Raw genomic sequence first — 71833 nt, forward strand, 5'->3', positions numbered from 1 at the left:
GGGAGTTGGGAGGAATCAACTTAAAATTGAACAGGACTCGTGAGTTTTTCACACACTGAGACGGGTTAGCATGTTCTTATTGATTTCTATCTTTGTCTTCAACTATTTTTTTCAATTTTACTGACACTGATGAACAACTTTCAGAATTCATGCTTTTTTTTAAATCATGAAAAAAAAAGAAAGAGAAAAAAAAGAGAAAAATGAGGAAAAGGAAAAGGAAAAGGAAAAGGAAAAGGAAAAGGAAAAGGAAAAGGAAAAGGAAAAGGAAAAAGAAAAGGAAAAGGAAAAGGAAAAGGAAAAGGAAAAGGAAAAGGAAAAGGAAAAGGAAAAGGAAAAGGAAAAGGAAAAGGAAAAGGAAAAGGAAAAGGAAATGGAGAAGAAAACGACATAGAAAAAGAAAAAGAAAATAAAAAAGACAGGTAGGGCTAGATAGAATCACAGTGAAGGAGATGACAACACAGTCCATCAGACTTTGGTGAGATGGAGCAAATTTGAGTAATCCCCCTAAAAGTCAGTTATCAGACAGATAATTGGGAGGTATCTGATTGAAAAAAGAGCATTGGCACTAGCACCAGTGTCTGTGTCCCTGAACTGTAAGGCATTCATGTCCAGCAAACACAGTTCTGAAAAACATCGTAGTTTCAGAAAAAGAACTAATAAAGAAAAAAAAAAAAAAGACATCAAATCACCTCACAGATTCATATTTACAACTTAAAATGGTACAAGACTCATGAGAATTTCTCATGTTGAGAAGGGTTAACACATTTTCATTGATTTTGATCTTTGTTTTCAATTCTTTGTCTCAATTTTATTGAAATATATGAACATCATTTAAGCTTACAGCCTAAAATAAATAAATAAATAAATAAATAAAAAGACATCCATTTACGTCTTGTACTTGGCCTGATGCCCCTTTGACCTTCAAAGTTCCCACCAGACCTTCATTGCCGGACAGTATGAGATCCAGCAGAGAACTTCTCCTCTTTGGTTCCTCCATGGCTTGGTCAAGAATCTGCCATCTGTGCTCTCCACGGATTTGCTGGATGGCACATGTCCTGCTGTGCTGTCCCTGCAGCAGATACTGGAGTGCAAAAGGCTCCCAAAGGGGACAATGGCCTGATAACATGAGACTCCCATCTGTTTTCAGAGGGCACCTTCCATTTGCTCTCCATGATCAAGAAGCCAGGAACAGACACTGATGGTCTCCTCTGTTGGCCATTTCCATTACCTCTGACCTGGTTGCTCTTCCATTCCGAAGCAGAGCTCAGTGCACTCTCACAGAGGGCATGCACCCTTCTTTGACTCCTCGCCCATCCATCCTAAAGACTCTGTATCCCCCTTGTGCTACAGTGAAGTTGTGGAAGCCATTTAACTGTGTCCCTGTGGTCAAATCAGGAGCTCAGGTTTGCAGCTCATCTATGGTATCAGTGTGCAGAAGGTGGCACACAGACATTAGACCCATCGTGGGTCTTGGATTTGACTTAGCAGCACAGATGCACTTATGGCATGGCTTTCCTGAAGGTCCTGTGCTGTTCTTGCAGCTGCGAGTGAATTCACCAGACAGCCAGTGCTAACCCTTCTCTGGCCTCCAGCTGATGCCCAGGAAGGAGGTGTCTATCTCAGGGATTTCCCACATGGTTTACAAGCACTGGCACACATCAGGAGCAGCCCAGGCACCTTGGGCATTACCCAGTGTCTGTGTGTGAGCAGCTGCCTCCCAGATGAAGGACCAAGGACTCAGAGCAGGAGCTCACATGCAGGCAACTCCTTGTGCACTTCTGAACTGAACCAGAGGAATCCCAGCTCCTGTGGTTCTGTGGGGAGCTGTATCCCATTTCAGCTCCAGGATTTCTGACAAGGGATGAGACTCCTGCACTGCCTCAGCTGGATCACTGTCCTGCACAGAGAATGTCCAAACCACCCCGTCCTTGTCTGGGTGCCCTTTGTGATTCATCAAATGAACTCTGGTAGAACTCGCTATACGTCTCCAATCAGTCACTGACCACTGGACATGTGGTGGTTAACTGAGCAGATTTCAAAGCACAGTCATGATGCTGCTTTTTTTCAGAAGCTGTTGGCCATGAGGACCCAGGGACATGTCAGGGGAGATGAGTGGGAAGGATAAAAATGATATTATCTGCTGCTCCGGTCTCCTTGGACACAAGGAGCTCATAAGGTGGGCAGAGCTGCACAGAGACAGCTGTGCTGAGGAGCAGCTCCTGTGCACAGCACAGCCTTCAGGTGACAGAAGGAGAGGAGAGAAATTGGAGAGAGCTTACAGGATATGTACGGTATGAGTGGGCTGTGAGCTCAGTGCAGGAGCATTGCTCACAGACCACGACATGGTAAGTCTCAATGCAAACCGTGAGCTGCTTTTCATAGAGGGTTAACTTAATTTGGGATATCCCATAGCAGATATGCATGCAGGCACTGCATGTTTCTTTACTGTGTTAAAAGCCTTCTGCTCTAGCTGAGGGCTTCTGTGCTGCAGGGTCTGAGCACAGCCCTGAGGGCTGCGTGTCCCAGCATAGCTGCAGGCTGTGCAGCCGGGGCTGCAGGCGGTTGCCCAGGGCTGTCCTGCAGAGCAGAGTCCCTGCTGTGCCCCAGGGGCTGTGTGCCGGGTATGGGACTCTGCCGCCTGCCAGGCTCAGCACTCAGCCTGCCCAGGGAGCTGCCCAGGGCGCTGCGGGGAGACGTGAGGGGGGAAGGAGCCCCCGGCAGGGCTTGTGCTGCCTAAGCTGCTGCCTGGGGCAGGGGGATCACAGCTCCACTGCACAACTGAAAGTTTCTGTGCGTACTTTGAAACAGGAGAGCCAAGGTAGCAATTTTCTATTTCTTGTTTGGACGGAAGGCAAAAGGATTGGAAGCAGAAATCTAAGAGTGTCAAATTCAAACACAGCTCTGAGACTCCCAATTCTTCTTCAGTCAATTGCTTGTTATGTGAACTGTCACACGAGAAGTGTATTCAGCCTCTCCTTTTACGAAATGGAACCTTTCTAAGGGTGGAACTAGTTGAAATTATCTATTTTGTTGGCAAGAAAAATGCACTTATATTGCAAATAGGCAGGTTTCCTGAATAGAAAGTGAAGGGCACAAAGTTTGGGACTGAGGATTTTGACAGGAGTGAGGGTAAAGATTTGAGACACGAAACAGATGAAGAAGTTTAGGGAAATGGGATAAGATTAGAAGATGAAAGGAAGGTTAAAGCTCCATATGCTTCTTCTGCTTATAGAATGGTGAACTTAATGAAGTTAAATTCAATTAGTGTTGCTAAATGAATATTGTCATAGGAGAATGAAAACTTTTCATAGTATAGTAGGAGGAGTGTCTATGAGAATCGTCTGGACTTGTCATTATCTTCTGCACTCTGAACAGGACTCCAAGCCCAGGAACAGCAGATGCCCAAAAGCAGCTCCATCAGCGAGTTCCTCATGCTGCCGTTGGCAGACACGCGGCAGCTGCAGCTCCTGCACTTCTGGCTCTTCCTGTGCATCTACCTGGCTGCCCTCCTGGGCAACGACCTCATCAGCACAGCCGTAGCCTGCAACCACCGCCTGCACACCCCCATGTACTTCTTCCTCCTCAACCTGGCCCTCCTCAACCTGGGCTGCATCTCCACCACTCTCCCATAAGCCATTGCCAACGCACTCTGGGACAGCAGGGCCATCTCCTACACAGGATGTGCTGCACAGCTCTTTTTCCTTCTCTTCTTCATGTCAGCAGAGTACTCCCTTCTCACCATCATGTCCTATGACCGCTACGTTGCCATCTGCAAGCCCCTGGACCTTGATGGACAGCAGAGCTTGTGCCACCATGGCAGCAGCTGCCTGGGGCACTGGGGTTCTCAATTCCCTGCTGCACACTACCAACATATTTTCACTGCCTCTCTGCCAAGGCAGTGTAGTGAACCAGTTTTTCTGTGAAATCCCCCAGATCCTCAAGCTCTCCTTCTCAGAATCAAATCTCAGGGAAGTTGTGTTTATCATGTTTAGTTTAAGTTTTGGCTTTGTATGCTTTGTTTACATAGTGGTGTCCTATGTGCAGGTCTTCGTGGCTGTGCTGAGGATGCCCTCTGAGCAGGGATGGCACAAAGCCTTCTCTACGTGCCTTCTTCACCTGGCTGTTGTCTCCCTCTTTCTCAGTACTGCCTTTTTTGCCGACCTGAAGCCCCCCTCCGTCTCCTAGCCCTCCATGGACCTGGTGGTGGCAGTTCTGTTCTCTGTGGTATTTCCAGCAGTGAACCCCCTCATCTACAGCATGAGGAACCACTTGGTCAAGGGTGCAGTGAGGAAAGTGTTGACCAGATGTGTTTCACAAACATCGAACTGCCCATCCTTTTGAATTCCTGTCATGTAATGCAGCTTTTTACTGATGCAAACTCTGTTTTGTTTTGTTCTGATCAATTTTTATAACTATAATTTTTATTATTATTATTTTAATACTATAATGTTTTTCACTAAAACATCATTACACAAATCTATTCCTCTTCAGTTTGTAACTTTTTAGTGTAGCCCAGACACACTGTACATAATGTATCAGGCTCTGTGTGAACCTTAACATAATAAAGGATGTGCAGTGACTCTGTCTGTCCTCCTTCTTGTGCGACATTTCTGGAGCTGTTGGGGTCGGATGTTCTCAGAAACCCCGCAATCCAGCAGGAAGCACACGGCTGTTCATCAAACTATGCGGTGACTTCAGCTTGAAACACTTTCCAGCTGGTCCCTTGCCCAGTGTTGCCCACAACGCTGACAAAGGAGTTTCAAAATATTCTTTTCTTATCTGACCTGACATCCTGCTTACCCAAGCCCCTCTGCAATAGTTAAGCCTTAGATTGTCCCCTTGTTTGAACTCAATCCCCACTTTTCTTGGACCTAGCAAATACTTTTGCTAGATTATTACATTCTGGGAAAGGTAAGATTTCAAATAACTTCTGCTCTCCACTTTCTGTCTTAGCTTGTGCTTTTTCTTTTCTTCATAGCTATTCCCACAGGTTTTACATTGCTCACCTCATTTCAAAATACAGCAAGATGATTACAATAGTACAAAGAAATAAAGAGTTGCTTTAGCCATGCAAAATGTGGTAGCCAACCAGTAAGTTTTTCCCACAGTTCGGGTGAATCCAAATATCTATCTATCGATACTTGATGAAGTAGTTTAATATATTCCCAAATATAGTAGTTCGGATTCTCTTTTTTGTTGTTTGTAAGAGATGTAGTTAATTCAGCCCACATTGTTAATTGTCACCCACCAGAACAGTGATTCAAACCCTGCAGCAATTGTATTTCTCAACTTAAATTTATCAGAGACACCTCTGATCACTCCATTTGAATCTGTATCTATATACAGCATCATCAAATGAGAACCCTAAGCTCCTTTTGTTCCTTTAGGGGCTATGTGACATCCCCTTTGTGAATGCCAGGGTGAATGGTAGAACTCATTGAGCAAGTGCACAGGTACCTCACAGTGAGATGGGAGAGTGAACCGTAAGATCTTCCCACCCGCTGCAACACCACCAGAGATCTGCTCTACAGATTCCCAATCTCAAATAGTTTCCTGCTGAATCTTCCATAACATTCAGGGTCTCACTGCATAGGGAGAAATTCCCTGTAGGCCTGGTAGCTCTTACACCCTGCCTTGAGAGGCAAGCTGTATGGTTACATGTGGCCATGGTGAATGCAGGAGGGCTTTTGGCATCCACCTCAGGCACTGGAGAGAGAAGAAAAGATAGCGATTTGCAGGCTCTGTTTCCTCAGGCAGCTTTCTTTTGATACAGGGTAATCATGTATCACATCCCTTGGGGGTCCCGGGTCCACTGCAGTGGAAAGTGTACTACCTGATCCACAGGCCATCCTGATGAATGATGAAGCATAGCAATCGCTATGGTTGAGACTCTGGATGGTATATTTAATACATTCTACCCAGGTATTCATATTCCCGTACACTGTCTCAATTTCAAATGTCTGTCTGAGATCCTTTATTTCTGCAACTATTACAACTGCAGGGTTTATTCACTCTCTTTTCCCTATGCTGGACATTCTGAGTATGGTCAGGGAATGAATCCCATATGGCTATTCTGAAATGTATTGGTCAGAACTAGCATATAACGAAACCATCCATTTCTTGGGAGTTCAGGGAAATCCATTTGCCACTGTTGCACAGGGTGAATTCCCTCCCCTATTTGTTCCACAGAAACCTTGGGGCTGGTTCTAGGATTATTCTGCAAACAAACCTCACATTGCTGTGTTACCTATTCAGTGGTGGTGTATAACCTCCGAGCCATAATCTGATGGCTCAGCTATTTATAAAGAGCCTCTGTTCCCCTGTAAGTTTTCCTGTGCTCAACCATAATTATGGCGCATAATAGGGACTATTATTTTGTTTTGAACCCTAACCCACCCTCCTTCTCCCACCTGTACTCCTAAGACCTCTATCAATTTTTGGTATCTTGTTTTTTAATCTCATTTTAAATATTTACTGTCTGGAAACAAAGCCTGTGCCTCCATGTCCTCCGTTTTTGTACACTCTCCAAACCCCCCTGCTCTTCCCCCTGCCATTAATTTCAGCAGACATGGAGGGAGAAAACTGAAAGACTGTGACTGTCCATGCCAGACAGACCCTCTCAACATAATCACCAGACACCTAGTGTGGGTGTTAGCAGATGCTATAAAGACCATTGGCAAGCCCCACCAAAGCTGAGGTGGCTTGAAGTGAGCGGTAAGGAGCCATGGGTTCATGTCTGACAATGGAGCAGATGGCGAATCCAGAGGAGCAGACAGCAGAGCGCCAAATGGTGGAAGATGAGCCACGCGGTGGGCAGCACATTGCTGAGTGGCTGCTGACAGAGTACTGCACTGAGATGGGGGCTCCTGATGGCTCCTTTCTTGTCAGGGAGTGTGAAATTTTGGTTGGGGACTGTATTCTGTCCATCTCTTGTAATAGGAAGGTGCAGCATTGTCACATCCACCGGCAGCAGGACGCCAGCATCCACAGGTTCTTTCTGACTGACAGCCGAGCATTTGACAGCCTCTACGACCTCATCACCCACCACCAGGAGATGCCGCTGTGGTACAACAAAATTGAGATGAGGCTGACAGAGCTGGTGCCTCAGTCCAACCCTTGCAGCAACGCAGACTGAGTGCCACGGGATGGCACAAGAGGGACCATGCCAGTTCCCCTGATAATTTTGTAAACGGTGTATAGGGATATGCTACCAATGGATATAAATCCTCCACTGTTCTGTTGATAGCCCTTGAATCTTGTAGTATCCAGTAGTTCCTGTACATTTTTCTAATCAGGAGGATGGGTGCGTTGTATTTTTGACTCACACTCCATTAACAACCTGAGTTTCTGAATATGATCAATTATTGGCTGGATTGCTTTCCTGTCTTTGAATATGAAGGAGTACTGTGTAATCCAAACCGGCTGAGCTCCCTGCTTTATTCTGAATGCCATTGGTGCTGCATTCTTAGCCCTTCCTTGGTTTTGCACAACACACACCCCAGGGTGAACTTACTCACTTTGTCTGAAATCCCAGTCCCTGCAGGGGTAGTGATCAGTACTAAACTAAGCATCTCTTTTAACTATTCTTCTTTTACCTCAGACTCCACTTTTCCTTTAGACTTTATTTCAACTTCCATTTTTTTTCTAGTAAATCTTGCCCTAGCAAAGGCTTTGGTGAATGTGGCATGTAGAAAACTATGTATTCCTACCTGTTTACCTAGAATAAATATTAAAGTCTTAAGAAAGCAAGACTTTTCACTTTGGGGCAATAGTTTCTACTGCTGTTACAAAGTCATAGATGCGTAGTAAGAAGCACCCATCTGCACCAGAAAACAAACCTCTTTATCCTGCTCTCCTAGCTACAATTTCACCAGTGGATCTGATAGGGTAAACTTGGCAATCGGAGAAGGTTCCCTCTCACCCATCTTGGTAGGATTTCTCCACCAGTGTCCCACTGCAGTGTGCACTCTCCTTTCGTTCCAGTAGGGCAGAGAAATCTTGGGGTGAGCCAAAAGTGTTCCCCCTCTCAGCTGGTCCTGCAGCCAAACAGAGCTGGTCCCATCTGGGTCACCAAACTGACTTGTGGAATCAAACGCTATAACCCAGGGTTAGGTCATAAAGCAGGGATGTGTTTATTCAGAGCAGGGTGCAAAGGGGAATCACTCCTCCTGTCATGCACACTAGCATGCAGAATCGTTACATATCTCAAAACCAAGCTCATACATATTCAACAAATCTACAGGAACTCATCTACATATTCATAGGCAGTAGATGCATGTTTTTGCTACATGTCCTGCAGATGCTCCATGCTCTGGACTGATACCGATGTCATTCCACCCCACATAATGAGCTCTGCAGTCACTCCTGCTACAGGTCCTGTAGCTGTTCCAAGTATTGTGATAAGGAAATGAAACAAATTCCTCCCAAGGGAGGTGCACGGTGCCAGGAAGTACAGCCCTGTGGTCACTCCAACCCTACCAATGAGCACAGTGGCTGTTCCAATTTAGTCACAGGTCCTGTGGTGACTGCAGCCCCGGCAATGAGCTCTGCACTTGTTCCAGTTCCTGCAGCATCCCGACAGCTGCTTCAGCTCCTACAGTGAACCCTGTGGCTGTTAAAACCCCTGCAACAGGTCCTGGACTTGCAAACAGTTATGCATACGTATTATTATCTATTCACATATGTTTGCTAATTCATATGTTGCATATATGTGAAAATATTCTAAATATATTATGTATGTATAAATACATTTGTCATAATTATTATCATTTTCTTTTTCTCTTTATCTCAACCCATAAACTTTAAACTACAGCACTGCCCTGAGTCTTTTACAGATCTCCTTGGGACTCTTCAATCTGACCCAGTCATGCAGTAAAAAGCAACAAAACGTCTTGAAGCATTCTCAGGGAGCAGCTCCTGAGGTATATTCCTTACACCTGCTTTGGAAGAGGCCTCCAGTTCTCTGGTCCTGCTCTGAAGGGGCCCTCTTGTTATGGCAGTGCCAGCAAGGAGACCAGCTCTGACACAGCCGTTCATATTGCCAGCTACTGACTGCAGCAATAGAGTGCTCCTGTAGAGTACAGGACTGTTGCAAGACACACAAGACCTTCAATCCAGAACAAATGAGAGGACTTGAGGGCACTGTGGCGGGATAAAGTGAAAAGGAATGAAAAGAGCATGTTGTGCCGCTGTCTGTGGCTGTACCTCCCCCAGACCCATACAAAGAAGGAAGAGAGATTTCAAGTCTAACTTGAAAGCCTTTTGGGAAACTTTTAAACTATTCAGGGAATCTGGTTCCATGTTTACATGAGCTCTTTGAGTGAGAAAATGGAAAGTAGATAGGAAAGAAGTGAAATAAATTTTTATTTGTAAGTTCAATCATAGTTTTGTTTTTTTTTTGCACGTTGCTATCTCACACACAAACAGACAATCAAAGATGCATAGAACATAAAGAACCATCACTGGCAATTCTGTGAGAAAGTTGTGCATATTATCGAACCTGGAATAGTGCGTATTGCAACACCTTCCTGAGAGCGTGCTTGATCTCCCTGTTCCTCATGCTGTAGATAAGAGGGTTCAGTGTTGGAGGAACCACTGCATACAGAAGAGCCACTGTCAGATCCAGGAGTGGGGAGGAAATGGAGGGGGGCTTCAGGTAGGCAAGAAAGCCAGTGCTGACAAAAAGGGAGACCACGGCCAGGTGAGGAAGGCACGTAGAGAAGGCTTTGTGCCATGCCTGCTCAGAGGGCATTCTCAGCACAGCGACGGAGATCTGCACATAGGACACCACTATGAAAACAAAGCACCCAAAGGCTAAACTGATAGTAAAAAAGATAAACACAACTTCCCTGAGATTTGATTCTGAGCAGGAGAGCTTGAGGATCTGGGGGATTTCACAGAAAAACTGACTGACAACATTGCCTTGGCAGAGAGGCAGTGAAAATGTACTGGCAATGTGCAGCAGGGAACAGAGAACCCCAGTGCCCCAGGCAGCTGCTGCCATGGTGGCACAAGCTCTGCTGTCCATCAAGGTCTCGTAGTGCAGGGGCTTGCAGATGGCAACGTAGCGGTCATAGGACATGATGGCGAGAAAGGAATACTCTGCTGACGTGAAGAAGAGATAGAAAAAAAAGCTGTGCAGCACATCCTGCGTAGGAGATGGCCCTGGTGTCCCAGAGGATGTTGGCCATGGCTTTGGGGAGAGTGGTGGAGATGCTGCCCAGGTCAAGGAGGGCCAGGTTGAGGAGGAAGAAGTACATGGGGGTATTCAGGCGGCGGTCGCAGGCTACGGCTGTGCTGATGAGGCCGTTGCCCAGGAGGGTAGCCAGGTAGATGCCCAGCAAGAGCCAGAAGTGCAGGAGCTGCAGCTGCCGCATGTCTGCAAATGGCAGCAGGAGGAACTCGCTGATGGAGCTGCTGTTGGGCATCTGCTGTTCCTGGGCTTGGAGTCCTGTTCAGAGTGCAGAAGGTAATGACAAGTCCAGACCATTCTCAGAGACACTCCTTCTGCAGTAATATAAAATGTTTTCATTCTCCTACAAGAGTGTAGATCTAGCACCATTACTTGCATTTAATTTCATGTTGTTCAGCATTCCTTAAGCAGAAGCAGCATATGGAGCTCGAACCTTCCTCTTATTTTTTTATCCCGCCTCCCTGGATATTTTCATGTGTTTCATGTCTCATACCTTAAACCCAACTGCTCTTAGAGTCCCAAAAACAGCCTCTGTGCCATTCAGCGTGAATCCAATAAAAACTGCCTGTTTGCAGATTAAGTGAATTATTCAAGTCTACTGAAAATTAAGATTCCCCCAGAACAGGAAAAGCAAACCCCCTGCCTTGACTCTCCTCAAGCAAAGCACCCTCACAAACATACTGTTGTGCAGTGGAGCTGTGTTCCCCTGCCCTCGGCATCAGCTGTGACGGCACAAGTCCTGCCGGGGGACTCCTTCCCCTGGGCAGCTCCCCGGGCAGGCTGAGTGCTGAGCCTGGCAGGCGGCAGAGTCCCATACGCAGCACACAGCCCCTGGGGCACAGCAGGGACCCTGCTCTGCAGAACAGCCCTGGGCACCCGCCTGCAGCCCCGGCTGCACAGCCTGCAGCCGTGCTGGGACATGCAGCTCCCCCTCCCCCCCCCCCCCCCCCAGCTCTTTAGCTGCAGCACAGAAGCCCTCAGATGGACCAGAAGGCTTTTTCCAAAGTATAGAAGCATGCATTACCTGCAGCCAATCTGCTATGGAATGTCGCATATTTTGTTAACCCTCTATTAAAAGCAGCTGCATTGCCTACTGCATGAGACTTACCGTGTCGTGGTCTGTGAGCAATGCTCCTTCATAGAGCTCGCAGCCCGCTCACACAGTACATATCTTGTAATCTCAATCCAATTTCTCTCCTCTCCTTCTGTCATCTGCAGGCTGTGCTGTGCACAAGAGCTTCTTCTGGGCACAGCTGTCTCTCTACATCTCTGCCCACTTTTATTAGCTCCCTGTGTACCATGAGCCCAACCTAGCTGAGCAGTAGAGGATGTCATTTTTATCCTTCACACTCGTCTCCCCTGAGATTTCCCTGCATCATCATGGTCAACAGCTCCTGAAAGACAACAGTATCATGAATGAGCTTTGAAATCTGTTGAATTCAACACCAGATTTCTAGTGATCAGTGACTAATTCCTGACATGTGGTGAGGCCTCTCAGAGAGTGTTTGCTCAAAGAGGGCACTCATACAATGACAGGACGTCATAGAATCATAGAATCACCAAGACTGGAAAAGACCTAAAAGATCATCCAGTCCAGCTGTTCACCTATTACCAATAGCTCCCACTAAACCATGTCCCTCAACACAACATCCAATCATTCCTTGAACGCTTCCAGGGTCGGTGAATCCACCACCCCCCTGGGCAGTCCATTCCAGGTCCCAAAGTTCAGGACGTGGCATTTGGTCTTGGTTAACCTCATCCCATTGGCTTCAGCCTAGCTCTCCAGCCTGTCCAGATCCCTCAGTAGGGCCTTGCTAACTTCAGGGAGATCCACACTCCCAGCCAATTTGGTGTAATTTACAAACTTACACAGGATGCACTCAATGCCCTTATCCAGGTCATCAATAAAGATACTGAGGAGGACAGGCCTCAGCACAGACCCCTGGGGAACACCAGGTAGGCACACAGGTAGGCGTCCAGGAGGGTCTGGAATATCTCCGGAGAAAGGGACTCCCCAACCCCTTGGGCAGCCTGTTCCAGGGCTCCGTCACCCTCACTGTAAAGATGTTCTTGCACACATTCGTGCAGAACTTCCTATGCTCCAGTTTCTGTCCATTTCCCCTTGTCTTGTCTCCACACACTGCTGAAAAGAGCCTGGTCTCTTCTCTTTGACCGCACACCTCAGATATGAGCACTGACATGAGAGCAACCCCCTGCACCTTTCCCCTGTGAGCAGAGCAGAGCAGAGCAGAGCAGAGACACAGTCCCCATGTATCATGTAGTGTTATTCTGCTTAACAACAGATGAGGCCAGTCTTTCTCTATGCTCCATCTGTGGCATACTCTAGAATTCAAGGCACTGCAAAGCTATGGCTCATCTACGTTCTTGCAATGATGACACCTTAGTATGCTCTGGGCTCTCATTTCAATTGCATCTAAATAAGCCTAGGGTCATACCAGTTGATGGGAAGCTGGCAAATGTAGTCTTATGGTAAGGAAGAGCAAGAAAGATGACACGGGCAACTATGGACCTGTCAGTCTCACTCCAGTGCCTTGTAAAATTCTGGAGAAAATGATGGTGAAAAAAACAGCTTAAGGACAATTCTGTCATTGGTTGCAGCCATCTCAAGTTCCCGAGGGGAAGGTCCTGTTTAACTTCTGATCTTTTTATGACACGATTATCCATGTAGCTGACCAAGGGAAGCTAGCTGATGTTATCCCAGAGGATTCATTAGAGTTTTTGAGACTACTCACAGCACCCTTCTGGGCAGAATGCTCTGCATACGGCTAGAAAGAAACAGAATGTGGTGGGTAAACAGTTGGCCAGTATGTCAGGCCAAACAGACTATAGTCATTGTGTTTCATCGGGCAGGTAGATGGTCATTGTCAGGGTTCCCCAGGGCTCCATTTTAGGGCCACTTCTCTTTCATGTTTTTGTGGATGACTTGCATGCAGGAGTAGAAGATGTTCTGAGCAAGTTTGCTGATGAGACCAGATGAGGAGGTGCTGTTGCCTCCACTGAGGGTGGAGAGGACTTGCAGAGAGATGTGGACTAGACAGAGAAGTGGGTACCAGTTGGTACTAAGCACCAAGTGCATAAAGCATAACCAGAACAAGTGCCTGATTGGGCATCTCGGTAGGGGCTACCCTGGACATAAACACTGACTGGATATGGGAAATTGGAGGGTGGTCTGACTGAAAAGGATTGGGGTCCTGGTCAGCATCAAATTGAATGTGAGTCAGCAGTGTGCCCAGACAGCCAGGAAGGCCAACGGTCCCCTAAAGTGCATCAAGCAATTTATTGCTATCTGGGTAAGGGAAAGGATTGTCACCCTCTGCTCTGCGCTGCTCCAGCATCACCTGGAGCACTAGGTGCATTTCTGGGCAATGCAGAATAGAAAGGACATCAAACTATGGCAGAGTGTGCACAGGAGGGCACTGGAACTGAGAGATCTGAAGTTCAGAGTTTCGTTGGGATTGACTGCTTGTTCAGACTGGGCCCTTCTCACATCCCACATCCTGTGATGAGACACAGGGCACACACGGGACATGAACTTGACAGCATCCTTGCACCACATGCAGAGCCTGGGATCTTCTGTCCCCATGTCTTTCATTTAACATCATACAGACCTCCATCCCACTGCCCCAGGAAGGGCCCAGAGCCAACATGAGGGACAGGATCTCCCTGCCAAGGGTCTGGGAATCGGGCTTGTCTTGTTTGCTTCTTAAGACAAAGAAGGATTTTCTTAGCATCAGAGCCACCATGCCAGTGCCTTTGCCTGACTGGAGTCATGGCTTCCAATTATCGGCTCTAACTAGTGCTTTGGGAAGCTTGCTTGCTAATGGCCCTCAGTGGGCCCATTAATACTCCAAGAATCTTCATTGTTACTTCTGCCTTTGTCTTGCTGAGTACTCTGTGAAAACTTCACTCTGCACTGGAGATTGATCGATTCGGCATCAAATGCGCCCTGGGGCCCATTATACGCTAACGAGCATCTTGTTCCTTGTGCCTTCCTGTTTTCCAGGTTTTCAGAACTTGTTCAGCAAAATGGAGAGATATCTAGAGAGAGCTTAAGGAGGAAGAATCCAGCAGACAGTTATAGTCTATTTATTTATAGTTGGGTTAAAACAAGTCATTAAAGCAGCACTGAGCAACTGATAGTGATCCAGGATGTCCCAATGACTTCTGTTCTGTTAATGTGTTGACAAAGCTCCTCAACATCCCCACCACATTTCTACTCACATTGGCCCCATGGTACTTGCATCACTTTTCCTCACATCACTCTTCTCCTCTGTTGTCACCCGCACAGTGCTAAACCGTCTTTGCACCAACTCCCACTGGCTTTCCACAGAGAACCAGCTGCACACAGAAAAAGAAAGAATTCTCTTTATTTATGGCCAACAAACAGAAGGAAAGGTGATGCAATTGAATGAACAGTAAAACAGTGATCAACTGCATGCCATGTCCAAGCTGCTTCTATTGATGTTTATCTTTCATAGGGAATATCTGCACAAGAAATGAGTTAGAAACAGATAGGATGGGATAGATAGAATCACGGTGAAGGATCTAACAACAGACTTTTGAGGAATGGAGCAAATTCCAGTAATCTCCCTGGGATAGATCAGCCAGGGATTTGGGAGGTATCAACTTAAAACTAAACAAGACTCGTGAGTATTTCACACATTGAGACTGGCTAACACATTCTTATTGATTTCTATCTTTGTCTTCAGCTCATTTTTTCACTTTTACTGACATTAATGAACATCTTTCATAATTCATGCTTTTTAAGGTATGAAAAATTAAAAAGAGAGAAAGAAAGAGAAAGAGAAAGAGAAAGATGAAAGAGAAAAAAAAAAGGAAGATAAAGAGAAAAAGGAAAAGGAAATGGAGAAGAAAACGACAGAAAAAGAAAAAGAAAGAGAAAAAAAAGACAGGAAGGGCTAGATAGAATCACAGTTAAGGAGTTGACAACACAGTCCATCAGACTTTGGCGAGATGGAGCAAATTTGAGTCATCCCTCTCAAAGTCAGAAATCAGACAGATAATTGGGAGGTATCTGACTGAACAAAGAGCAAGGGATGGGGAAATCTGGCAGGCTGTGGCAGGAGCGTGTGTCTAAATGGCCTGCTGAAAACATGCCCTTAACCACAGCCATTTATTTAGGAGAGCTGGAGACACCTGGAGGTTGAGGGACATCAAATAGGCAGCAGGGAAGAGCAGCGGTGACGCCGGGATTTAGTCACAGGGCACTGGCACTGGCACCACAGTCTGTGTCCCTGAACCTGAAGGCATCTGTGTCCAGCAAACACAATTCTGGAAAAACATCATAGTTTCAGAAAAAGAAAATAAATAAACAATAAAAAAACAATTAAAAAAATCAAATCAACTGAAAGATTCGTATTAACAACTTAAAATGGAAGAAGACTCATGAGAATTTCTCATGTTGAGAAGGGTAAACACATTTTCATTGATTTTGATCTTTGTTTTCAATTCTTTGTCTCAATTTTATTGACATTTTTGAACATCTTTTAAGCTTACGGCCTAAGTATAAATAAATAAACAAATAAATAATTAATTAAATAAAAAGAGATCCATTTGCATCTTGTAATTGGCCTCATGCCCCTTTGACCTTCACTGTTCCCACCAGACCTTCATTGGCAGACAGTATGAGATCCAGCAGAGAACTTGTCCTCTTTGGTTCCTCCATGGCTTGGTCAAGAAGCTGCCATCTGTGCTCTCCACGGATCTGCTGGATGGCACATGCCCTGCTGTGCTGTCCCTGCAGCAGATACTGGAGTGAAAAATGCTCCCAAAGGGGACAATGGCCTGACAACATCAGGCTCCCATCTGTCTGGAGAGGGCACCTTCCACTTGCTCTCCATGATCAAGAAGCCAGGAACAGGCACTGCGGGAATCCTCTGTTTGCCATTTCCATTAGCTCTGACCTGCTCTTCCATCCCCAGGCAGAGCTCAGTGCACTCTCACAGAGGGCATGCACCCTTCTTTGACTCCTCGCCCAACCATTGTAAAGACTCTGTATTCCCCTTCCGTTACAGAGCAGTTGTGGAAGCCATTCAACTGTGTCCCTATGGTCCAAACAGGAGCACAGGCCCGCAGCTCATCTATGGTATCAGTGTGCAGAAGGTGGCACACAGACATTAGAGCGATCGTGGGTCCTGGAGTTGACGTAGCAACACGGACACTCCTAGGGCATGGCTCTCCTGAAGGCCCTGTGCTGCTCTTGCAGCTGCGAGTGAACTCACCAGACAGCCGGTGCTATCCCTTCTCTGGCCCTCAGCTGATGCCCAGGAAGGAGGTCTCTATCTCAGGTATTTCCCACACGGTTTACAAACACTGGCACACATCAGGAGCAGCCCAGGCACCTTGGACATTACACAGTGTCTGTGTGTGAGCAACTGCCTCCAAGGTGAAGGACTGAGGACTCAGAGCAAGAGCTCACATGCAGGCAACTCCTTTTGCACTTCTGAACTGAACCAGAGGAATCCCAGCTCCTGTGGGTGTGTAGGGTGCGGAATCCCATTTCAGCACCAGGATTTCTGTCAAGGGATGAGACTCCTGCACTGCCTCAGCTGGATCACTGTCCTGCACAGGGAAAGACCAAACCTCCCCGTCCTTGTCTGGTTGCCCTTTGTACTTCATCAAACGAACTCGATTAGTGCTTGCTATATGTCTCCAATCAGTCACTGACCACTGGACATGTGGTGGTTAATTGAGCGGATTTCAAAGCACAGTCATGATGCCATTTTTTTTCAGAAGCTGTTGGCCATGAGGACCCAGGGACGTGTCAGGGGAGATGAGTGGGAAGGATAAAAATGGCATCATCTGCTGCTTGCTTGTCTGGGCCCCTGGGACACAGGGAGCTCATAAAAGTGGGCAGAGATGTAGAGAGACAGCTGTGCTGAGGAGCAGCTCTTGTGCACAGCACAGCCTTCAGGTGACAGGAGGAGAGGAGAGAAATTGGACTGAGATTACAAGATATGTACTGTGTGAGCGTGCTGTGAGATCACTGCAGGAGCATTGCTCACAGACCATGACACGATAAGTCTCTCTGCAGACCGTGAGCTGCTTTTCATAGAGGTCTAACAATCTGGGACACCCCATAGCAGATATGGATGCAGGCACTGCATGTTTCTTTACTGTGGAACAATACCTCTGCTCCAACTGAGGGCTTCCGTGCTGCAGTATGAAAGCACAGCCCTGAGGGCTGCATGTCCCAGCACGGCTGCAGGCTGTGCAGCCGGGGCTGCAGGCGGGTGCCCAGGGCTGTCCTGCAGAGCAGGGTCCCTGCTGTGCCCCAGGGGCTGTGTGCCGGGTATGGGACTCTGCCGCCTGCCAGGCTCAGCACTCAGCCTGCCCGGGGAGTTGCCCAGGGTGCTGACGGAGACGTGTGGTGTGGGGGGAAGGAGTCCCCCGGCAGGGCTTGTGCTGCCACAGCTGCTGTCTGAGGCAGAGGATCACAGCTCCATTGCACAACAGTATGTTTTTAAGGGTGCTTTGCAAGAGGAGAGCCAAGGCAGGGATTTTCCATTTCCTGTTCTGAGCGAAGGCAAAAAGGATTGGGGGCCGAAATCTAAAAGTGTATGTCTAATTTAAACACATCTCTGAAATGAGCAAATGTTTCGTCAATCCATCGTTTGTTCTCTGAACAGTCAGAGAGCAAGTTGAAAACACAGGTTGTGCTTTCAGCCTCTCCTTAATAAAAGGAAACAATCAGTTTAACTTATTGGATTCTGCAGATATTAATAGTTGATTCCTCCTGTAAACAGGCAGATTTCTCTAAGAGAAACTGAAGTGCACAGATGCTGGGTCTGGGGTCTCAAAGAACAGCTGCAGTAAAGTGGAATATATCCAGGATGCTGGGATGTGATTAGGAAATGAGAAATAAGTAAGATCTCCTTTATCTTCTACTCCTTAAGGGATGGTGAAATTCATGAAAATAAATACAAGTTCTGGAGTTAAATGAACATTTTCTTAAGGGAAAGAAAAATATTATAGTATAGCAGAAGGAGTGTCTCTGAGAATGGTCTGGACTTGTCATTATCTTCTGCACTCTGAACAGGACTCCAAGACCAGGAACAACAGATGTCCAACAGCAGCTCCATCAGCGAGTTACTCCTCCTGCCGTTGGCAGACACGCGGCAACTGCAGCTCCTGCACTTCTGGCTCTTCCTGGGCATCTACGTGGCTACTCTCCTGGGCAATGGCCTCATCAGCACAGCCGTAGCCTGCGACCGCCGCCTGCACACCCCCATGTACTTCTTCCTCCTCAACCTGGCCCTCCTCGACCTGGGCTGCATCTCCACCACTCTCCCCAAAGCCTTGGCTAACGTCCTCTGGGGCACCAGAGCCATCTCCTACGCAGGATGTGCTGCACAGCTCTTTTTCTTTTCCTTCTACTTGTCAGCAGAGTACTCCCTTCTCGCCATCATGTCCTATGACCGCTACATTGCCATCTGCAAGCCCCTGCACTACAAGACCTTGATGGACAGCAGAGCTTGTGCCACAATAGCAGCAGCTGCCTGGGGCACTGGGGTTCTCCATTCCCTGCTGCACACTGCCAGTACATTTTCACTGCCTCTCTGCCATGGAAATGTTGTCAGCCAGTTTTTCTGTGAAATCCCCCAAATCCTCAAGCTATCTTGCTCGGAATCAAATCTCAGGGAAATTGCATTTCTCATTTTTAGTGCCAGTTTAGCTTTTCGGTGCTTTGTTTTCATAGTTGTGTCCTATGTGCAGATCTTCAAGGCTGTGCTGAGGATGCCCTCTGAGCAGGGATGGCACAAAGCCTTCTCCACATGCCTCCCTTACATGGCCGTGGTCTCCCTCTTTCTCAGCACCGCTGTTTTTGCCTACCTGAAGCCCCTCTCCATGTCCTCCCCACTCCTGGATCTGACATTGGCATCTCTGTATGCAGTGGCTCCTCCGACACTGAACCCGATTATCTACAGCATGCGGAACAGGGAGATCAAGCACGCTCTCAGGAAGGTGTTGCAATTTGTAGTATTCCAGCTTCAATAAAGCACATCTTCCTCACATGATTTCCAGTGATGGCTCTTTATATTTTATGCATCTGTGATTGATTGTGTGTGATATAGCAACCCACAAAAAATGTTATTGAACTTATAAATAAAAATTTATTTCACTTCTTTCCTACCTACTTTCCATTTTCTTTCTCCAAGATCTCATGTAAACATGGAACCAGATTCACTGAATAGATTAAGAGGTACCTAAAAAGCTTTCAAAGTAGACTTTTCCTTAGCTCTTCTCAACCTTGTTTGGGTCTGGGGAGGTACAGCCGCAGATAGCAGCACAACATGCTCTTTTCTTTCCTGCTCTCTTTACAATGCCTCTCTTTACAAGTCCTCTCATTTGTTCTGGCCTGAAAGTCTTGTGTGTCTCATAACAGTCGTTTTTTCTCTACAGCAGCACTCTGGGGCTGCAGTCAGTAGCCAGCAATACGAACGGCTGCTTCAGAGCAGGTCTCCTTGCTGGCACTGCCATAACAAGAGGGCCCCTTCAGAGCAGGACCAGAGAATTGGAGGCCTCTTCCACAGCCAGTGTAAGGAATATACCTCAGGAGCTGCTCCCTGAGAAGACCTTGAGATCTTTTTGTGCTCTTCACTGAGTGACTGGGACAGACTCAAGACAGGACTCAAGATGGGGACAGACTCAATGTTGTGATTTAAATTATACGCATTGTGGTAAAAAGAGAAAGTATAACAATTATGAGAAATATATTTATACATATAAAATATATATTATATTACTACATATATACAACATATTCATTTGCAAACACATATGCATAGATAATAATTTATATGCATATCTTTTTGCAAGTCCAAGACCTTTTGCAGGGGTTTTAACAGCCACAGGGTTCACTGTAGGAACTGGAGAGGCTGTTGGGCTGTTGCCGGAGTTGGAGCAAATGCAGAGCTAATTGCCAGAGCTGGAATCACCACAGGACCTGGGACTGAAGTTGGAGCAGCCACTGGGCTCATTGCAGGTGTTGGAGAGACCACAGGGCTGTACCTCCTGGAACAGTGCATCTTCCTTGGGAGGCATTTGTTTCATTTTCTTATAGCAATACTTGGAACAGCTACTGGACCTGTAGCAGGAGTGAATGCAGAGCTCATTATGAGGGTGGAATGACAGCGGGATCTTTCCCAGAGCTTGGAGCAACTGCAGGATGTGTAGCAAAACCTTGGAGCTGCTGCAGTGTCTGTGTCAGGAGTTGCAGAGGCTGCAGCACTGTCAGCAGATCCAGCTCTCTGGATCTGGTACATTGCAGTCATGTGTGTCTCTTTAGGATTACCAGGACCACAGCAGACCTGCCCCAAATATTCTGCCTGTTTCTCAGGATCCTGCAGTTGCTTGGAGATGAAGTTCCAAAGCCCTGGGTGTTCCCACCGCTCCAGGCAGCTGCCCAGTCTTTCCCACACCCCCAGCCATGCAGAGCCTTCTCACCTTGGGGCAGATCTCTCAGTGATATTCCTGAATGATATTTTAACCTCAGACATAACCTGAAACACATTAATGACACGTAGCATTGGGAGCGTGCTGGTTTGGGCATCCCACAGTCAAAATCCTCAGGAGCTATTGGAACAAGCTCCACCAATAGGGAAACAATAATCATTATGGCCTGCAATTCTCCAGCTCCCACAAATCCCTGTGTTATCTCGCTCTGGACAGATGTGCTGTTAACTCAAGCCTTGGAGCCCCACATCGGGCACCAAAATGATGGTGGTTGTTGAACCCAACAGGTGTCTCAGCAGCACATAGTGCTTTGTGCACTGCCCCATTCCCAGTGGAGGAATGCCCTCTGAGCAGAGTCGGCACAAAGCCTTCTCCACATGCCTCCCTCACCTGGCTGTGGTCTCCCTGTTTGTCAGCACTGGCTTTTTTGCCTACCTGAAGCTCCCCTCCATTTCCTCCCCAGTCCTTGATATGACAGTGGCACTTGTGTATGCAGTGGTTCCTCCAACACTGAACCCTATTATCTACAGCATGAGGAACAGGGAGATCAAGCACACTCTCAGGAAGGTGTTGCAATAAGCACTATTGCAGTGCAATCCAAGAGGATTGGAATCAGAAATCTAAAAGGGGCAATAAGAGTTTTGAGAATTTTTCGTCAATCAATTGCTTGTTTTGTGAACAATCACACATGATGTGCTTCCATTCTCCCCTTTCTTTAAGGATGGAACCAATTGTAATCATCATCATTTTCTGTAGGCATGTATAATTCACTTTTCATACAAACAGACAGCATTATCTGACTGAAACTGAATGCCACTGAAGCTGGGGTAGGGAGCTCTAAGGGCAGTTGGGGTAAAGATATGAGACATGAAACAGAAGGAAAATATCCAGGTAGAAGGGATAAGAAAAGAAGAGGAAGGTTAAAGCTCCATATGCTGCTTCTGCTTAAGGAATCCTGAAATACATGAAATTTAATGCAAGTAATGGTGCTAAATCTACACTCTTGTAGGAGAATGAAAACATTTCATATTATAGCAGGAAGAGTTTGTCTGAGAATGGTCTGGACTTGTCATTATCTTCTGCACTCTGAACAGGACTCCAAGCCCAACAACAGCAGATGCCCAACAGCAGCTCCATCAGCGAGTTCCTCCTGCTGCCTTTGGCAGACACGCAGCAGCTGCAGCTCCTGATCTTCTGGCTCTTCCTGGGCATCTACCTGGCTTCCCTCCTGGGCAACGGCCTCATCAACACAGCTGTAGCCTGTGACCGCCGCTTGCACACCCCCATGTACTTCTTCCTCCTCAACATGGCCCTCCTTGACCTGGGCAGCATCTCCACCACTCTCCCCAAAGCCATGGCCAACATCCTCTGGGACACCAGGGCCATCTCCTAAGCAGGATGTGCTGCACAGCTTTTTTTTCTATCTCTTCTTCATGTCAGCAGAGTATTCCTTTCTCACCATCATGTCCTATGACCGCTACGTTGCCATCTGCAAGCCCCTGAACTACGGGACCTTGATGGACAGCAGAGCTTGTGCCACCATGGCAGCAGCTGCCTGGGGCACTGGGGTTCTCAATTCCCTGCTGCACACTCTCAGTACATTTTCACTGCCTCTCTGCCAAGGCAGTGTAGTGAACCAGTTTTTCTGTGAAATCCCCCAGATCCTCAAGCTCTCCTGCTCAGCCACCTAACTCAGGGAAGTTGTGTTTATCTTTTTCAGTGCCAGTTTAGTATTTGGCTGCTTTGTTTTCATAGTGGTGTCCTATGTGCAGATCTTCATGGCTGTGCTGAGGATTCCCTCTGAGCAGGGATGGCACAAAGCCTTCTCCACGTGCCTCCCTCACCTGGCCGTGGTCTCCATGTTTCTCAGCACTGGCTTTTTTGCCTACCTGAAGCCCCCCTCCATTTCCTCCCCACTCCTGGATCTGACAGTGGCACTTGTGTATGCAGTGGTTCCTCCAACACTGAACCCTATTATCTACAGCATGAGGAACAGGGAGATCAAGCACACTCTCAGGAAGGTGTTGCAATAAGCACTATTGCAGCTTCCATAAAGTGCATATCTTCCTCACATGATTCCCTGTGATAGTTCTTTATCTTTCATGTATATCTGATGGTTTGATTTTCTGTGATACAGGAATCTGCAGAAAAATGTTGAAAATTATTTCACATTTTTTCCTAACTACTTTCTATTTTTGCTCTCCAAGAGCTCATGTAAACATTGATCCAGATTACCTGGAAAGGTTAAGTGATAAATAAATGCTTTCTAAATAGACTTTTCTTATTCTCTTCTTATCTTCCTCCCTTGTTTGGGTCTGGGGGAGGTACAGCCACAGACAGCAGCACAACACGCTCTTTTCATTCCTGCTCTCTTTACACTGCCACAGTGCTCTCAGGACCATTCATTTGTGGAAACCTGAAGGTCTTGTGTGTCTGACAACAGTCCTGTGGTCTCTACAGCAACACTCCGGGGCTGCAGTCAGTAGCCAGCAATATGAACAGCTGTGTCAGTGCTGGTCTCCTTGTTGGCACTGTTGTAATAAGATGGCCTTTACAGAGCAGGACCAAAGAACTGGAGGCCTCTTCCTAATCTGGTGTAAGGAATATACCACAGGAACTGCTCCCTGAGAAGACCTCAGGATCTCCTGGTGCTCTTCTCTGCGTGAACCATTTCAGATTCAAGAGTCCCATGGAGATCTGTAAGGGAATCAGGGCAGTGCTGTGGTTTAGGATTTACCAGGTTAAAGCTATTTACGAAGACAGAGAAACAGAAAAGGATAATAATTATGACATATGCATATATACATATATGATATATATAGTATACTTTCACATACATATCATATAGGCAGTTGTAAACATACGCATCGTTAATAATAGATATGCGTATCTATGGAATCACCACAGGAATCGCCTTGGGGCAGATCTCTCAGTGACGCAATTGAATAATTTTTTGATCTGAGACATAACCTGAAACACATTAACGACACATAGCAACATAGCAATGGGGGCGTGCTGGTTTAAGCATCCCCTGGATAGTCAAAATCCTCAGGAGCTATTGTAACTAGCTCTGGAGCTCCAGGGAAAGAAGAAGAAGAAGTGAGAGGGAGGCTGAGGGTCTTGCCCCACTCTCACTGTATGCACCTTTGAGATACTGGAAGAGAGCGATAAGATCTCCCCTCAGCCTCCTTTTTCCCAGACTAAACAGCCCCAGCTCCCTCAGCCTCACCTCATAGGGTTGATTTTCAAGCCCTTCACAAGTCCCGTTGCCCTTCTCTGGACCTTCTCCAGTACCTCTGAAGAGTGAGCAAAGCCTCAAAATGGTGGTAAGGTAACACTTTGCTATAGAAAGGGAAAGGGGAACTTCACAGAAACCAAGACAAAGGGTAACTGTAGATAGTTTACATTTAAAAGGGCAGGGAAAAGGGGAATTACAGACACTTAGTCAAAAGAAAACCAGAGAAGAGAGCAATAAAGATAAGAAGAAACTGTCCGGAGACCTCTGACAAGAAGAAGGATTAGATACCCCCGGGCAAGATGATGCTGACATGGGAGAACGATAGCAGCAGATAACACCAAGAAGAAAACAGAAGAAGAATTTCACCCCAAAACAACGGCAAATCCAATTCCCCGCCCTTCGCCCTTCGGACCTAGTTTAAAACCTTTTAATCAATCAGTGCAGGAGCATTTCAGATGGGGTCATGGAGGAGGCAGACTGCCATTCTTGGCGTGGCCATTTTCCCAGGAGGGCATGGTAGGAGGGCTTTGTCCCGTCCGGTTCAACCAACACTTGTATCCACCCAGCAGAAGGCTATGCCCTTTTTGTCCCACTTGACCTCTGCATGGAGCTTACAGTTGGCAGTGACATGGCTGAGAAGCTCTGGGCATGGAAAAAGGGACAGGGAAGTAATGTACCTAACTTCCTCCCTGTATACCTTAGCAACTTCCTTGTAATCTCCCCAAGTATCCTGTCCCTTCTTCCAGATAACGTAAATTCTCTTTTTCTTCCTGAGTCTCAACAATTGTTCCCAGTTCGTCTACACTGGTCTTCTTCCCCTATGGCTCACGCTATGGCATTCAGGGACAGCCTGATCTTGTGCCTTTAAGATTTCCATCTTGAGGAGTGTCCAGGCTTCCTGTACCCCTTTACCCATAAGGAGCGACTCCCAAGGGACCCATGCTACAAATGTCCTGAACAGGTCAAAGTCCGCCCTCTAGAAGTTCAAGATAGTAGTTTTGCTAGTCACCCTTCTGACATCTCCAAGAATAGAGAATTCTACCATTTCATGGCCACTCTGCCCAAGACAGTCCCCAACCTTCTCAACTCCTACCAGTCCTTCACTGTTAGTGAAGAGCAAGTCTAGCAAGGAACCATCCCTGGTAGGCCTTCATACCAGCTGCGTAAGGAAGCTGTCTTCCATACAATCATAGTATCATAGTATCATAGTCTTGTGCGGGTTGGAAGGGACCTTAGAGATCATCGAGTCCAACCCCCGGGATTCGAGCCTCTGTGTAGCAGAGTGGCACTTCTACCACTTGCGCCACAGGGGGATTCGAACCCAGGGTCTCCAGTGTTGCAAAGTGGTGTCCTTAACCACTGCGCCACCGGAGGCACACAATCTAGAAACCTCTTGGACTGCTTCCTCTGCTCATTATTATATTCCCAGCATATATCAGGGAAGTTGAAGTCTCCCAAGAAAATGAGTGCTGGCGATCGTGTGACTTCAGTAAGCTGCTCATAGAATGCCTCACCCATCAATTCATCTTCATTAGGCGGTCTATAAGAGACATTTAGCAAGATGTCACACCTACAGGACTTTCCCCTGATCCTTACAAACATGCACTTGTCTTAATGGTTCTGAAGCCCAAGCTCTTCAACATCAAAACTCTCTTTAAAATAAAGGGCCACACCACCACCCTTCCTTCCTCATCTATCCCTTCTGAAGAGCTTTTAACCATCCATCACAGCACTCCAGTCATGGCAGTGGGCACACCATGGGTCGGTAATAGCGACTGGGTCACGGGTGGCCAGATGCACAGTTGCTTCCAGCTCCTCCTGCGTGTCGCCCAAGCTGTGTGCGTTGGTGTAGATGCACTTCAGCTGAGGCATCTGCCTCTCTCCCAGCTCAAGCAGCATTCCCCTAGGCTCATCTCTGGTGAGCTCTGTTTTGTCCCCTCCCCCATCGTAGCTAGTTTAAAGCTCTTTCGTTATGCCCCACTAACTTCTGTGCTAGGATTCATTTCCCCCTTTGAGACAGTTGGGTTCCATTCATGGATAACAGGCCATGGGCCAAGTAAACTGCCCTGTGATCAAGGAATCCGAAGTTTCTGGCTCAGTACCAACCTCTGAGACAATTGTTCATTGCTCTGCTTTCCAAGCCTGCTCCGTGTCCCTCACTGCCCCTGAAGGTATAGAACAAAAAATCACTTGATCTCCCGTTGTGTGAACTAAATGGCCTAAATTCCTGAAATATCTTTTCATAGTTTGTATGCTTCTCTAAGAAATTTCATCACTGCCCACCTAAACTATGAGTAGTGGAAAATAATCAGTGGACCTAACCAGCATTGGAAGTTTCCTCATTATGTCCCTGACCTGAAGCCAGGAAGGCAGCAGACTTTTTTACGGCTTGGGTCCAGTCTGCGTATGGGGCCCTCTATTCCTCTGAGAAGGGAGTCACCCACCACGACCACCCTTCTTTCTTTCATGGCAGAGGAAGTCACAAGGCTTGGTAGTGACTGCCTTGCCTTAGGCTCCCTCCTAGGCAGATCCTCCATTGCCTCCCCATTCTTATCTCCTTCAGTTTTCAAAGTCTCAAACCTGTTGCTTAGAGGGAGCAGGGGTAGAGTGCTAGGAAGAAAGGGGACCCTGTGACGTCAAGTTGGGACACTCTTCCAGCCCTCCTCATCAGTCAGGTCTGTCCGACTGTGACAGGGCAGGGAGTCAACCACTTTTCTGGCGGTATCTGCCTAGCAGCCTTCCCTAGGGGATGCCAGCAATTCACTCCACCAGCCCATCTCCTGATCAAACACACTAATGGTAAATTGTGAGTACAACCTTGAGTAAAACATGAGTTCACGTAGGGAAAATTATGAGTAGAAACCTGGACTGACGTGAGGGTAAAACCAGAGTAAACCCAGAATACCATCCATCAGGCATGTATAGCCTCTAAGGGCAACTTTTTCCAGTGTTGCTGTGTAAAATATAGGTTCCTCACATCTAACCTATGTCTCCCCTTTTTAATTTAAATCCATTTCCATTAGTCCTGTTATCATCAGACCATCCCATCTTTACTCTAGGGTTAGGCATCTCATCCTCAGATGGAAAATGTGGGGCTGAATTGGGATCAGTTCCTCAAAGAACCACGAGAGCTGGGAGTTCACCTAGCTGATTTCAGATGTGCACAGTGAGGTGTCTGTGTGTGAGTCCCTCATCCGAATTCTTGGTCCTTATTCAGCAGGGACTGCATTGCTCATACACAGAATCTCAGTGATGCCCAAGGTGCCTGGGGTGATCCTAGTTGTGTGCTAGTGCTTGCAAACTGTGAGGGAAAAGCTCTGAGATAGACACCTCCTTCTGGAGCATCAGCAGAGGGCCAGAATGGAGGTATTCTTGGCCATCCTAAATACCACCACAGCCCCATGCTTAGGGCACCCAGTGTGTCTTTTGCACCTGTCCCCATGAAGTACGTAGTGATATTCAGCTTACCGAAAGGATGAGCTCAGAACAGAAGTGGCAGATTTTCCTCTCTGCTCCATCTGTGGCATAGTCTGGATTTCAAGGCATTGCAAAGCTATCAACGTTCTTGCACTGACAACACTTTAGTATGCTCTGGGCTCGCATTTCAATGGCATCTAATAATTCTAGGGTCATACCAGTTGACAGGAAGCTGGCAAATGTTGTCTCCTCGTAAGGAAGAGCAAGAAAGATGACATGGGCAACTATGGACCTGTCAGTCTCACTCCAGTGCCTGGTAAAATTATGGAGAAAATGATGGTGGGAGTTATGGAAAAACAGCTGAAGGACAATTCTGTCATTGGTCACAGACAACACAAGATACAGTGGGGAAGGTCCTATTTAATTTCAGGTCTTTTTATGACACCTTTATCCATTGAGCTGAACAAGGGAAGGCAGTTGATGTAATCCTTGAGGATTTCAGTAGAGCTTTTGATACTATTTCTCCAGCACCCTTCTGCACAGAAATTCCTGCATACGGCTAGACAGAAAGAGAACCTGGTGTGTTTTAATACAAGAAGAAGTCTACAGAGCAGCAGCCATGGATTGAGATAAGGAGTTCACAGATCAGCAGCTATGGAGCAGGATAAATTGCATGAGAACCAAGGACATCTCTAGGAAAAGAATGAATGGGTCATGGCTTTGAAGGGGGGTTATAGGGCTGTTATTGCAGTAGCTTTCCTCCAATTAGCGTGTGTGATTTTTGGACGCCCTTGTCTGTCTCCTATAATAGCATGGCTTTTTGGGCAATAAATTGATGCAGCTATATGTAACCATTTTGGTGTTTGTCTTTTTGTCCCAGCACGCTGACATTTTGCTATTCAGGTTCACCAGCAGTGGTGGGTGAGAAGTTGGCCAGTAGTTCTGTTCCAAAGGATTATAGTCAGTGGGTTCCATCAGGCTGGTAGATCGTCACTGTCAGAGTTCCCCAGGGTTCCATTTTAGGGCCACTTTCCTTTCATGTTTATGCAGATGACTTGCATGCAGGACTAGAAGAAGTTCTGAGCAAGTCTGCTGATGAGACCAGATGATGAGGTGCTGTTGCCTCCACTGAGGGTGGAGAGGACTTGCAGAGAGATGTGGACAAGTCAGAGAAGTGGGTACCAGTTGGTACTAAGCACCAAGTGCATAACGCATAACAAGAGCAAGTGCTTGATTGTGCACCTGGGTATGGGCAACACTGGACATACACACTGACTGGATATGGGACACATGAGAGAGGTCTGACTGAAAAGGATTGGGGGTCATTGTCAACATAAAATTTTAAGTGAGGCAGCAGTGTGCCCAGGCAGCCAGGAAGGCCAACGGTCCCCTAGAGTGCATCAGGCAATTTATTGCCAGCTGGGTGAGGGAAAGGGTTGTCCCTCTTTGCTCTGCATTGCTACAGTCTCACCTGGAACACTGGGTGCACTTCTGGGCAATACAGAATATAAAGGACATCGAACTATGGGAGAGTGTGCACAGGAGGGCTCTGGAACTCAGAGATCTGAAGTTGAGAGTTTCATTGGGATTGACTGCTTGTTCAGACTGGGCCCTTCTCACACACCACATCCTGCGATGAGACGCAGGGCGCATGTGGGATATGAACTTAACAGCATCCTTGCACCACCATGCAGAGCCTGGGATCTTCCGTTCCCATGTCTTTCACTTAACATCATATAGACTTCCAACACACTGCCCCAGGAAGTGCCCTGAGCCAAATGAGAGACAGGATCTCCCTACCTCTGGTCTTGCAATCAGGGCTTGACCTGTCTGCTTCATAAGGCAAAGGAGAAGATTCTTAGCATGCTAGTGCCTTTGCTTGACTGTAGTCATGGCTTCCAATTATCTGCTCTAACTAGTGCTTTAGGAAGCTTACTTGGTAATGGCACTCACAGGGCCGATTAATACTCCAAAAAATTTCACTGTTACTTCTGCCTTTGTCTTGTTAAGCACTTTGTGAAAACTTCTCTCTGCACTGGAGTTTGATGGACTCAGCAGCAAATGCGCCCTGGGACCCATTCTAACATAAAGAGCATCTTGTGCCTTGTGCCTTCCTGTTATCTATTTCAGGTTATCAGAACTTATTCAGCAAAATGCAGAGATATCTGGAGAGAGCTTAAAGAGAAAGAATCCAGCTAAGTAAAAGTAAAAGTCTATTTTGAAACATTTTTAGGTATCTTATAACATATTCGGCGAATCTGGTTCCATGTTTACATGAGCTCTTGGAGTGAGAAAATGGAAATTAGGTAGGAAAGAATTTAAATACATTTTTATTTATAAGTTAAATAACTTTTTTTTTTGAACATTCCTATATCTCACATAATCAAACAGATGAAGATGCATAAAATATAAAGAACCATCACTGGGAATCCTACGAGGAAGTTGTGCATTTTATGGAAATTGGAATATTGTGTATTGCAACACATTCCTGAGAGCGTGCTTGATCTCCCTGTTCCTCATACTGTAGATTATAAGGTTCAGTGTTAGAGGAACCACTGCATACTGAAGTGCCACTGTCAGATCCAGGAGTGTGAAGGAAGTGGACGGGGGCTTCAGGTAGGCAAAAAAAGCAGTGATGAGAAACAGAAAGGCCATGGCCAGGTGAGGGAGGTACGTGGAGAAAGTTTTGTGCCGTCCCTGCTCAGAGGGCATCCTCAGCACAGCCATGAAGATCTGCACATAGGACACAACTATGAAAACAAAGCAAGCAAAGAATGAACTGGCACTAAAAATGAGAAACACAACTTCCCTGAGATTTGATTCTGAGCAGGAGAGCTTGAGGATCTGGGGGATTTCACAGAAAAACTGACTGACAACATTGCCTTGGCAGAGAGGCAGTGAAAACGTACTGGCAGTGTGCAGCAGGGAATGGAGAACCCCAGTGCCCCAGGCAGCTGCTGCTATTGTGGCACAGGCTCTGCTGTCCATCAAGGTCTTGTAGTGCAGGGGCTTGCAGATGGCAATGTAGCGGTCATAGGACATGATGGCGAGAAAGGAATACTCTGCTGAGAGGAAAAAGAGAAAGAAAAAGAGCTGTGCAGCACATCCTCCATAGGAGATGGCCCTGGTGTCCCAGAGGGTGTTGGGCATGGCTTTGGAGAGAGTGCTGGAGATGCAGCCTGGGTCGCGGAGGGCCAGGTTGAGGAGGAAGAAGTACATGGGGGTGTGCAGGCGGCAGTCGCAGGCTATGGCTGTGCTGATGAGGCCATTGCCCAGGAGGGAAGCCAGGTAGATACCCAGGAAGAGCCAGAAGTGCAGGAGCTGCAGTTGCTGCGTGTCTGCCAATGGCAGCAAGAGGAACTCGCTGATGTAGCTGCTGTTGGGCATCTGCTGTTGTTGGGCTTGGAGTCCTGTTCAGAGTGCAGAAGATAATGACAAGTCCAGACCATTCTCAGAGACACTCCTCCTGCTATATTATGAAATGTTTTCATTCTCCTACAACAGTGTACACTTAGCACCATTACTTGCATTTCATTTCATATCGTTCAGCATTCCTTAAGCAAAAGCTGCACATGGAACTTTAACCTTCCTCTTCTTTTCTTATCCCGCCTCCCTGGATATTTTCATGTGTTTCATGTCTCATATCTTTACCCCAGCTGCTCTTAGAGCCCCAACCACAGCCTCTGGGCTATTCAGTTTCAGTTAGAAAAAGCTGCCTGTTTGAAGGATAAGTGAATTATTCATGCCTACAGAAAATAATGATAATTACAACTGGTTCCAACTTCTGAGAAAGGGGGGTCTGGAAGCACATCATGTGTGACTGTTTACAAAACAAGCAATTGATTGATGAAAAATTCTCAGATCCCTGATAGCTCCTTTTAGATTTCTGTTTCCAATCCTCTTTTCCTCAGAACAGGAAATGGAAACCTCCTGCTGTGGCTCTCCTCTTGCAAAGCACCCTTACAAACACTCCGTTTTGCAGTGAAGCTGTGATCCCCCTGCCCCAGGCAGCAGCTGTGGCAGCACATGCCCTGACGGGGGGCTCCTTCCCCCCCCACGTCTCCCCGCAGTGCCCTAGGCAGCTCCCCGAGCAGGCTGAGTGCTGAGCCTGGCAGGCGGCAGAGTCCCAAACCCGGAACACAGCCCCTGGGTCACAGCAGGGACCCTGCTTTGCAGGACAGCCCTGGGCACCCGCCTGCAACCCCTACTGCACAACCTGCAGTCGTGCTGGGACAAGCAGCCCTCAGGGCTGTGCTCTGACGCTGCAGCACAGAAGCCCTCAGCTGGAGCAGAAGGCTTTTTCCACTGTAAAGAAACATGCAGTGCCTGAAGCCAGATCTGCTATTGGATGTCCCAGATTTAGTTAACCCTCTATGAATAGCATCTGCATTACCTACTGCAGGGGTCTTACTGTGTCATGATCAGTGAGCAATGTTCCTGCAGTGAGCTCACAGCCCGCTCACACTGCACACATCCTGTAAGCTCTCTCCAATTTCTCTCTTCTTTTTCTGTCACCTTCAGGCTGTGCTGTGCACAAGAGATGCTCCTGGGCACAGCTGTCTCTCTACTGCACCATCCACTTTTATGAGCTCCCTGTGTCCCAGGAGCATGGCCCAGATCAACAGCAGATGATTTCATTTTTATCCTTCCCACTCATCTCCCCTGAGACGTGCCTGTGTCCTCATGGCCATCAGCTACTGAGAGGCAACAGTATCATAACTGTTCTTTGAAATCTGCTCCATTATCCTCCAGTCAATTTTTAACATGGATCCTACCAGAGAGTTTTTGATGAAACAAAAAGTGCACCCAGAGAAGGATAAGGAGGGTTGGACTTGCCCTGTGCAGGGCAGTGATCCAGAGGAGACAGTGCAGGTAACTCATCCCCAGATAGAAATCAAGGGGCTGAAATGGAATGCAGCTCCCCACAGACGCAAAGGAGCTGGGATTTCTCTGGTTCAGCTCAGATGTTCACAAGTAGTTTTACTGTGCTGCTTTAATACCTTCTATAAACAGAACTATAAACAAATAAACAGTAAATATCTGCTGGATTCTTTCTCTATATGCTCTCTCCAAATATCTCTCCAATTTGCTGAACAAGTTCTGAAAACCTGAAATAGATAACAGGAAGGCACAATGCACAAGAGGTTCTTTAGGTTATAATGGACCCCAGGGCGCATTTGCTTCTGAGTCCGTCAACCTCCAGTGCAAAGAGAAGTTTGCACAAAGAACTCAGCAAGACAAAGTCAGAAGTAACAGTGAAGTTTCTTGGAGTACTCATGGGCCCATTGAGGGCCATTAGCAAGCAAGCTTCCCAAGGCACTAGTTAGAGCAGATAATTGGAAGCCATGTCTACAGTCAGGCAAAGACACTGGCATGGTGGCTCTGATGCTAAGAAAATCCTTCTTTGTCTTAAGAAGCAAACAGGACAAGCCCTGATTCCCAGACCCTTGGCAGGGAGATCTTGTCTCTCATGTTGGCTCAGGGCCCTTCCTGGGGCAGTGGAATGGAGGTCTGTATGATGTTAAATGAAAGACATGGGGACAGAAGATGCCAGGCTCTGCATGGGGTGAGAGAACGCTGTCAAGTTCGTGTCCCATGTGTGTCCTGTGTCTCATAGCAGGATGTGAGATGTGAGAAGGGCCCCATCTGAACAAGCAGTCAATCACAGTGAAACTCTGAACTTCAGATCTCTGAGTTCCAGTGCCCTCCTGTGCACACTCTCCCATAGTTTGTTGCACTTTATCTTCTGCGGTGCCCAGAAGTGCACCCAGTGTTCCAGGTGAGGCTGTATCAATGCAGAGAAGACAGGGACGACCCTTTCCCTCACCCAGCTGGCAATAACTTGCTTGATGCACTCCAGGGGAGCGTTGGCCTTCCTGGCAACTGTCATGACCCTTAACTTACTTAGATGCAATTGAAATGAGAGCCCAGATCATACTAAGATGTCATCATTGAAAGAACGTAGGTGTGCCATAGCTTTGAAATGCCTTGAACTCCAGAGTATGCCAGAGATGGAGCAGAGCATAAGATTTGCCTCTTCTGTAGTGAGCTCATCCATTTGGTAAGCAGTATAACACTACATGCTACATGGGGACAGTGTCTGTGCTCTGCACTGCTTGCAGGGGAATGGAGCGGGGGGTTGCTCTCATGTCAGTGCAGATAAACTCACTTTCTCTTTAACCCTTTTTCCTCTGTAAACGATTCCACTATTTGTACCCTCAGATAAACTTCCACATTCCCTCAACTACACCTCCATATGCCAATGACAATTAAGCTTTCTTATACCATCAAAACAGTTTGTCAAACAATACAGTTCTTCAGTTCCCATAAACACCCTTAATACCATATATCTTTCTATTAACAGTTTGTATTCTTCAGTTATAAACACCTTGCCACAGAACCAGCAATGATTGACCCCCCCTCCCTCTCACACTTCCTCACAGGCAGAACCATAGTATTACATAAATGTGTTGACACTCATTAAATAGGATAATATAAAAGGCTTTTCAAATTATGTTAAGAATAAAATGAAGACTGTGAGACTGTGGGTCCCTACTAAGTGAGGGGGTGTTCTGGTAATGGGGGATGTTGAGATGGTGGAGATACTGAAGGCCTACTTTGCTTCTGTCTTCAGTGTAAAAGCTCTCCATCAGGAATCCCAGACCCTGGAGCTTAGTGAGAGGGTCTGGGGAATGGAGGACTTGTCTTTAGTCAAGTTAGAGTTGGTCCATGAGCGCCTAGGCCACAACGATGTTCAGAAATCCATGGGACCTGATGGGGTGCATCCATGCGTGCTGAGGGAGCTGGCAGAGATGACTGCAGAACCACTCTCTATCATCTTTGAGAGGTCTTGGAGAATGGGGGAGGTGCCTGAAGACTGGAGGATAGCCAGCGTCAATCCTGTCTTCAAAAAAGTGCATGAAAGAAGATCCGGGTAATTACAGGCCAGGGAGCCTCACCTCTGTCCCTGGAAAGGCGATGGAACAGCTTGTGCTGAATGCCATCTTCAGACAGTTGGAAGAAAAGGAGGTTATCAGGAGTTGTCAGCATGGGTTTACCAAGTGCAGGTCATGTGTGACCAACCTGGTAGCCTTCTATAACATTGTCTCTGGCTTGGTAGATGGGGGGAGAGTGGTTGATGTTGTCTGCCTTGATTTCAGGAAGGCATTTGATACTCTCTCTCACAATGTCCTTATAACAAAGACAAGGAAATGTGGGAAAGATAAGTGAACAGTGAGGTGGGTTGAGAACTGTCTGACTGACAGAGCACAGAGGGTTGTCGTTGTCAAAGCAGAGTCCAGTTGGAGACCTGTAAGTAGCGGTGTTCCCCAGGGGTTGGTGCTGAGTCTGGTCTTGTTCAACTTCTTCATCAGTGACCTTGACAAGGGGATAGTGGCCACCCTCAGCAAGTTTGCTGATGATAGGAAGTTGGGAGGATTGGTTGACATGCCTGAAGGCTGTGCTGCCATTCAGCGAGACCTGGTGTCACGGGTTACTTAGATTTACCTATGCCCATGACAGGAGAAAGCCACCCCGTGCCCCCCCATCCCCCCAACCCCCCCCAGGCCCGGAAAGGAGGGGGAAAAGGGGAATGGGATAAAAACAGGGGCAATCTAGGGAGGAAAAACTTTTTTTACTAAATATGATATCGAAATACAAGATAACACAATATAATATAGTTGAGGCTAACAAATTGAACAAAACAGAGAGAGAGAGTCCCCAAAAACCGAGAAGCCTACTGTGAACTCTAGGCAACACGGCTGGAATGCTTCCCACTCTCCGAGAAGTTCGAGAGAAGGAGAGCACTCCAGCCTGGGAACGAGATTATAAAGCGTCCCGGTCCCGTGACTTATCACTACCCCTGTTGTTCTCTGGGATATGTAGTCTTCTTCTGTGGACTGCACATTCAATAGAAGTATCCATACTTTACATGATGTTATGATGTGGAATACTGATAGCAAAATTACAAAATTACAAAACCATGACACCTGGACAGGCTGGATAGATGTGCAGCAAGAAACCGGATGAGGTTTAACGAAAGCAAGTGTAGAGTGTAGCACTTTGGAAGGAATAATTGCATACACCAGGACAGTTTGGGGGATGAGATGATGGAGAGGAGCTCTGCAGAGAGGGACCTGGGTGTTCTGATGTCAGAGTGTGGAAACATGAGCAGGGGAAATGAACAGAAACTGGAGCATAGGAAGTTCCACACGAATTTGTGCGAGAACTTCTTTATGGTAAGGGTGATGGAGCACTGGAGCAGGCTGCCCAAGGAGGCTGTGTTGTCTCCTTCTCTGGAGATATTCAAGACCCGCCTGGACACCCACCTGTGTGCCTACCTGGTGTTCCCCAGGGGTCTGTGCTGGGGCCTGTCCTCTTCAACATTTTTATTGATGACCTTGATGAGGGCACTGAGTGCATCCTATGTAGGTTTGCTGATTTCACCAAATTGCCTGGGAGTGTGGACCTGTCTGGCATTAGCAAGGACCTACTGAAGGATCTGGACAGGCTGGAGAGCTAGGCTGAAGCCAGTGGGATGAGGTTCACCAAGACCAAATGCCACGTCCTGAACTTTGGGACCTGGAATGGACTGCCAAGGGTGGGGGTGGATTCACCGACCCTGGAGGTGTACCAGGAATCATTGGACATCGTGTTGAGGGCCATGGATTAGTGGGAGCTATTGGTGATAGGTGAACAGTTGGACTGGATGATCTTTTACGTCTTTTCTAACCTTGGTGATTCTATGATTCTATGATATCCTGTCCCTATCTGTGTGCTCCTTTTTGTTTTAGCTAACACTCTCTGAGAGGCCTTACCACATGTCAGGAATTAGTCACTGACCACTTGAAATCTGGTGTTAAATTCAACAGATTTCAAAGCACAGTCATGATGCTGTTGTCTTTCAGGAGCTGTTGACCATGATGATGCAGGGAAATCTCAGGGGAGACGAGTGGGATGGATAAAAATGACACCCACTATTGCTCAGCTGGGTCGGGCTCCCGGAACACAGGGAGCTCATAAGAGTGGGCAGAGATGTAGAGAGACAGCTGTGCCCAGGAGCAGTTCTTGTGCACAGCACAGCCTGCAGGTGACAGAAGGAGAGGAGAGAAATTGGAGTGAGCTTACAAGATATGTAGTGTGTGAGCGGGCTGCGAGCTCTCTGAAGGAGCATTGCTCACAGACCACGACACTGTAAGTCTCATGCAGTAGGCAATGCAGCTGCTTTTAATAGAGGGTTAACTAAATCTGAGACATTCCATAGCAGATATGGATGCAGGTAATGCAAGTTTCTTTACAGTGGAAAAAGTCTTCTGCTCCAGCTGAGGGCTTCTGTGCTGCAGCATAACAGCTGGAGGGGGGGAGCTGGGTGTCCCAGCACGGCTGCAGGCTGTGCAGCCGGGGCTGCAGGCGGGTGCCCAGGGCTGTTCTGCAGAGCAGGGTCCCTGCTGTGCCCCAGGGGCTGTGTGCTGCGTATGGGACTCTGCCGCCTGCCAGGCTCAGCACTCAGCCTGCCTGGGGAGCTGCCCAGGGGAAGGAGTCCCCCGGCAGGACTTGTGCCGTCACAGCTGATGCCGAGGGCAGGGGAACAAGGCTCCACTGCACAACAGTATGCTTGTGAGGGTGCGTTGCTTGAGGAGTTCCAAGGCAGGTGGTTTCCTTTTCCTGTTTTGAGGTAAAGAGGATTGGAATCAGAAATCTAAAAGGGGCAATAAGAGTTTTGAGAATTTTTCGTCAATCAATTGCTTGTTTTGTGAACAATCACACATGATGTGCTTCCATTCTCCCCTTTCTTTAAGGATGGAACCAATTGTAATCATCATCATTTTCTGTAGGCATGTATAATTCACTTTTCATACAAACAGACAGCATTATCTGACTGAAACTGAATGCCACTGAAGCTGGGGTAGGGAGCTCTAAGGGCAGTTGGGGTAAAGATATGAGACATGAAACAGAAGGAAAATATCCAGGTAGAAGGGATAAGAAAAGAAGAGGAAGGTTAAAGCCCCATATGCTGCTTCTGCTTAAGGAATCCTGAAATACATGAAATTTAATGCAAGTAATGGTGCTAAATCTACACTCTTGTAGGAGAATGAAAACATTTCATATTATAGCAGGAAGAGTTTGTCTGAGAATGGTCTGGACTTGTCATTATCTTCTGCACTCTGAACAGGACTCCAAGCCCAACAACAGCAGATGCCCAACAGCAGCTCCATCAGCGAGTTCCTCCTGCTGCCTTTGGCAGACACGCGGCAGCTGCAGCTCCTGATCTTCTGGCTCTTCCTGGGCATCTACCTGGCTTCCCTCCTGGGCAACGGCCTCATCAACACAGCTGTAGCCTGTGACCGCCGCTTGCACACCCCCATGTACTTCTTCCTCCTCAACATGGCCCTCCTTGACCTGGGCAGCATCTCCACCACTCTCCCCAAAGCCATGGCCAACATCCTCTGGGAAACCAGGGCCATCTCCTACGCAGGATGTGCTGCACAGCTTTTTTTTCTATCTCTTCTTCATGTCAGCAGAGTATTCCTTTCTCACCATCATGTCCTATGACCGCTACGTTGCCATCTGCAAGCCCCTGAAGTACGGGACCTTGATGGACAGCAGAGCTTGTGCCACCATGGCAGCAGCTGCCTGGGGCACTGGGGTTCTCAATTCCCTGCTGCACACTCTCAGTACATTTTCACTGCCTCTCTGCCAAGGCAGTGTAGTGAACCAGTTTTTCTGTGAAATCCCCCAGATCCTCAAGCTCTCCTGCTCAGCCACCTAACTCAGGGAAGTTGTGTTTATCTTTTTCAGTGCCAGTTTAGTATTTGGCTGCTTTGTTTTCATAGTGGTGTCCTATGTGCAGATCTTCATGGCTGTGCTGAGGATTCCCTCTGAGCAGGGATGGCACAAAGCCTTCTCCACGTGCCTCCCTCACCTGGCCGTGGTCTCCATGTTTCTCAGCACTGGCTTTTTTGCCTACCTGAAGCCCCCCTCCATTTCCTCCCCACTCCTGGATCTGACAGTGGCACTTCTGTACGCAGTGGTTCCTCCAAAACTGAACCCTATTATTTACAGCTTGAGGAACAGGGAGATCAAGCACGCTCTCAGGAAGGTGTTGCAATAAGCACTATTCAAGCTTCCATAAAATGCACAACTTTCTCACACGATTCCCAGTGATGGTTCTTTATGTTTTATGCATCTTTGATTGTTTGTTTGTGTGTGATATAGCAACCTGCAAAAAAAAAAAAGAAAATAATATTGAACTCATAAATAAAAATTTATTTCATTTCTTTCCTACCTAATTTCCATTTTCTCACTCCAAGAGCTCTTGTTAACATAGAACCAGATTCTCTGAATAGATTAAAATATTCCTTAAAATGTTTCAAAATAGACCTTTACTTAGCTTTTCTTTCTTCCTACTTTGTCTGGATTTGGGGAGGTGCAGCTGCAGACAGCAGCTCAACATGCATTTTTCTTTTCTGATCTCTTTACACCACCACAGTGCCCTCAATTCCTCTCATTTGTGCAGGCCTGAAGGTCTTCTGTGTCTCACAACAGTCCTGTTGCCTCTACAGCAGCACTCTGGGACAGCAGTCAGTAGCCAGCAATACGAACGACTGTGTCAGGGCTAGTCTCCTTGCTGTCACATGCCCTTTAGAGCATGACCAGAGAACTGGAGGCGTCTTCCAAATCTGGTGTAAGGAATATACCTCAGGAGCTGCTCCCTGAGAAGACCTTGAAATCTTCTGGTGCATTTCACTGACTGGCAGGGATAGTTTCAGAAGTCCCAAGGAGATCTGTAAGGGACTCAAGGCTGTGCTGAGGTTTAGAATCTGTGGTTTAAGGTCAAGATAAAAAGAAAACGATTATAAGTATGATAAATGCATATATACATATCTTATATATATAGTATATTTTCACATGTATACAATATAGGCAGTTGCTAACACATATGCATATACTAATACATATACATATCATACATAGATTATAATAGTTTCTATGCATATCTGTTTGCAAGTCCAGGACCTGTTGCAGGGGTTTTAACAGCCTCAAGGTTCACTGTAGAAATTGGAGAGGCTGTTTTCCTATTGCAGGAGTTGGAGCAACTGCAGAGCTCATTGCCAGAGCTGGAATCACCACAGGACCTGTGATTGAATTTGGAGCAGCCACTGGACTCATTGGAGGGATTGGAGTGACCACAGGACTGTACTTCCTGGCACAGTGCACCTCTCTTTGGAGGAATTTGTTTCATTTTCTTATAACAATACATGGAACAGCTACAGGACCTGTAGCAGGAGTGACTGCAGAGCTCATTATGAGGGGTGGACTGACAGCAGGTTCTTTCCAGAGCATGGAGCAAATGGAGGACATGTGGCAAAATCTTAGAACTGCTGCAGGGTCTGTGCCAGGAGTTGCAGAGGCTGCAGCAGTCAGCATTTTCAGCTCTCTGGATCTAGCACACTGCAGTCATGTGTGTTTCTTGTGGGTTACCAGAGCCACAGCAGACCTGCCCCAATATTCTACCAGTTTCTCAGGATCCTGCAGTTGCTCGGAGATGAAATTCCAAAGCCCTGGGTGTGCCCACCACTCCAGGCAGCTTCCCAGACCGTCCCACACCCCCTGCCATGCAGAGCCTTCTCACCTTGGTGCTGATTTCTCACTGATATTCCTGAATAATGTTTAACCTCATTCATAGAATCATAGAATTACCAAGGTTGGAAAAGGCCTATAAGATCATCTAGTCCAACCATTCACCTCTTACCAATAGCTCCCACTTAACCATGTCCCTCAACACAATATCCAGTCATTCCTTGAATACCCCTGGGCTCCCAGAGAAGAAAATGTAAAATGTGTAATTCCTAATCATACCAACAATATTACTTCCAAAACACAACGATGACCACAGAGCTGAATGTGCACAAAAATTCACTTTGTCAGCTGCCAATTTTATCATGGTACAAAACAAGGTCAAGCAGCATAGCAAAATAAATACCCTGATCCAGCATCCCGAGTTGACAAATAATGCAGCAGGGAAAACAAGCAGCAAGCAAGGAGCTGTGCAATGCAGCTTGATGAGAAGACTCAGCAAGCTCCACACAAAGGAAAACAATCAGCATCATGGCCTGCAATTCTCCAGCTCCCACAAAACCCTGTGTTAACTGGCTCTGGACAGATGTGCTGTTATCTCAACCCTTGGAGACTCAAATCAGGCACCAAAATGATGGTGGTTGTTGAACCCATCATATGGCTCAGCAGCACACAGTGCTTTGTGTGCTGCCCCATTCCCAGTGGGATGGAGAAGAGAACTGGGAAAAAAAGTACAACTTGTGGGTTGTAACAAAGCAATTTACTAAGAGAGATAAAAGGAGAGGAGTAATAGTTATCACTATATATCTGTTGATATGGAATTGTATGTAACAACTGATGCACAAGCACTTGCTCAGCACCACCAGACTGATGCCCAGCTTGGCTCTGGGCAGTGAAGAGAGTGAGATGAACTCCCACCCCTTTCAGTACAATTTCTGCTTGCTGTCAGGTGATAGAGAATGTCCCTTTGGCCACTATCAGTCAGCTGTTCTCACTCTGTTCCCTCCCAGCTCCATGTGCCCTCCACTGACCATGGCCTTGGCTCTGTACAACACTGCTTAGCAGCAGCTGAAAACATCAGAGTGTTATCAATGGTTTTCTCCTAGAGCCAAAACAGTGCAGACAGTCTGAAGAAAACAATTCCATCTGAGGTGTAACTCAGATTCCTGCCTGTCCCCCTCCTCTAGTTCTTCCTTATCAGGAAACAAGGAACAGAATCTGCCACTCTTCACTTTGAAACCTTTTCCATCAGTTCTCAGCTGGCTCCTCTGCCATCCCCAGGCAGAGCTCAGTGCACTCTCACAGAGGGCAGCAGCCTTTCCTCATTATCCTTGCCCATCCGTCATAAAGAGTCTGTACCCCATTTGCTACAGTCCAGAGGTGGGAACCATCCCACCATGTCTCTGAGACAAGCAAGACCGTAGGCCTGCAAATGCACAATGATTTATAGCTCACTGAGTGAATGTTTGTGGTCCTCTCATTAGTGTAAAGAGTCTTCAGATAGCATCCCTTTCCAGAAGCATGATTAGATTTAGCCTGGCTTGGCCTCGCATCTACACCAAGGTGCCACACAAAAACGAGACCCATTGTGGGGCTCAGAGTTGTCCAGTAAGCACTGGCAGTACCAGGACATGGCTTTCCTGAAGGTCTTTGGCTGCATATTCCAGCTGGCTGGGGCTGTGCTGGAGACCCAAGAGTTCTGTTGTAATACAAGAAGAATTTTACAGAGCAGCAGCCATGGATCAAGATAAGGATTTCACAGAGCAGCAGCTGCGGAGCAGGATAAACAGCATGAGAACCAAGGACACCTCTAGGAAAAGAATGAATGGCTCGCGGATTTGAAGGTGGGTGTTAGGGTTGTTATTGCAGATGCTTTCCTCCTATTAGTGTGTGTGATTTCTGAACGCCCTTGTCTGTGTGCTATAACAGTACAGCACTTTGGGCAATAGATGGACGCAGCTATATTTCACCGTATTGGTGTGTGGCATTTTGTCCTAGAACGCTGACCTTTTGCCTTCAGGTTCACAAACAAGTGGGGGCCCGCAATGTCATGGGATTCCACTCTTGAACACCTGCGGGATCCCGAGAAACTAAGCCAGTATTTGAGTCAGGGATGGTGCAGCAGGTCTAAGGGGGTACTACTTATTTGGGGCTTGGCTTGTGCTTACAATGCTCTATAATAACACTATTCTGGAAAGAGAGAGTTTCCCAGCTGAGGTTCAAGCCAAAAAAGGGAAATCCCCAAGTCAATTCTGATCAGTCATGGGAGGCACCAGTAACAATATCAGTTGCCCCTATGGAAGGCAAGAAATGGAAATGGATGTCCTCACATCTAGAACGGAAAAAAGAAGCAGACGAGGAGGCAGAAGAAGATCCAGGTGACGGGTCTGGATCAGCACCAAGAAAGGCAAAAGGAAAAGTTAAGGGGCATGAAGAAGAGAGTGATGAGGAGGAAATCTCTATTACTGTTTGTTGACCCCTGAAGATGACTGAAATCCAAGGCACAAGAAAGAGTTTACATGGCACCAGAACGAATCTCTTGTTACCTGGTTGCTTCACTGTTGGGACAGCTGGACTGGTAGCTTGTTTCTAGATGGTAACAAATCTCATCAACTAGGAGGCATTTCTGTTACCTTTATCTTGTCAGTGTTCTCTGGAAGTTTGCAGCTTGACCAATTACTGAGATGACACCAATATGATGAGCAGTAAAATGGCGATTTATTCAAGCTAACACACATATATATACCCTATGCCCTTCGTGTACGCCCACTGGAAACGTATACATCATATATCTTGATGGCATGGGGATGGACCTATCTTGTCACAGCCCGAAAAGCGCACACTCGCCTAATACAACATTTCCCCCTCCCCATGCCAAGAAAGCCTTACCCCGTTACAATGCGAACGCTAGTCCTAATCTGAATTATATAAAGGTGTTAGTCCTTATCTAAACAAGTAATTTATAAAGGGAGATATGCAGATTGCAAAGCATGCAGAGATAAGCGATGCTATATCTAACAATATTAGTAGTTTCTAATTAATACGTTCAAGGCACCTTTGGTTATATTATAACATTCATCCTTCTGCTCAGAGTTTCGCATATAACCGCTGGAGCTCCATTTTCTCATTGAACACTCCTTCTATCATACCTTGTAAACAACCTTGTAGACATCTAAATATACATGGCACACATATAATTAATGCAAGAAATATAAGAAGCCCTATCACTAATGCCTTAAGTAGCTGTTTGAGCCATGTCTCAATACCTCCAAACAGACTTCCCAGCCAATCTCCAAAAGGATCATCCTGGATGCCAACCTTCTTGGTGTGTTCTTGTAACCACCCCAACTTCTTGTGCAACAACTCACTATGATCACTCAAGTTAAAACAACACATCCCTTCAAAGTCCTTACACCCATGACCTTGTGCCAGAAGTAAGAAATCAATTGCCGCTCTGTTTTGGAGCACAGCGTGTCTAATGCTCTCTACATCTATAAGCAAATCTGAGAGTAGCCGAGAGGTAACATTAGCCTGTTTAACAGTCCAACAGGCCAGTCTCTCGATTTCTTTTAAAGCGTGTGCAGCAGCCACCCCGGGAGCAGAGAAAGAAGCAAAGACTCTAGCAGTGGGTCCCCATAACCTTACGTCGTCCCCGCAGTCAGGCTCCAGAGCATGCATATCCCTTTTGGCTCGCGAATGATTAAATGCCTTATAGATCTCAAAGATACTTGGGGATAAGATGGTCAATTTCCCCAGATAGCAAGGACCTCCTACTGGGTTCTTAGGAATCCCTTGCTAAGCACGATCCCCACAAATAAGAAATATTCCTGGTGGTAAGGCTTTTGCAGTATCATTGTTCCAAAGTTCTCCCATGAACGAAAATGATCCTTTGGGGATAGGGAAAACACAACAACCTGTGTTGAATGCCATATCTTCACAGTCGACCTTTCGGACAGACCCATCCGTCCTGCTAATATTAACAATCTCACCTATTGAGACGTTTATAGGACAATCTCCAGAACGATAAGGCACCGATCCGTTAGGGTAAAACCCACAATATCCTCCATCAATATCAAAGGTCTCATCATCACGGGGATACACAAGGGTATACGGGACAGTTTGATTAGTTTTCGGGTCCCAGTAGGGGTCCTCTGGACCAAGAAGTTGCTGCCTAGTCAGAGACAACCTTTTCATTGAGCCAAAGATCATGCACCCAGGGGACAACCATTGTGAGCTATTCTTGTCCCAAGTATCATTTTGTACCATTTGCGAGCCAAGTAAATCCAGCTGCTGGGGCTCCTTGGGAAGAGTGAAGTTTAACCTACAAATAGTACAAGCCATTTTCCTTCCGAGATAGTATACGGAATCATTTCCCAGCCACCTCCAAGTTCTTTCTAGTCCATTGCAGTACCGCAAACAGCCACTCTTTTTCCCAAGGTAACCCTTAAACGCAGAGTCATCCCATTCTGGGACCCCTATAAGGCATGTTTGAAAGGGTGACGTAGCTGACTGTAATGCAAGACAAAAGTCTGTTCTTCCTGTCTGATTAGCCCATGTAACCCATAAGTTCCCCGGTTGTTGAATCAAATGAATGCCCCCCAACGGTGACCAACACAGACACAAAAGGCACAACAGCATTAGCATGGTAGTTCTCGTTGGCAGAAAGGGTTGTTTCTCCGAGTTCTCAGGTTTCTTTTTCTTCGGTATCCACGAGAAAGTCCTTCTGAGCTCCTTTGGTTTGGGATTCATTGGGCGTCCGATCAGCAGGTCCTATAAGAGGATACTCAGCTCTTATTAACTCCCTGATGATTTCTTTTTTGCCACCAATCTCTGGCTTAATTTTTCTTGATGGCACCCAACGTATAACTCCCGTATCCTTGCGTTTTATTGCTGCGTATCCCCTTCCCCAGACCAATATGGACCATCCCGACTCCCAGGACCCATTGTCCAACTTAACCTTTACTGGTGGGCCTTCCTCGATAATTTTCAGCTGCCAATGTCTCTGTATGGGGGTCCTTGAATTTTCCCCTCGCTCAAAATGATTTAATGCATATAGCGCACGGGCCAAAATTTCACCTTGCTGTGATACCGGGATTTTTCCTGAATACCCTTCCCCCTCCCCAAGCACACGAATCTTTTCCTTGAGGAGACGATTGGCCCTTTCTACGATGGCCTGAACATGTGAGTTTCCCGGAATTCCCGTAGTATGTGTGATGTTCCATCGGGCTAGCCACTCTTTGGACGAGCGTGAAACGAAACAAGGACCATTGTCTGTCTTTATGTGGCGCGGCATTCCCAAAACTGCTATGGCCGTGGCCCAGTGGTGTTGCGCTGCTGTAGAATTGGTACGGCCATGTTGGGTAGCCACAATGACAGTAGAAGATGTGTCAATCGTTACAGCGAGCCACTGCCTTGGGGCCATTCGCGGTTCCATTGTGAAGTCTGTCTTCCAGACATCCAATGGGGCAAGACCACGAGGATTAACCCCTGCCCCCAATGCTGGCGCTGAATTACAGTGCAGACAGGTTTGAACGACCTCCCTCGCAACAGTAACTGGAATGGAGCAGGCCCGAGCCAACGCCTTAGCCCCTATGTGCAATGCAGAATGAAGGTCACGAGCCTCCTGCAGGGTATATATCTGACCCCCGGCTATTCGATCTGCGACATCATTTCCGGCTGTAAAAAATCCTGGGACATCAGAATGGCTACGGACATGGAGGACAGCCACTGGTGCAGTCCTGGCTACTAGAGCGTCCTCTAGCAGGGCTGCAGCCATTGTGTTCGGCTGCCCTTCTTTTCCCATCCGCAAGAGCATCCTAGCTACGAACACAGAATCAGTAACAATGTTGCAGGGAGTCTGGGGCCAGAGGCATAGTGCCACTGCCACTGCCCTGGCTTCAAGCATTTGGACGCTTGCCATACTATCGGATATCAACTTTGATTCCCATTCACCAGCAGGACCCCGCCAAACAGCCACCCCCTGGCCTGTCGCAGACGAGGCATCAGTGAAAATCGTGGGACCATCCACGGGGATGTCCAATACCCTAATTCGCAATGATATTTGGAGAGGTCTTGCCAGATCGAAAATTGGCAGCGAGTCTGAATAGCTAAACTTGCCACTGAAGTCATACACAGCCAACGAGACCTCATCTGGCAGAGGCTGAACATTCCGAAAGGTCCCTGGCAAGTATATGACGTCCAGGTCCTTCCTGAAGGCTCTCACCGCTGTGAGGCGAGCCTTTCGGAGCAAAGATGATAACTGCTCCAACCACGGAGTGAACGCTCTTACCGGCTGGGCGGAAAACAACCAGCATAACGGACGAGGGTGAGAGCTAAGGGTATGCCCTACCACCGCAGCTGATCCCTGCTGTGTCATGGTTTTGTAATTTTGTAATTTTGCTATCAGTATTCCACATCATAACATCATGTCAAGTATGGATACTTCTGTTGAATGTGCAGTCCACAGAAGAAGACTACATATCCCAGAGAACAACAGGAGTAACAATAAGTCACGGGACCAGGACTCTATATAATCTCGTTCCCAGGCTGGAGTGCCCTCCTTCTTCTCTCGAACTTCTCGGAGAGTGGGAAGCGTTCCAGCCGTGTCGCCTAGAGTTCACAGTAGGCCTCTCGGTTTTCGGAGACTCTCTCTCTCTGTTTCGTTCGATTTTGTTAGCCTTAATTATATTATATTGTGTTATCTTGTATTTCGATATCATATTTAGTAAAATAAGTTTTTCCTCCTTAGATTGTTGCTGTTTTATCCCACTCCCCTTTTCCCCCTCCTTTCCGGGCCCCGGGGGGGGGGCGCGGGGTGGCTTCCCCTGTCACGGGCATAGGTAAATCTAAGTAACCCGTGACAGATTATTTGGTGGAGGATGCGGGCATAGAGCTTTTTAGCTTTTAGAACAACTCTCTCTTTGCTCTTAAAGAGCTTCGTTACGGGAGTGTTGGGAGTGTTATCTTTCCGTAGCTGCTCACGGAGAACGTGACCTTGAAATACCAGACAAATTGTCAACATTAAGGGCTGCTGCACATTCTCAGCACTGCTATCTGACTTTTGTGTAGAAAACAAAGGGATTTCTTTCTCCCTTAGAGCAAAGCTAGCTAGCTCTGACTTTTACAGAGCCTGCCAGCTATGAATCCACTCTCCATCCCAGTTGCTCTGTTTAAGGGATTGAAAGCAATTATGATCTTCTTAAAGTATTGGTCAACTATTAACACCATAATTTGGTGTTGTGGAATTGTGCAGATATATAGCCTAATAAGGTGGATACTGATGGAGACACCTGCCTGGTACTTTTATGAGATGTGGTATGATCAGAATTTTGGCATCTATACCCCAGATGGAATTGTGAATCTTACAAACACTTGCATCCCAGATGGAACAGGCAATTTTACAAATACTTGCATCCCAGATGGAACAGGCAATTTTACAAACACCACCATGTTTAATTCATTGTACAGGCTAAAAAAACCCTTTTTATTTAGGTTGTACTCTCAGATTTCCACACGCTTTTCAATAACTGAGATAGGGTTCATACTTGCATTCATGTTATCACTATCAATGCATGCATATATGTTCCTATGCATTCGTTCTATGCGGAAGTCTCCTCCAGAACCAGAGAATGATGACTGGCAGGGAATATGGAAAGGTTTAGGAAAAGTCTTAGAAGCATGGGGACCCGCAGTGTCATGGGATTTCACTCTTGAACACCTAAGGGACCCTAAGAAATTAAGTGAGTATTTGGGTCAGAGATCTAAGGAGGTAAACCTTATGTGGGGTTTGGCTTATGCATACCGTGCTTTGTATCATACTATTCTGGAGAGAGAGAGTTTCCGATCTGAGATTCAAGCCCAAGTTAATTCTGATCAGTCACAGGAGGCATCAGTAGCAATATCAGTTGCCCCTGTGGAAGGCAAGAAATGGAAACGGGTGTCCATGCGTCTAGAACGAAAAGAAGGAGAAGCACAGGGGGGGGCAGCAGAAGACCCAGGTGCCGGGCATGGAGCAGTACCGAAAAAAGCAAAGGCAAAAACCAAGAGGCATGAAGAAGAGACTGATGATGAGGAGGAAATCACCTATTGTCGACCTCTGAAGCTGACTGAAATCCAAGGCTCAAGAAAGGAGTTCACACGGCGTCAAGATGAAGGTATCCTTGCTTGGTTGCTTCGCTGCTGGGACAACGGGGCCAACAGCTTGTCTCTAGATGGTAATGAAGCTCGCCAACTAGGAAGCATTGCCCAAGATGCAGGTATCGACAGAGGGATTAGCAGATGTTCGGATGGAGCTGCCACTCTCTGGTTGCGGCTGTTAGAAGCCGTGAGAGAAAGGTACCCCTATAAGGATGCTTTGAAGCCTAAATTTGATAGTTGGAATACCGTCCAAAAAGGTATTCAGCGCCTGAGGGAATTGGCCATGGCGAAAATGTTGTACAGCCCTGATCCAAGCGAACTTGACCCTGAGAGAGTGAGGGCCGATCCTGACATGTGGCAGAAAATCACAAGTACAGCACCAGAGAGAATTGCACAGTCGTTGGTATCAGGATCTAAAGGATTCGTGGACAGATGGCCCCGAGTTGTTGAGCTGATTATAATGCTTCAAACCACCGATCAGCAGCTCCCCCAACTGCATGCCGCAGTTTCTGCCATCTCACGGCTAGAAAACCGAGTAGATGAAATGTGCAAGAAATTGTTTCCATCAACTAATTGTAATGATCCCGTAATAGTATCAGAAACAACTGATGAAGGTCAATCCTCGTACGGGCCACCAGGTCTAATGAAGGATCTGATCAAACTAGTCCAGTCCTACTCCCCACCTGCATCATCAAAAGTCTCAGCTGTTAAACGCACACGCTTCCCAGCTCGAGCAAAGAACAACAGTACGATTGCACCGCGTGTTTCCATGTGGCGCTACCTACGTGACCGTGGAGAAGACATGAGGAAGTGGCATGATCAGCCCACGTCTGCACTACGAGCACGGGTGAAAGAACTACTAGACATACCAACCACCAGTGGAGTTGCTCCAGTCATCACAGGTAACCAATAGAGGGGCCCTGCCCTCAGTCAGGGGAGGGCAAGGGATAATAGAGTTTATTGGACTGTGTGGATTCGATGGCCTGGCACATCAGAACCACAGGAATATAAGGCGCTGGTGGATACCGGTGCACAGTGCACCCTAATGCCCTCCAGTCATGAAGGGACAGAATCAATCCATATTTCTGGAGTGACTGGGGGCTCTCAAGAATTGACTGTGCTGGAGGCTGAAATAAGCCTCACTGGCAAAGACTGGCAAAAACATCCTATTGTGACTGGCCCAGGGGCTCCATGTATACTGGGTATTGATTACCTCAGAAGGGGGCATTTCAAGGATCCTAAGGGGTATCGATGGGCCTTTGGGATAGCTGCTGTAGACATGGACAACATTAAGCAGCTGTCTGTTTTGCCTGGCCTGTCAGAGGACCCGTCTGTTGTGGGGCTGCTACGAGTAAAAGAGCAGCAGGTACCGATTGCTACAAAGACAGTGCACAGACGGCAGTATCGCACCAACAGGGATTCCTTGCTCCCCATTCATGATTTGATTCGCCAGTTGGAGAATCAGGGAGTGATCAGTAAAACTCACTCACCTTTTAACAGTCCCATATGGCCAGTGCGTAAAGCCAGTGGAGAATGGAGGCTGACAGTAGACTACCGTGGCCTGAATGAGGTCACACCCCCATTGAGCGCTGCTGTGCCGGATATGTTGGAACTCCAGTACGAGCTGGAGTCAAAAGCAGCCAAATGGTATGCCACCATTGACATTGCCAATGCCTTCTTTTCTATTCCTTTGGCCGCAGAATGCAAGCCACAGTTTGCCTTCACCTGGAGGGGCATTCAGTATACTTGGAACCATTTGCCCCAGGGGTGGAAACACAGCCCAACCATTTGCCATGGGTTGGTCCAAACTGTACTGGAACAGGGTGGTGCTCCTGAACACCTGCAGTACATTGATGACATTGTTGTGTGGGGCGATACAGCAGAAGAAGTTTTCACAAAAGGAGAGCAGATAATCCGGATTCTTCTACAAGCTGGCTTTGCTATTAAGCGAAGCAAAGTAAAAGGACCTGCCCAGGAAATTCAGTTCTTAGGTATAAAGTGGCAGGATGGACGTCGTCACATCCCAGCAGATATGATCGACAAAATCACTGCCATGTCTCCACCAACTAGCAAGAAAGAGACACAATCTTTCCTGGGTGCAGTGGGCTTTTGGAGGATGCACATTCCAAACTACAGCCTCATTGTAAGCCCCCTTTATCAGGTAACGCGGAAGAAGAATGATTTTGCATGGGGCCCTGAGCAGCAGCAGGCTTTTGAACAGATTAAACAAGAGATAGCCCGTGCTGTAGCCCTGGGGCCAGTACGGACTGGACAGGATGTAAAGAACATCCTCTATACTGCTGCTGGAGAGAAAGGCCCCACTTGGAGTTTGTGGCAAAGAGCCTCAGGAGAGACCCGAGGCCGACCCCTGGGATTCTGGAGTCGATCATATAAGGGGTCTGAAGAGTGCTACACTCCAACTGAGAAGGAGATCTTAGACGAGTATGAGGGGGTTCGGGCTGCTTCCGAAGTAGTCGGGACTGAAACACAGCTCCTTTTGGCACCTCGACTGCCAGTGCTGAACTGGATGTTCAAAGGACAGGTTCCCTCCACCCATCATGCTACCGATGTCACCTGGAGCAAGTGGATTACGCTGATTACACAGCGAGCGCGAATGGGAAACCTCAATCGTCCAGGAATCCTAGAGGTAATCATGGACTGGCCTGAAGATAAAAAGTTTGGAACATCACCAGCAGAAGAGGTATCACGTGCTAAAGAGGCCCCACCATACAACGAATTACCAGAAAATGAAAAGAAATATGCCCTATTCACTGACGGATCATGTCGCATTGTAGGGAAGCATCGCAAATGGAAAGCTGCTGTGTGGAGCCCCACACGACAGGTTGCAGAGGCCACTGAAGGTAAGGGAGAATCAAGTCAGTTTGCAGAGGTAAAAGCTGTCCAGCTGGCCTTAGATGTTGCTGAACGGGAGAGGTGGCCAATGCTGTATCTTTATACTGACTCATGGATGGTGGCAAATGCCTTATGGGGGTGGTTACAGCGGTGGGAACAAAATAACTGGCAACGGAGGGGAAAATCTGTTTGGGCCGCTGAACTATGGAAGGACATTGCTGCCCGAACAAAGAATATGGTTGTAAAGGTGCGTCATGTGGATGCACATGTGCCCAAAAGTCGGGCTACTGAAGAACAACAAAACAACCATCAGGTAGATAAAGCTGCTAGAATTGAGGTGGCTCAAATCGACTCGGATTGGCAGAATAAGGGCGAATTATTTCTAGCTCGATGGGCTCATGAGACCTCAGGCCATCAAGGAAGAGACGCACCATATAAGTGGGCCAGAGACCGAGGGGTGGACTTAACCATGGACGCTATTGCACAGATTATTCATGATTGTGAAACATGTGCCATAATTAAACAAGCCAGAAGGATGAAACCTCTCTGGGAGGAAGGGCGATGGCAAAAGTATAAATATGGGGAGGCGTGGCAGGTTGATTATATCACCTTGCCACGATCTCGCAGTGGTAAGTGTTATGTACTCACTATGGTAGAGGCAACCACTGGGTGTCTTGAAACATATGCAGTACCCCATGCAACTGCTCGAAACACCATATTAGGTCTTGAGAAACAAGTCCTGTGGCGACATGGCACCCCAGAAAGAATTGAATCTGATAATGGGACACATTTCAAAAATTCTCTTATAAATACTTGGGCCAAAGATCATGGCATTGAGTGGATTTATCATATTCCCTACCATGCACCAGCTTCTGGTAAAATTGAACGATATAATGGGTTGTTGAAAACTATGTTGAAAGCAATGGGTGGTGGAACATTTAAGCACTGGGAGAAGAATCTGGCAGAAGCCACTTGGTTGGTCAATACTAGAGGATCTGTCAATCGTGATGGTCCTAGTCAATCTAGCCCCCTACACACTGTAGAAGGAGATAAGGTCCCTGTTGTACATGTAAAGAACATGTTGGGAAAAGCTGTTTGGGTCCTTCCAGCTTCTGGAAAGGGCAAACCTATCCGTGGAACTGTCTTTGCCCAGGGACCTGGGTGCACTTGGTGGGTAATGCAGAAGGATGGGGATGTTCAATGTGTGCCACAAGGGAATTTGATGCTGGGGGAGTGCAGTCAATAATTTTTTGTATCTATATATATATATATGTTTGCATGTGTAGTGTATTTTAGTTATTATAGTTGTACATTTAGTTATGTTACATACAATTCTGCTATTTAGCTATCACAATTTTACATACGTGTATATATATGTATATATATGTATATATTAACCATGATGTAATAATGTAGAATAAGGGGTGGAATGTCATGGTTTTGTAATTTTGTAATTTTGCTATCAGTATTCCACATCATAACATCATGTCAAGTATGGATACTTCTGTTGAATGTGCAGTCCACAGAAGAAGACTACATATCCCAGAGAACAACAGGAGTAACAATAAGTCACGGGACCAGGACTCTATATAATCTCGTTCCCAGGCTGGAGTGCCCTCCTTCTTCTCTCGAACTTCTCGGAGAGTGGGAAGCGTTCCAGCCGTGTCGCCTAGAGTTCACAGTAGGCCTCTCGGTTTTCGGAGACTCTCTCTCTCTGTTTCGTTCGATTTTGTTAGCCTTAATTATATTATATTGTGTTATCTTGTATTTCGATATCATATTTAGTAAAATAAGTTTTTCCTCCTTAGATTGTCGCTGTTTTATCCCACTCCCCTTTTCCCCCTCCTTTCCGGGCCCCGGGGGGGGGCGCGGGGTGGCTTCCCCTGTCACGGGCATAGGTAAATCTAAGTAACCCGTGACAGTGCTGGCATCTTGTTACTGCACCCTCAAGTGGCCGCTCTGAATCCCACCTCGCAAGCGCATTGGTGGAGCATGCAGATAGTATCTCACGCCAGGCTAACTCCATCTCTGGAGTCCACTGCCTCTCCTCTTGTGGGTTCGACCCCTTCAACTGGTCATAAAAAGGTTTCATAAGACGTGGAGGGATACCGACAGAATTTCTCACCCATTGCATCGCCCCCACTAGTTTTTGCACGTCCCACAAGGTTGTAATGTGAGGCTTTACTTCCAACCCCTCCGGGATCACCGTTGCAGACCCAAACTTATAACCCAGAAACTCAATTCCCGGTTCTCTCTAGATTTTTTCTTGGGAGATAACAAACCCGACAGTTGTAAGCGCGCAGACCACTTGATCCTCCAGAGTCTGCAACCGAGAGTCACATGGTGCAGCAAGCAGCAAATCATCCATATAGTGGGCAATTTGGCAGTCCGGCAATGATCGTCTCACCGGCTCTACAATTTTTCCCACTACAATCTGACAAATCGTAGGTGAACAGACCATACCCTGAGGGAGAATTTTCCACTGGTATCTCTGGGCGGGCCCCTTATTATTCACAACTGGGACCGTAAACGCGAAAGCTTCCCTATCATGTTCAGCCAACGGGATGGAAAAGAAGCAGTCTTTGAGGTCAATGACCATCAAATGCCACCCCTCTGGAATAGCTGATAGTAAAGGTCCCCCCTGCTGGACAGGACCAAAGGGAACAAGTTGTACATTGACTGCTCGGAGATCATGTAGTAACCGAAATGACCCCTAGGACTTTCTGATCACAAAAACAGGTGTATTCCAATTACTGAGAGATGGTTCTACATGGCCTGCCTTAAGTTCTCGTGAGACAATCTGTATAAGCGCTGTTAATTTATCAGCAGGAAGGGGCCACTGATCCACCCAAACGGGAGAAGCATCCCGTTTCCAACGTAGCGGAATCGCATGTTGCAGCGCTAAATGGTGGACAGTGGCCCTTTCTATAAATTTGTCAACTGCACCCCCAACTGAAGGAGAACATCTCTACCCAGAATGGAACCACTAATTGGGGCTATAGTGGGGGTCGTAAAGACAGTCCTCTCGATGGAGCCATCCCTCCCTATAAGCGAGAGCTTTACCCCTGCATCAGCCATACAGGTGGACACCTCACCCCCCACCCCCGTGAGAACTCTCCACGTAAAGGTCTTCGGCCACTCCTGTGGCCAATCGTCTGTCGCAATGACAGTAATATCCGCACCGGAGTCCAATAAAGCCATAAAAAACACCATTCTAGGTCCCGATACTGGGGTCTCAGGATCAAATGTCATCATGACCTTAACCAATGGGCGCTTGCCTAGGTCCATAGCTAATGCCACGGTGGGAGTTGTGCTCGTAGTCCGGTTTAAGGAAGTGGGAAGGAGCCCCGGGCCATTGGCGCCCTCCCGTTCCCATTTCCCTGCATCGTGATTTTAAGTTTTCGGCACTGACACGCGGCATGTCCAGCCCCACCACACCACTGACACTTCTTGTCCGGTCCCTGCGATTCCTTCTGATTAAACCTCTTAGGGCATTGGGCTTTAAGGTGACCAAGCTGTCCACACTTAAAGCACGGGCCCTTATCCTTATTTTCCCCAACTCGAGAGGCTGCCATTACTGCAGCAGCCATCCCCTGCATGGCAGTTACAAAGCCCTCATTAGTCAATGGTGCATTTTTCTGATGATCTAGCACATACTTGATGATCTCTCCTGGAGTGTTCAAAGTCCCAGGTGCCGCCCTTATAATCTGTTGAATGTCTGGCAGCGATTTTTGTTTAAGACAATCTATCACAACTAAAGATTGGACCCCCTTTGGGAGGTCAGACCCCTCCACCGCATGGATCAAGCGATTCGCAAAATCAGAGAATGGCTCGGAGGGCTCCTGTTTGATGTCTGTCCATGGGAGCACAGGCTCTGCAACCTTAGCCACCATCCGCAGAGCCTGAAGGGCTGCGGTCGTGAGCGCTGCCAACTCCCCTGCTCTAAGCGCATTCGCCTGGCCCTCCGGGGACCCCACCATGCCATCTGCTAACCCCTGAAGATGCGCAAGAGTCATCTTGTCTTTTCGATCCTGGCCATTAGCCGGATGGTTATTATCGCGGGTCGCAGTGGCTACCACAACCTGAAGCAGCCTATTCCACTCGTCATACCATAAGGTATATTGTACAGGCTCAAGGATGACACGCATAATAAGGCTGACCACATCATAAGGCAGAAGACTAGAGGCCATGAGAGCCTCAACTGCCGACATAGTCACTGGAGAACGCAAGCCTTTCTTTTTGACCAAATCCGCAAGGCGAGTGACCGCCTTAGAGTTTAAAGGGGTCCAAGCTCTACCCTCTGTATTCACTGTTACTGGAAAGGCAAACGTATCCGTCACATCGGCTGCTCTGAGATCCTCCCTCACCCGAGCCCAGTCAGTGAGTGTGGGCGGGCTCCACGGGCCAGATGCCACAGGACCACACCCCTCCTGGGCGTGTCCCGGGGCCGTCTGCATCAAAGTGCTATGCCCACATCCAGTGCCCTGCTGGGCGGAGTGATCCGCCCCTTCAGGGGAGTGGCTAGAACAACAGGCAGGACCAGACAGTAAACGAAGTACCACCCCCTCCCTCCCCTTGCTGGGCGGAGTGATCCGCCCCTTCAGGGGAGTGGCTAGAGCAACAGGCAGAACCTGGCAGTGAGACAGTACCATCCTCCCCCACTGCCCTCTTATCAGTTGTGCAGAGAGCAACAGTACATTCCACCGAGGGTCCCCCTCCCCCTTCATCCATAAATGATTTTAATGAAGGATATAGTCTCCGTGCTGGATAGGGAGGTGGGGGCGGGGTGTACTCTGGAGCTGAGTGGTCTTGTTCAACTTCCTCCTTCTTTGTTCTTGAAGGTGTTACGTCAGTTGGAGCCGAGGGGGTCGGCGCCATCTTCTCCTCCTTTGGATCTGTAGGAGAGATGAGACCCCCCCCGGTTCCCCTCGCCCCCAACCCCAACAGTTCCCTAGCCCGATCCCCCGCAATCTTCTCTTCCTTTGCCACCTTAAGTGCCTCCAAGACTAATCCCCAGACCTTGAACTCTGTAACTTTTCGGGTGGCCAGCACCCTTTGTGAAAGCGCCATTGTGAGCGCATCCCAGTTATTGGGATCATATAAATCAGAGGGGGATGTTAACATCCCCTCCTTCTCCAGCAGCGAAAGAACTGCAGCAATCTCCTTCTTAGAAGGAACATCCTTCCCACAGTGAGTTTTACATGCATGCAGAATCACCTTAATAACGGCTTCCATGTCGCCTCTGGCCAAACGTATCCCACCTGGCCCCAACCTGGCGCTTCCCCAACCGTGCCGAGGGGGTTCCGAGCTCTCCCTACCGCCTGACGAAGAGTTATGGCCAATCCTCTCGTCCCAGTCTTTCACCACTCCACGAGTAAATAATTACCGCTCCACAGTGAGAACCTTCGCCGTTAGAATTATAGCTGCTCCACTTCCAATCACGTCCGGGGTCACCATTTGTTACCTTTATCACAGAATCACAGAATCACAGAATCACAGAATCACAGAATTACCCGGGTTGGAAGGGACCTCAAGGATCATGTAGTTCCAACCCCCCTGCCTAGCAGGGCCACCAAACATACACCTTTACTAGATCAGGTTGCCCAGGGCCCCGTCCAACCTGGTCTTGAACACCTCCAAGGACGGGGCATCCACAACCTCACTGGGCAGCCTGTTCCAGGACCTAACCACTCTTCTAGTAAAGAACTTTCCCCTAACATCCAACCTAAATCTTCCCTCCTTCAACTTAAAACCATTTCCCCTAGTCCTGCTATTATCAGCCCTTTCGAAGAGTTTACTCCCTTCCTGGGAGTAAGTTCCCTTCAGGTATTGAAAGGCTGCAATGAGGTCACCCCGCAACCTTCTCTTCTCCAGGCTGAACAAACCCAACTCCCTCAGCCTGTCCTCATAGGGGAGGTGCTCCAGCCCCCTGATCATCTTTGTGGCCCTCCTCTGGACCCTTTCCAAAATCTCCATATCTTTTTTGTACTGAGGGCTCCACACCTGGACACAGTACTCCAGATGGGGCCTCACAAGAGCAGAGTAGAGAGGGACGATCACCTCCCTATCCCTGCTGACCACCCCTCTCCTGATGGAGCCCAGGATCCCATTTGCTTTCCGGGCTGCCAGAGCGCACTGCTGGCTCATGTTAAGTTTCTCATCTATCAGGACCCCTAGGTCTTTTTCTGCCGAGCTGCTCTCAAGGACAACTCCTCCCAGCCTGTACAGGTGCCTGGGGTTCTTCCGGCCCAAGTGCAAAACCTTGCACTTTGCCGTGTTGAACCTCATTAGGTTCACCTGAGCCCAGCTTTCCAGCCTGTCAAGGTCCCTCTGAATGGCATCCGTTCCCTCCACCGTATCGACTGCACCACTCAGCTTGGTGTCATCAGCAAACTTGCTGAGGGTGCACTCCATTCCCTCATCGATGTCATTAATAAAGATGTTAAAGAGCACCGGTCCCAAGACAGACCCTTGAGGGACACCGCTCGTTACCGGCCTCCACCTGGACATAGAGCCATTGACCACCACCCTCTGTCTGCGGCCTTTCAACCAATTGCTTATCCATCTAGTTGTCCACCCATCAAATCCACCTCCCTCCAATTTGGAGATGAGGATGTGATGAGGGACCATGTCAAAGGCCTTGCTCAGGTCCAGGTAAATGACATCGGTCGCCTTCCCTTCATCCACCAACGCCGTCACTCCATCATAGAAGGCCACAAGATTAGTTAAGCATGACCTTCCCCTGGTGAAGCCATGCTGGCTGTCTCGGATAACATGCTCGTTCTTTATGTGATCAAGCATGTTGTCCAGGAGGATCTGTTCCATAATCTTCCCAGGCACAGAGGTGAGACTCACCGGCCTGTAGTTCCCCGGGTCCTCCCTGCTCCCCTTCTTGTAAATGGGAGTGACGTGACCTTTCCTCCAATCATCCGGGACCTCACCTGACAGCCATGACTTCTCAAATATGATGGAGAGCGGCTCAGCAACCACCTCAGCCAGCTCCTTCAGGACCCTGGGATGCACGCCATCTGGCCCCATAGACTTATACTCATTCAGTCTAAGGAGGCACTCTAGGACTTGCTCTACCCTTACAGTGGGGAGGGATTTACCTCCTTGGTCCCCACATGGAGGTATGGGGGTGCAAGACTTAGGGACGTGAAAAAGACTAGAAACCTGGCCACCAGTGAAGACCGAGGTGAAGAACTCATTCAGCACCTCAGCTTTCTCTTCATCTGTTGAAGCCATTTCTCCTTTTAAATTTACCAGAGTAGGTACGCCCATTTTGGCCTGTCTCTTCTGACCAATGTACCTGTAGAAGGTTTTCTTGTTGTTTTTCACGTCCCTCGCCAAGTTCATTTCTGCCTGCGCCTTGGCTTTCCTGATCCCACGTCTGCAAGTTCGGACGGCATCCCTGTATTCTTCCCGGGTGACACAGCCTTGTTTCCAGAGCTTGTACACCCCTTTCTTCACCCTCAGTTCTCTTAGCAGGTCCTTGCTGAGCCATGCCGGTTTTCTACCTCTCCTGCCCACTTTCTTAATCAGGGGAATGGAGACCTCTTGTGCTGCCAGGAGGGCATCCTTGAACAGTAGCCAGCTCTCCTCAACGTCCTTATCTTTGAGGGCAGCGTGCCAGGGGATCTTGGCCAGCATTCCATTGAGAAGCTTGAAGTCTGCTCTTCTAAAGTTCAGCATCCTGGTCCTGCTCTTTGCCAGGCCCACATCGCTTGAGATCACAAACTCAACCAGGGCATGATCGCTGGAGCCCAGGCATCCTCCAACCTATCTTTATCTTGTCAGTGTTCTCTGGAAGTTTGCAGCTTGACCAATTACTGAGATGACACCAATATGATGAGCAGTAAAATGGCGATTTATTCAAGCTAACACACATATATATACCCTATGCCCTTCGTGTACGCCCACTGGAAACGTATACATCATATATCTTGATGGCATGGGGATGGACCTATCTCGTCACAGCCCGAAAAGCGCACACTCGCCTAATACAACACATTTCCAGAGACCCAACTATTGACAGAGGGATGAACAGATGTATGGATGGTGCTGCCACCATCTGGGAGCAAATGTTAGTGGCTGTGTGTGAAAAGCTTCCCTTCAAAGACATTCTGAAGCCTCTGATGAAAAAGTGGGATACAATTGAAAAAGGCATCCAGTACTTGAGGGAAATAGCTGTGGTGGAAATGTTGTATAATCCTAATTTTGATCCTAGCTACCTTTGCCAAGAACATGATCCTGAGAAAGTGAGGACGGCATATGGCAGATACTCACCAAAACAGCACCAGAAAGGTATGCCGTTACTTTAGCAGCAACGTTTCAAAGGTACGAGGAACAAGATGGAAGACCCCTAGTTTTCAAATTGGTTCTTACAGTGCAAAACTTTGAACAGCAGTTACCTCCAACCCACGTCTCCATTTCACCCATCTCAGAAGTAACGAACAGACTGTATGAAGTGGAAGAGCGAGTGTCTCAGTTCATTAATTGTTGGAGGAACCACTGCATACAGAAGTGCCACTGTCAGATCCAGAAGTAGGGAGGAAATGGACGGGGGATTCTGTACAGAATGTACAGCATATGGCTAAACACAAACATAACGTGGTAGTTGAACAGCTGGCCAATATGTCAGGCCCAAAGGATTATAGTCAGTGGGTTCCATCAGGCTGTTAGATGGTCACTATCAGCTTTACACAGGGCTCCATTTTAGGGCCACTTCTCTTTCATGTTTTTGTGGATGTCTTGCGCGCAGTAATAGAAGATGTTCTGAGCAAGTTTGCTGATGAGACCAGATGAGGAGGTGCTGTTGCCTCCACTGAGGGTGGAGAGGACTTGCAGAGAGATGTGGACAAGGCAGGGAAGTGGGTACCAGTTGGTACTAAGCACCAAGTGCATAAAGCATAGCAACAACAAGTGACTGCTTGTGCACCTGGCTAGGGGCAACCCTGGTGTCTATATTAACTCGGTCGCAGGCTAGACTGACGTCTTTCGAGTTCTGGCATTCAGGGGAGTGTGTGGGAGCCTTCACCGTTTCGTCCAAATTTCACAGTAGGCCTCTCGGTTACGGGACGCATTCTCTCTCCTATTTTGCTTGCTTTGTTAGCTCAGTTTTCAATTATATTGTATTATATTGTGTTATTCTGTATTTCAATATAGTATTTAGTAAATAAGTGTGCCTCCTTAGATCGTTGCCGCTGTTTTCTTTTCCTGATTAACTTCTGTCCTTTCAGTCTAGGGCCCCGGCGGGGCCCACGGCCCCCTGTCACGGACGCAGGTGGATTTTTCGTACAAACCATGACAGATTTTGGTGGAGAATGCGGGCAAATTGAGTTGCTGTTTTTCTGTGTTTTCTTCTGTTGTTCTTTTAGCTTTTAACAGAGCTACAAGTTTTTTTCCTGTTAAGGAGCTATCTTAGGTTTGCGATTCTGCACCTGCGAGCTTGACCTTGAAAGTACAGGCGGACTGCCAATACCCCGGTTTATTTTATAAAAACTGCTGAGCTTTGCTTTTTTACTTTTTTTTTCCTTTCCCTCTCTATTGAAGAAAAAAAAAAAAAAATGAAATAAAAAAATATTTCCTCTAGTAAATTTGTTCTACCAGGGACTGCATGTCATTAGTTCCTCTTTTATGATGCTCCAAATATATTGGAGCATGTTTAAGCTAGCCACTTTTCCTATGGAGCTATAGGAATGTATAATGATTTGAAAGCATGGTTAGCAACGCTTACTTGGTATCTGCATGCAGCTCCAGAGGGAGCAACTAATGCAACTAATAGTTCAGGAATGGTGGTTTTTGAGCGTGCTCCTCCTTTTTTCTTTGCATCCTTTAAGCAGTCTTCAAATGACCAGTTGTCCCAGTGGACCACACTGTCATTTGTGTCAATCTCCCTGAACTTAATGTTGACTTTTTTACTTATTGGTTCTTGGGTTTATTACATTTGTTACATCAGGAGGAAGTCTTCCCTACAACCAGAGAATACTGAGTGGCAGGGAGTGTGGGGAGACTTTGGAGAGACTTTTAGAAGACAGACATCTTTAGTGTCATGGAGCTTTACTCCTGAACACTTAAAGAATCCTGAGAGTTTGACCGCATATTTGAGACAGGAATGTTGTGGCTCAGGCAGATCTAGGGAGGCACGAGTGACTTGGGGCCTAGCTAATGCTTATCGGGCCTTATTCAATACCATTCCTGAGAGGGATGATTTTGAGGTTGAGAGAGAGAGTCTCAGGGCTGAGAATGAGAGTATGCAATCCAAACTCGACACTGTCCAGTCTGAGCATAAAGCCCTCCGGTCTGAGCACAACGCCCTCCGGTCAGAGCACAGTGCCCTTCGGTCTAAGTGTAACATCCTCCGGTCAGAGCACAACGCCCTCCGGTCCAGGTACAACACTCTCCAGTCCAAGTATGACGCCCTCCAGTCTGAGCGCGGCACCCTCCAGCCCAAGCACGATGCCTTCCAACCCAAGTGTGACACCCTCCGGTCCGAGCACAACACTCTCCAGTCCGAGCACAACATGCTGCGGTCCGAGCACAACACTCTCCAGACTGAGCACAATGCCCTCCAGACCGAGAACAACACTCGACAGACTGAGCATAACGCCCTCCGGTCCGAACATAACGCCCTCCGGTCCAGGTACGACACTCTCCAGTCCAAGTACGCCGCCCTCCAGATTGAGTTTGGTGCTGTCCAGATCGAGTGGAACACTCTCCAAAACCAGCTATGTGCCCTCCGGGGTGAACTGAATGTATTTAACCAACTACCAGGGGCACATGTAGTCCAATTTGACCAGCCACTGGGGGCACATGTAGTCCAATTTGACCAGCCACCGGGGGCGCATGTAGTCCAATTGGACCAGCCATCGGGGACACCAGATACAATGTTGGTTGCCCCTGTAAGAGGGCGAAAGACAAAACGAGTTTCAACTCAGAGAAAATGCAGAAGGAGTTAGAAGAGCGGAGAAAGTTAGGAGAGCAGGGGAACTCAGGAGAGCAGGGGGACTCAGGAGAACAGAGGAAGTCAGAAGACCAGAGGAAGTTGGAGGAGCAGAGGATGTTAGAGGAGCATAAGAGGATGTTAGAGGAGCAGAAGTAGTTAGAGGAGCAGAGGAAGTTTGGAAAGAGGAAAAAAAAGGAGGGTTACCTGAAAGAAATAATACAAGAGTCAGAGTCAAAAGAAGAAGAGGAACCAAAAGTTAGATTTTCTTTACGAGAATTTCTCGAGCCCAAACTTCTAGATGGATGTCGCCACATCCCAGCAGATGTGATTGACAAAATCACTGCTATGACTCCGCCCAATGACAAGACAGAGGGACCTGATGGGGTGCATCCGCGGGTGCTGAGAGAGCTGGCGGAAGTCATTGCTGAGCCTCTCTCTGTAATCTTTCAGAGGTCTTGGAGAACTGGGGAGGTGCCTGAAGACTGGAGGACGGCCAGTGTCACTCCAGTCTTCAAAAAGGGCAAGAAGGAAGACCCGGGTAACTATAGGCCAGTCAGCCTCACCTCTGTCCCAGGGAAGGTGATGGAACAGCTTGTGCTGGATGCCATCTCCAGACAACTGGGTGATAAGGAGGTTATCATGAGTACTCAGCATGGGTTCACCAAGGGTAGGTCGTGCTCGACCAACCTGGTGGCCTTTTATGAAGATGTCACTAGCTGGGTGGACAGGGGGAGGGCAGTAGATGTAGTCTACCTTGATTTCAGTAAAGCTTTTGATACTGTCCCCCATGACATCCTTATAACAAAGCTGAGGAAGTATGGGATAGATGAGTGGACGGTGAAGTGGGTTGAGAATTGGCTGACTGGCAGAGTGCAGAGGGTTGTCATTGGCGGTGCGGTGTCTGGCTGGAGGCCTGTAACTAGCAGCATCCCCCAGGGGTCTGTACTGGGTCCGGTGTTGTTCAGCATCTTCATCAACGACCTTGATGAGGGGATAGTGACCACCCTCAGCAAGTTTGCTGATAACAAGAAGTTGGGAGGATTGGCTGATACACCTGAAGGCTGTGCTGCCATTCAGCGAGACCTGGACAGGCTGGAGAGCTGGGCAGTAAGAAACCGGATGAGGTTTAACAAAAGCAAGTGTAGAGTCTTGCACCTGGGTAGAAATAATTGCATGCACCAGTACAGGCTGGGGGAAGACCTGCTGGAGAGGAGCTCTGCTGAGAGGGACCTGGGCGTCCTGGTGGACGACGGATTAACCATGAGCCAGCAGTGTGCCTTTGTAGCCAAAAAAGCCAGTGGCATACTGGGGTGTATTAAAAAGAGCGTGTCCAGCAGGTTGAAGGAGGTGATCCTACCCCTCTACTCTGCCCTGGTGAGGCCTCATCTGGAATATTGTGTCCAGTTCTGGGCTCCCCAGTACAAAAAAGACAGGGATCTCTTGGAAAGAGTCCAGCGGAGGGCCACTAAGATGGTGAAGGGCCTGGAGCATCTCCCCTATGAGGAGAGACTTAGGGAACTGGGTCTGTTTAGCCTTGAGAAAAGAAGGCTGAGAGGGGACTTGATCCAGGTTTATAAATACCTGAGGTGTGGGAGCCATAGTGGCGAGGCTGATCTCTTTTCAGTAGTGCGTGGGGATAGGACTAGGGGTAATGGGATGAAAGTACAGCATAGGAAGTTCCACACAAATGTGCGGAAGAACTTCTTTACAGTGAGGGTGACGGAGCACTGGAACAGGCTGCCCAGGGAGGTGGTGGAGTCTCCTTCTCTGGAGATATTTAAGACCCGCCTGGACGCCTTCCTGTGTGACATGGTGTAGGGAGCCTGCTTTGGCAGGGGGGTTGGACTCGATGATTTCTAGAGGTCCCTTCCAACCCCTACAATTCTGTGATTCTGTGATTCTGTGTGAGAGACCCAATCTTTTCTGGGAGTAGTGGGCTTTTGGAGAATGCATGTCCCAAACTACAACCACATAGTGAGCCCCCTCTATCAGGTAACACGGAAGAAGAATAATTTCTCATGGGGTCCTGAGCAGCAGCAGGCTTTTGAGCAGATAAAACAAGAAATAGCCCGTGCGGTGGCCTTGGGGCCAGTACGGACGGGACAGGATGTGAAGAACATCCTCTAGACTGCTGCTGGAGAGAAAGGTCCCACCTGGAGTTTGTGGCAAAGAGCCTCAGGAGAGACCCGAGGCCGACCCCTAGGATTTTGGAGTCGAGCATATAAAGGGTCTGAGGAGCGCTACACTCCGACTGAGAAGGAGATCTTAGCCGTGTATGAGGGGGTTCGGGCTGCTTCTGAAGTAGTTGGGACAGAGGTTCAGCTTCTTCTAGCACCTCGCTTGCCAGTAATAAACTGGATGTTTAAAGGACAGGTTCACTCCATCCATCATGCTACTGATGCCACTTGGAGTAAGTGGATTTCATTAATTACTCAACGAGCTCGAATGGGAAAACTCGGCCGTCCTGGAATTCTAGAAGTGATCATGGACTGGCCTGAGAGTAAAAAAATTGAAACACCACCTACAGAAGAGGTATCACATGCTAAAGAGGCACCACCATACAATGAGCTACCAGAGAACGAAAAGAAATTTGCCCTATTCACAGACGGATCATGTCGTATTGTAGGGAAGCATCGCAGATGGAAAGCTGCTTTATGGAGCCCCACACGACAAGTTGCAGAAGCCACTGAAGGTAAAGGAGAATCAAGTCAATTCGCAGAGGTAAAGGCTGTTCAGCTGTCTTTAGATGTGGCTGAACGGGAGAGGTGGCCAATGCTTCATCTTTATACTGATTCATGGATGGTGGCAAATGCCTTATGGGGGTGGTTGCAACAGTGGGAAGATGATAATTGGAAACGAAAGGGTAAACCTGTTTGGGCTGCTGAACTGTGGAAAAACATTGCTGCCCAAATAAGGAACATTGTTGTAAAGGTGCGCCATGTAGATGCTCATGTACCTAAAAGTAAGGCTACTGAAGAACATAAGAATAACCATCAGGTTGATCGAGCTGCCAAAATTGAGGTGGCTCAAATAGACTTGGACTGGCAGAACAAGGGTGAATTATTCCTAGCTCAGTGGGCCCACGAGACTTCAGGTCATCAAGGAAGGGATGCAACATATAAGTGGGCCAGAGACTGAGGGGTGGACTTAACTATGGACGCTATTGCTCAGGTTATTCATGATTGTGAAACATGCGCCATAATTAAACAAGCCAAGAGGATGAAAACTTTTTGTGGGGAAGGGCGATGGCAAAAGTATAAGTATGGAGAGGCATGGCAGGTTGATTATATCACCTTGCCACGATCTCGCAATGGTAAGCGTTATGTACTCACCATGGTGGAGGCAACCACTGGGTGGCTCGAAACATACACAGTACCCCATGCTACCGCCCGAAACACCATATTAGGGTTGGAAAAGCAAATCCTGTGGCGGCATGGCACTCCGGAAAGAATTGAATCAGATAATGGGACCCATTTTAAAAATTCTCTTGTAACCACTTGGGCCAAAAATCATGGCATTGAGTGGATTTACCATATTCCCTATCATGCACCAGCTTCTGGTAAGATTGAACGATTCAGTGGGTTGTTGAAAACTATGTTGAAAGCAATGGGTGGCGGAACATATAAAAATTGGGAGAACCATTTAGCAGAAGCCACCTGGTTGGTCAACACTCGAGGATCTAGTAATCGTAATGGTCCTATCCAATCCAGCTCCCTACGTACCATGGAGGGAGATAAGGTTCCTGTAGTACACATAAAGAGCGTGTTAGGAAAGACGGTTTGGGTCCTTCCAGCGTCTGTAAAGGGCAAAACTCTCCGGGGTTCTGTCTTTGCCCAGAGACCTGGGTGCACGTGGTGGGTGATGGACAAAAATGGGAATGTTCAATGTGTACCACAAGGGAATTTGATGTTGGGGGAGTGCAGCCAATGATTTTCTTGTAGATATATATGTAGAGTCTCAGAAAATATTTGACGAATTTTCAGTTAGATATAAGTCTTAAGATAGAGTGGATTAATGTTAAGGAAACACTTTTTTTTTCCCTATATACCTTAATTAGGCATTCTGTAAGCAAGTTTTCCATCTGGACTCTGTATCGTGCACTGGCCATGCATGTGTAGAGCACACATGGAAATAAGTATAAGTCAAAAGGATATCTGCTGTGGTGGCTGGGAAAGGATGAGTGCACCTTGATGTGGGGGACGCCCTACTAGCGCTGCCTTTCTCTGCCACCGCTGTCATGTTTTCCTTTTTCTGGCAGTTTTGCCATTTTCTCAAAATTAATAAATAGTAGGTTAAGTTATAGAGTTTTGTTCTCAACTTAGGGATTTGTATGGAATAAATATAAATTGTTGAGAAAAATAAGGTTGCTGATTGTTCACAACTATACGTATGAGTGTGTATGTATGTATAAACATAATGTAATGATGTAGAATAAGGGGTGGAATGTCATGGTTTAATAATTTTGTAATTTTGCTATCAGTGTTCCACATCATAACATCATATAAAGCATGAATAATTTTACTGAATCTGCAACTTACAGAAGAAAACTACATCTCCCAGAGAACAACACGATAGGTCACGCGACCTGGACTCTATATTAACTTGGTCGCAGAACAGACTGACGTCTTTCGAGTTCTGGCATTCAGGGGAGTGTGTGGGAGCCTTCAGCCGTTCGTCCAGATTCACAGTAGGCCTCTCGGTTACGGGACTCATTCTCTCTCCTATTTTGCTTGATTCGTTAGCTCAATTTTCAATTATATTGTATTATATTGTGTTATCCTGTATTTTGATATAGTATTTAGTAAATAAGTGTGCCTCCTTAGATCGTTGCCGCTGTTTTCTTTTCCTAATTAACTTTTTTCCTTTCGGCCTAGGGCCCCTCCGGGGCCCACGGCCCCTGTCACGGTGGATTTTTCATTCAAACCATGACGGGTGGAAATGTTGTACAACCCTGATCCAAGCGAATGTGATCCTGAGAGAGTAAGGACCAATCCTGATATGTGGCAGAAAATCACAAGTACAGCATCAGAGAGAATTGCACAGTCATTGGTAAAAGCATCTAGAGGATTCAAGGATAGTTGGCCACGAGTTGTTGAGCTGATTATAATGCTTCAAACCGTCGATCAGCAGCTCCCACAACTGCGTGCCACAGTTTCTGCCATCTCACGGCTCAAAGACCGACTAGATGAAATGTGCAAGAAATTGTTTCCATCAAATAATCGTAATGATCCCGTAATAGTATCAGAAACAACTGATGAAGGTCAATCCTCGTACGGGCCACCAGGTCTAATGAAGTATCTGATCAAAGTATTCCAGTCCTACTCCTCCTCTGTATCATCAAAAGTCTCAGCTATTAGAAGCACACGCTTCCCAGATTGAGCAAGGAACAAAAGGACAATTACACCGTGTGTTTCCATGTGGTGCTACCTACGTGACTGTGGAGAAGACATGAGGAAGTGGCATGATCAGCCTACTTCTGTCCTACAAGCAAGGGTGAAAGAACTACTAGACATACCAACCACCAGTGGAGTTGCTCCAGTCATCACAGGTAACCAATAGAGGGGCCCTGCCCTCAGTCAGGGGAGGGCAAGGGATAATAGAGTTTATTGGACTGTGTGGATTCGATGGCCTGGCACATCAGAATCACAGGAATATAAGGCGCTGGTGGATACAGGTGTGCAGTGCACTCTAATGCCCTCCAGTCATGAAGGGACAGAATCAATCCATATTTCTGGAGTGACTGGGGGCTCTCAAGAATTGACTGTGCTGGAGGCTGAAATAAGCCTCACTGGCAAAGACTGGCAAAAACATCCTATTGTGACTGGCCCAGGGGCTCCATGTATACTGGGTATTGATTACCTCAGAAGGGGGCATTTCAAGGATCCTAAGGGGTATCGATGGGCCTTTGGGATAGCTGCGGTAGATACGGACAACACTAAGCCGCTGTCTGTTTTGCCTGGCCTGTCAGAGGACCTGTCTGTTGTGGGGCTGCTACAAGAAAAAGAACAGCAGGTACCGATTGCTACAAAGACAGTGCACAGAAGGCAGTACCGCACCAACAGGGATTCCCTGCTTCCCATTCATGATTTGATTCGCCAGTTGGAGAATCAGGGAGTGATCAGTAAAACTCATTCACCTTTTAACAGTCCCATATGGCCAGTGCGTAAAGCCAGTGGAGAATGGAGGCTGACAGTAGACTACCGTGGCCTGAATGAGGTCACACCCCCATTGAGCGCTGCTGTGCTGGACGTGTTGGAACTCCAGTACGAGCTGGAGTCAAAAGCAGCCAAATGGTATGCCACCATTGACATTGCCAATGCCTTCTTCTCTATTCCTTTGGCTGCAGAATGTAAGCCACAGTTTGCCTTCACCTGGAGGGGCATTCAGTATACTTGGAACCGTTTGCCCCAGGGGTGGAAACATAGCCCAACCATTTGCCATGGGTTGGTCCAAACTGTACTGGAACAGGGTGGTGCTCCTGAACACCTGCAGTACATTGATGACATTGTTGTGTGGGGCGATACAGCAGAAGAAGTTTTCACAAAAGGAGAGCAGATAATCCGGATTCTTCTACAAGCTGGCTTTGCTATTAAGCGAAGCAAAGTAAAAGGGCCTGCCCAGGAAATTCAGTTCTTAGGTATAAAGTGGCAGGATGGACGTCGTCACATCCCAACAGATGTGATCGACAAAATCACTGCCATGTCTCCACCCACTAGCAAGAAAGAGAAACAATCTTTCCTGGGTGCAGTGGGCTTTTGGAGAATGCATGTCCCAAACTACAACCACATAGTGAGCCCCCTCTATCAGGTGACACAGAAGAAGAATTATTTTGCATGGGGCCCTCAGCAGCAGCAGGCTTTTGAATAGATTAAACAAGAGATAGCCCATGCTGTAGCCCTGGGGCCAGTACGGTCTGGACAGGATGTAAAGAACATCCTCTATACTGCTGCTGGAGAGAAAGGCCCCACTTGGAGTTTGTGGCAAAGAACCTCAGGAGAGACCCGAGTCCGACCCCTGGGATTCTCTAGTCAAGCGTACAAGGGACTGAAGAGTGCTACACTCCAAATGAGAATGAGATCTTAGCCGCGTATGAGGGTGTTCAGGCTGCTTCCGAAGTAGTTGGGAGTGAAACGCAGCTCCTTTTGGCACCTCGACTGCCAGTGCTGAACTGGATGTTCAAAGGACAGGTTCCCTCCACCCATCATGCTACCGATGTCACTTGGAGCAAGTGGATTACGCTGATTATACAGCGAGCGCGAATGGGAAACCTCAATCATCTAGGAATCCTAGAGGTAATCATGGACTGGTCTGAAGATAAAAAGTTTGGAACATCACCAGCAGAAGAGATGTCACATGCTAAAGAGGCCCCACCATACAACGAATGACCAGAAAATGAAAAGAAATATGCCCTATTCACTGACGGATCATGTCGCATTGTAGGGAAGCATCGCAAATGGAAAGCTGCTGTGTGGAGCCCCACACGACAGGTTGCAGAGGCCACTGAAGGTAAAGGAGAATCAAGTCAATTCGCAGAGGTAAAGGCTTTTCAGCTAGCTTTAGATGTGGCTGAACGGGAGAGGTGGCCAATGCTGTATCTTTATACTGACTCATGGATGGTGGCAAATTGCCTCTTGGGGGTGGTTACAGCGGTGGGAACAAAATAACTAGCAACGGAGGGGTAAACCTGTTTTTGCCGCTGAACTATGGAAGGACATTGCTGACCGAACAAAGAATATGGTTGTAAAGGTGCGTCACATGGATGCACATGTACCCAAAATTCGGGCTACTGAAGAACAACAAAACAACCATCAGGTAGATAAAGCTGCCAGAATTGAGGTGTCTCAAATCGACTTGGACTGGCAGAATAAGGGCGAATTATTTCTAGCTCGATGGGCTCATGAGACCTTAGGTCATCAAGGAAGAGACACGACATATAAGTGGGCCTTAATGGGGGGTGGACTTAACCATGGACGCTATTGCGCAGATTATTCATGATTGTGAAACATGTGCCATAATTAAACAAGCCAAAAGGATGAAACCTCTCTGGGAGGAAGGGCGATGGCAAAAGTATAAATATGGGGAGGCGTGGCAGGTTGATTATATCACCTTGCCACGATCTCGCAGTGGTAAGTGTTATTTATGTACTCACCATGGTAGAGGCAACCACTGGGTGGCTTGAAACATACGCAGTACCCCATGCTACTGCTCGAAACACCATATTAGGTCTTGAGAAACAAGTCCTGTGGCGACATGGCACCCCAGAAAGAATTGAATCTGATAATGGGACACATTTCAAAAATTGTCTTATAAATACTTGGGCCAAATTTCATGGCATTGAGTGGATTTCTCATATTCCCTACCATGCACCAGCTTCTGGTAAAATTGAACGATATAATGGGTTGTTAAAAACTATGTTGAAAGCAATGGGTGGTGGAACATTTAAGCACTGGGAGAAGAATCTGGCAGAAGCCACTTGGTTGGTCAATACTAGAGGATCTGTCAATCGTGATGGTCCTAGTCAATCTAGCCCCCTACACACTATAGAAGGAGATAAGGTCCCTGTTGTACATGTAAAGAACATGTTGGGAAAAGCTGTTTGGGTCCTTCCAGCTTCTGGAAAGGGCAAACCTATCCGTGGAACTGTCTTTGCCCAGGGACCTGGGTGCACTTGGCGGGTAATGCAGAAGGATGGGGATGTTCAGTGTGTACCACAAGGGAATTTGATGTTGGGGGAGTGCAGTCAATAGTTTTATGTATCTATATATATATATACGTTTGCATGTGTAGTGTATTTTAGTTATTATAGTTATACATGTAGTTATGTTACATGGAATTCTACTATTTAGCTATCATAGATTTACATACGTGTATATATATGTATATATATATTAACCATGATGTAATAATGTAGAATAAGGGGTGGAATGTCATGGTTCTGTAATTTTGTAATTTTGCTATCAGTATTCCACATCATAACATCATGTAAAGTATGGATACTTCTATTGAATGTGCAGTCCACAGAAGACTACATATCCCAGAGAACAACATGGTCAGTGATAAGTCACGGGGCCAGGACGCTATATAATCTTGTTCCAAGGCTGAAATGTTCTTCTTCTCTCGAACTTCTAGGAGAGTGGGAAGCGTTCCAGCCATGTTGCCTAGAGTTCACAGTAGGCCTCTCGGTTTTCGGGGACTCTCTCTCTCTGTTCGTTCGATTTATTAGCCTCAATTATATTAAATTGTGTTATCTTGTATTTCGATATCATATTTAGTAAAATAAGTTTTTCCTCCATAGATTGCCACTGTTTTTATCCCATTTCCCTTTTCCCCCTCCTTTCCGGGCCCCGGGGGGCCCTACGGGGCATGGGTAAATCAAAGTAACCCATGACAGGGTCCCATATTGGGTTGTGGGGCCTGTATGGCATCTGTGGGGCCCATATGGGGTCTATGGGGCCCATATGGGGTTGTGGGTCCTGTATGGTGTATATGGGGCCCATATGGGATTGTGGGTCCTATATGGTGTTGTGGGGCCTCTATGGGGTCGTTGGGCCCATATGGGGTTGTGGGGCCTGTATGGGGTTGTGGGGCACAGATGGCGTTGTGGGGCCCATATGGGGTTGTGGCACCTGTATGTGGTTGTGGCGCCTGTTTGGGGTCTATGGAGCCTATACGGTGCTGTGGCTCTCATATGTGGTTGTGGGGCATGTATAAGGTTGCGGGGCCTTTATGGGGTTGTTGGGCCTGTATGTGGTTGTGGGGCCTATATGTGGTTGTGGGGCCTGTATGGAGTCTATGTGGCCCATATGGTGTTGTGGAGGCTGTATGGGATTCTATGGGGCCAATATGGGGTCTATGGGCCTATAAGGGTCTATGGGGCTCATACGTGGTTTTGGGGCCCATATGTGGTTGTGGGGCCTGTATGGAGTCTATGGGGCCCATATGGGGTTGTGTGGCCTATATGGGGTCTATGGGGCTCATA

General features: G+C 47.4%; 2 protein-coding genes and 1 pseudogene across 2 annotated transcripts; 1 reads left to right on the forward strand and 2 right to left on the reverse strand.

Moving 5' to 3' along the window:
* Positions 1-18295: 18295 nt before the first annotated feature.
* On the forward strand, positions 18296-21268 carry LOC146754553 (olfactory receptor 14J1-like). Its single transcript, XM_085527793.1, has 2 exons — positions 18296-18990; positions 21046-21268. The coding sequence occupies exons 1-2, from the start codon at positions 18296-18298 to the stop codon at positions 21266-21268; spliced, it is 918 nt and encodes a 305-aa protein (XP_085383919.1).
* Positions 21269-42616: 21348 nt separating this feature from the next.
* Positions 42617-44197, reverse strand: LOC146754554 (uncharacterized; annotated as a pseudogene).
* Positions 44198-54235: 10038 nt separating this feature from the next.
* LOC146754555 (uncharacterized) lies at positions 54236-56174 on the reverse strand. Its single transcript, XM_085527794.1, has 2 exons — positions 55455-56174; positions 54236-55360 (listed from the first exon to the last, which is right to left on the reverse strand). Exons 1-2 carry the CDS (start codon positions 56142-56144, stop codon positions 54236-54238), a joined length of 1815 nt encoding a protein of 604 aa, XP_085383920.1. The 5' UTR covers positions 56145-56174.
* Positions 56175-71833: the final 15659 nt, after the last annotated feature.

The sequence above is a fragment of the Coturnix japonica genome, chromosome W, assembly GCF_054131305.1.
Source record: "Coturnix japonica strain WE chromosome W, WE-NBRP24, whole genome shotgun sequence".
NCBI classification, from domain to species: domain Eukaryota; kingdom Metazoa; phylum Chordata; class Aves; order Galliformes; family Phasianidae; genus Coturnix; species Coturnix japonica.

Coding starts and splice junctions, on each gene's coding strand:
- LOC146754553 (XM_085527793.1), top strand. CDS start 18,296: ATGTCCAACAGCAGCTCCATCAGCGAGTTACTCCTCCTGCCGTTGGCA. Junction 18,991..21,045: donor ATGCCCTCTGAGCAGGGATG/GCACAAAGCCTT, acceptor CTCTGAGCAGAG/TCGGCACAAAGCCTTCTCCA.
- LOC146754555 (XM_085527794.1), bottom strand. CDS start 56,144: ATGGAAGCCGTTATTAAGGTGATTCTGCATGCATGTAAAACTCACTGT. Junction 55,361..55,454: donor GGGGTGGTACTTCGTTTACT/GTCTGGTCCTGC, acceptor ACTTTGATGCAG/ACGGCCCCGGGACACGCCCA.